The following is a 60,948-nucleotide window of genomic DNA, read 5'->3' on the forward strand; positions in this document are numbered from 1 at the left end:
CTTAAAGTTGAGACCTCAGAACAGTCTTGGGTTAATTAGGATTTCCAGTGATAGAAATTCTGGCTCTTTGTCTTTGGCACACCTAAGCTTGCTTAGAGGAGTAAAACCTGCTTGTGCCTCTTGGATGCCATTGTACCCATGTATTGGACCCCTAGGGACCCTTAAGATATTTAATTTTGTTTTGCTTTGGGAGCACAAGTTTCTGTTCATCTGACTAGTTTCAGAGCCTCTTTGGATGCTGTGGAGTTTACATCAGGCAGCCAGCTTAAGTAGTTTGCAGATTGTTTTCTACTTGGTAAGAGGCTTAAAGTTAGGCTTAATTCAAGCCTCAGCAAACATTTGAATGCCTACTATGCCTAGAGTAATGTGTTAAGTAAGCAGCTAGAAGCATGCTTCAGTAGTAGTTCAAGGGCAGTTGGGTTGTAGAAGAGACTTTTTTTACATTGTGCCTTTTTCTTTGGAATCTTCCCCCCCAGAGTAATCAGAGTGACCGTGATATGTACTATAGCTTTAGAAGTGCTTGGTTTTAATGCTATGCTAAACGCTGTGCATGGAGAACAGTACACCCCAAGAGCAGGGTTGTTGACTATTTTGTGTGTCATGGACACCTGGCAGTCTGAAGTCTAGCAATCTCTTCTCAGAAAATGGTTTTTAATGCATAAGATGAGATACAAAGCAAACCTATTAAATTGAAATAAGATGTCATTTTTTTCCCCCATTCAAGCTGATGGGCTTCTTTTGGGTGCCTAGACCCAGATTACCCTTGTTAGGGGAGCTTTCTTTTTCTTGTCTGGATATGTTTGGCAGTGTGAACAGAAGTAGTGAGTTGGCTGCTGCTGCCGCCGTCACAGCTTCCATCTGCCCAGTGGCAGTGTGACTTCCACACAGATCTTCCATGGCCTGGGAAAGGTTGGGAGGTGGAAGGAACCTTTTAGCACCATACTCTTGTGAGGAAGAGGAGAAACATTGCTCAGGGTTTGATTAAGAAGCTTGTGAGCTAGAGAAGCCATTTATTTTTCATCTCTGCTTGTTTGACTTTCCTTGCTCATTTGATGAAAAACTCAAGGTTATTGAAGCTTTGTAGAATTTGTAAAAGAAAGTAAGCTTGTGTTTTTCAGGGTTGAGTAAGTTAGGAATTCTCTTCATAAAATGATGCTCCTGATAACACAGGAAAATAGAACGAAACTGGAGACCTGGGTCCCCTGACTGAGGCTAGAGTCTGTTATACTACAACCCCCACGAAAGCTCAGGTTGTTTGCATTTGTGCCAGCTCTTTTGGGGAAAGATTGGCATAGATGAATCACATGAATTATCTGGTAGGACATGCTTATCCTGAGACAACTCAGTTTTTATTGATGTTTGGAATATAGCCGCCACTGCTGTTTGTGCTTCTGCCCAGAGAATCTGCCTCTAAACAGGGTTGCTTCTGGGATTATTAACCTTCTCATACTGGTCTCTCTTACATACCATATATATCAGCTATTTTGAGCTGTTGTACTGCATATAGCATGTGGATCTCAAGGTACAAGTCCTATTTAATAATGGAAAATGAAACTTCCTGTTCCCGGCACACAATCTAGAATAGGACTGGGGAAAGGCTCTGATTTTTCTCTTTAGTTGTGTCCTGTTAGCCACATTTCTATAGACCTCAAATTTCAAATGAATGTTTTGAAGTTAATCCTTTTTGAAGGGGTAAAGAAAAATTGGGTTCAGTAGTTCAGATCTGCTACCCTATGTCACCTTTCCACATAGGTAGCACAGAGTTGACCCTGTCTTACTTGTTGTCAGACATCACATCAGAAACCCAGCTCAGATATCTAGGAATTAAAAAGCCAAGAAAGGTATATATAAAATTACCATTTGAAATACTTTTACTAATATAATTTACTTCCCAGCTAGCAACTTTTGATTCTAGTCATCCCTGAGGCTCACCTAGTAAAAATCAATAAAAGAGTATCAATCCTGGAATAATGCACAATTTTTGGGGATATTATAGGCCACTTCATGTCTCTGGCAGATATAGAGCAAACAGGAACTGGGGAGAAACTCTTTTGAAGGACTTCCCTTAATAGTGGTTTTTTGCTGCTTCTGATGCGTCTGAGAACCTTTCACAAAAGCAGGGGACATTCAGATGTTGTGCAAAGGATGCTGCCATTTTTGGCAGATGGAGTTTCTAGTCTGAAGTTCGAGACATTTTGAAGTACTTTTTCACCAGTCACAAGTTCACAACGTGTTTTGGGTCCAGTGGCATGAACTCAGCTGGCTGTTAAGTGTTTATTATTTTATTGGGATAAAATCTTGAGTCATTAAACAAAATATCAAATAAAGGTCCCCTTTATGAATCTGATGCAATGGTTCCTATAGATAATTTGGCACAGTCTTCCTATTGCATAATGTATTTAAAGTCATTTTGGCGAAGGAAATAATAGGTAGCAAAAATGAAAATGGCATATCTACTTTCCCCAGTTCTAGAGCAAGCTTCTGAATTTACTATTTTTTCTTTTTGAAAGTCTTTCATCTTGATCCCTGACCCAGCGCTATTCAGGCTGGGGGAAATGGCTTTGTTGAAATCAAGAGAATGCTAGGGAGTAATCACTGGGTGCATCATACTTCTACCTCACTTAGCAAATTTTTTATATGTCCTAGAGCTTATATTAAGCTAGAAACTAATGTCTCTGCTTACACAATGCCACACAAATGACCTAGCAATCATTGTAGCATGGAATGTGTTAAAACTGTTAAGGAAAGAAACTGTAGACAAACCACATTTCTCATTAAGTAGGTTCCTTTTTTTCCTTTGTATGTCCCTAGTAAGTAGAGGCATTGGCTAAAAAGCACCTGCCAGTTCCAAGTTCTGCCCTGCTCTTTTTTCTTTAATGTGTGAGAATGAGAAGTGGAAATTGATGTTCAAACTCCTTCAGTCTTGTAACTTGGTCAGATCTTCAGAGTGGGTTAAGTGAATAGCCCACAGACACACTTAAGTCAGAGGAAGTCTTGAACCCAGGTCTTCTGAAGTTTCTCTCCACAATGCCCTATCTTTATCATATTTGGCTAGGTCAAATAGTGCCTATTAAATGTTCAGCCTCGCTCTCAGGATGAACAGTTTATGAGTGGGCCTTGACTTCCATGGGCTACTTAACCTTGAAATTTGTCTTTCAGAGTGATCCAGTTCCTAATGGCTTGCGAGCCCTGCCAGTTTTCTATGCCTGCACAATTGGAATTAACCTCTTCTCCATCATGTACACTGGAGCACCTTGTAAGTTCAGATGAAAATATTTAAATGTGAAATTTGAACTTGGTTACAAACCTTGCATTAAATGCCCAATTTACCCCTTTTTGCTTTACAGGGCTGAAATCTCCTAGAAGGTGGCTGGCCTGTGCCCATTACAGAAGGCTGCAGGCTAGTGTACGCTGAGTTAACCTAGATAGTTTCCCAACCAGAGACGCTGCTCAGATTCTAAATCACTCCAGACCTTTCCTCTTTAGTCTTCACAGGAACCACCGATATAGGAGATGATCTTCTCCCTCCCTTTCTTCTCCTACCTATACTTAAAGTACTGGAATTGATCAGGACCCTGGCTACTTACTGAAGAAACCCTTAGCCTTATTCACCTTGGATAATCAGTCTTAAGACTTGGGGTGTTGGATTTTCCCATTTCGACCTCAAGTGGAATTCAGTTACCTTGGTTCTGTTCCCTAAATTTTAAATCACTCCCCTGAATCTACTTGACTGAGAAGAGTTGGGATCTTTGACAGCTGGTGTGAGTGCACTTGGAAGAGGAATTCATGCAGCTGAGAGGAAAACTATTGTGAGACTGCAAAGATTGGAATGTTGGCTATTTTGTTTTGGATGAGGCAGAGGATGAAGCTGGAATGCCTAACTTAGACTCCCCTGAAACAGACCGAAGGGGGTCCATATTGGGTTAAACTGCCCTATAGTGAGATAGGAAGAGAGGACATTTACAAATCAGTTTTGCTAAATTCATGGATCCAATTAAAAGATCTTAAAATAACACAGCCTTGAACAAAAATGTGAGGACCATGGGCATCCTTTAGAGTGATTTCTTGTTTCAAATCACTGCCTGAATTTTTTGGGGAGGGGGGGTGGGATCTTTTTCATGGATAGATTTGGTCACCAATTTTTACAATACCAGTGTTACTGTGTATCACGGTAAAAAAAAAAATTGCTATTAAGTAGCAGAGACGGTTAAGACTAGTAGAAGAAAAGTGGAGGTAGTCCAATCCAACCACTTATTTTCTAGATAAAGAAACTGAAGAATGGGGGGGGGGGTGATTCACCTACAGTCACATTGAATTAAGCAGAACGTAGGGCTTAGGGGATAGCGCTTAGAATTTGAACCAAGATGGGGACTTGGGAAGATATTACTGAGATTTGGGGCTTAGACAAAAACCACCCAAGAAAATCACAAAAAATACGTAATTGATGGACCACCATCTTGTTTGCTTTTTTTTTAATCAGAAAATTCAGATTAACCTGGCAGTTATTAGATGATGAAACTTGCCTTTTGAGGAGACAGAGCAGAAAGGTAGAATTGCAGGATGTCGTGGCTTCTCAGTCGTTTTGATCTCAATATTGCCAGCACCATCTTTAACTGCCCTCTCCTATCCCTTCCCTGCTAGCTGCAGGTCATCCACATTCTTGCGGTCCTTAAATCTCTTGCAAAGAGGGGAAAGGAAGAACCAGATTCCATTTGTTAGTGTTTCCTTAGGTTTTAAAGACTCGAATTGTCTTTTTTCCAGAGGTCAGTTCACTTGTCTGTCACTAGCAAGAAATTCCATACTGACCCTAGGCCGACCCGTGACGGTTTCCCGGTGTTGCCGGGGGGCTGTTGCCCTGGGGTTTTCAAGATCCCTTATTTATCTCCTAGTGCTGGGCTTGACAAACCTTCCCTCTGTGGGGTACCATCCTCATCTCGGTGGGATGTGCTGTTTTCTGTGCCCTTATCGTCTGGTTCCTTGTCTGTCCCAGGATGAAGAGAAAAATTGAACGTAAGTAATCTGACACAAAGTGAAAAACTGTACCTGTTTGGACTTGTATTTTAAAATAGTTTGAGATCCAGTGCCAGGCCAGATGTTTCTTTGTGTTTTGGAGAGCTTTCTGTAGTTGTTTTTACATGAATTCAGAATTCTGAATGGTTTATAGGAAATTCCTTAGTGACATTTTCTTATAAATAAGGTTTAGTGTTTAATGGACAGAAGGACTGAAAGGGAGTCCAGGAGATGTAGTTGGAACCTTTTAATAACTGCCAGTGATATAGGACTGGTTCCATCCAAAGAAATGAAATGGCATAAACACTATTAGAAAGTAAGGGATAAGGTAATTTAGTAGCAAACTTTTTGTAATAATTAGGTACTGTGCCTTGCAGGCTTGAGCATGCGTAACTAAGCATCTTGTGATGTTTGTTTTTATTTAAGTGACAGTTTACCCTTGGAGATACCCACAAACCCCAGCCCCAGATTGGAGGCACACATCTTTGAGCATGAATTTTATGTGCCATATGAAGGCCTACATTGTCTTGGAGAAGGGATGACACCATTTTTAAATTGTTCAACTAAATAATTATATGACTGGCCTCTTTAAGCTTTCGGTAGTTTTGAGTACTTGGTGTTCTTTGCCAAGTGGTTGAGGTTTTACCTTTACCTTTGTCAGCTACAGAATTTAAGCTGTTGGGTTTTCAGAGTAGTTTATTCCTCTCTAGAAAGTCCATGACGCAGACTGCAGTAGTATGAGCACTGCGTCACTGCTGCTGCAGACCTGAGGAAGCCCAGGGGGAGGGTAGGCTCTCCTCTCAGCTAGAGTCTGGCTGGCTGAGCCAGCCTGGCCAGGCCTGGGGAGCAGCGCTGAGAGCTTCACTTAGTCTTACACCTAACGTGCTATGTGATAGTGTTAGTAGTCTGGCCACTGTAGCTGAAAGGATTTTCAGCTTTACCACATGGATGTTCAAGAACATAAGAAAGTAGTCGTAGCCGTAGTATCCAAATGAGAATAGGAACTTTGGTCCTTTTTGTTCAATCTCATTTTAAAGATGAAGAAACTGAATTTAATAGAATAATTGGTCCCCCTGTGTTAGTACCTTGTTATGGCTCTTGTTGGAATAAAGCTAGTGGTTGGTAGTAGTTTATTTTCTTGAGCTTCCTTCCCCCCCCCCCCCCCGCTTTTCTGGATTTATCTGAGACAGAAAAGCATCACTCCCCTATGAAAGCACTGAATGAAAGGTGGGCTTCTTGGGGGAAGCTAGGTGGTAAAGTGGAGAAAGCACTGGCCCGGAATTTAGGAGGACCTGAGTTCAAAGGTGGCCTCAGACACTCAACACTTATTAGCTGTGTGACTCTGGGTAAGTCACTTAACCCTCATTGCCCTGCAAAAAAAAAAAAAAAAAGAGAAAGAAATAAAGTAAGGACAGGAGCCATCTTGTTTTGTTTTTTTTTAAAGGTGGGCTTCTTGAACAACAATATGAAAACCTATTCATAATTGGAAGAGGGTGGACAAAGCAAAATATTTATTAGAGTGGGAAGTTGATGTGCTTTAAAATGATCTTTTTTGTTCCTGTAGGAGAGATCAAATCCAGTCCTTCTGAGAGCCCTTAATGGAGGAAAAAGAGTAGCTTGAAAGAAGATCCCGAGGAAGCTAAGCTGTCTCATGGTGATGCTGAAAATAGGACCCCTGTTTCTGATGTGGGAGCTGCTACTGTACCACTACGAGCTGCAGTGGAGGAGAGAACTGTCTCCTTCAAGCTGGGAGATCTGGAGGAAGCCCCAGAGCGAGAGAGGCTTCCTAGTGTAGACATGAAAGAAACCAATATGACAGTGCAATAAATGGTTAGTTTTGTGGTTTCAAAGCAGCTGGGGGGCAGCTAGGTGGTGCAGTGGATAGAGCACTGGCCCTGGAGTCAGGAGGACCCGAGTTCAAATCCGGCCTCAGACACTTACTAGCTGTGTGACCCTGGGCAAGTCAGTTAACCCCAATTGCCTCCCTAAAAAAAAATTTTTTTTAAAAAGCAGCTAGGGTTTTTTTTGGGGGGGGGCCAGGGTTGGGGCTTATGTGTTATACATTATTTTAGGTACCTAGAAAAGCTTTTACAACTTTAAAATGGGAAGGGGGGGTGGTAATAGGGAAGCGTGCGTGCGTGTGTGTGTACACATATTCCTTCCTTCCTCTTTAGGCACAGTGCAGTTGCCCAATGGGAACCTGGTCCAGTTCAATCAAAACAGTCAGCAACCAGATGAATTCCACTGGCCACTATCAGTATCATACTGTGCATAAAGATTCTGGCTTGTACAAAGAATTACTGCATAAGCTGCATCTTGCCAAGGTGGGTGACTGCATGGGGGACTCCAGTGACAAACCCCTGAGGCGTAACAACAGCTACACATCCTATACCATGGCCATCTGCGGCATGCCTTTGGATTCATTCCGTGCCAAAGAAGGAGAGCCAAAGGGGAGGAGATGGAAAAGCTGACCGGGGCCTGCCTCTGACTCCAAGAAGAGGGTCCGAATGGATAGCTACACCAGCTACTGCAACGCCGTGTCTGACATCCACTCGGTGTCCGATGTGGACGTGAGCATCCAGGATGAGCGGGGCCTTGGAGACAGGAAGGGAAGTGGGGGCTCCTTGGAGGAGTGGCGGGACCAGGACAAGCCAGAGATCTCCCTGCTCTTCCAGTTCTTGCAGATCCTCACGGCCTGCTTTGGCTCTTTTGCCCATGGTGGTAACGATGTAAGGTAGTTGGCTATTAGTCTACTGAGCATAAAGACGTGTGAGAAAGAAAGGGAAGATTGACCATTGCAATCTTGACATGTTTTGTTCTCTGTTTATCTTCCAGCAATGCCATTGGACCTCTGGTTGCTCTGTATTTAGTCTATGAAACTGCAGATGTTTCTTCAAAAGTAGCGACCCCAATTTGGCTTCTGTTGTATGGCGGTGTTGGTATATGTATTGGGTCTCTGGGTCTGGGGAAGGGAGTTATTCAAACCATGGGGAAAGATCTCACACCAATCACACCTTCTAGGTAAGAAACCAATGGGTGGTTATAAGACCAGTTATCTTCTAGAGGTATTGAATTTATATAGTGTTTTATTATATTTAAAGTCATTTTTAGTAGCATATTTCAGTATGAATTCCTATTGAGTAGGGTTAAATTTCTAGTATAAAGGCTCTGATAATACTTGGGATAATCTTAGTGAGCAAGTCAGCTCTACTGACCAGGTGGCCAAATAACTGTCCTACAAGTACACCAAGATGTGAGACTTAAGCCAAGAGTACATGATGTTGAGCTTGGACAGCTCTGTGTTCACTTGGATTTTGTTTGTTCTTACCTGGGAGCTGGAACAGAGGCATTTGCCAGACATTTTGAAAAGCAGTTTGCAGCAGCATCCAGTTCCTGGTAGAATTTAAAACACCCTTTAGACACATGCTGGAATAAAAGGTTCTCCTTCTGTTGAGGGAGAATAGTGAGGTCATTGTTTTCTGTTAGGTTTCTATGTGCAAATTTGGATTGTAACAAAGGAAGCCTACTTTGCCTGAGAAGGCTTAGCTTGTTATCTGATAGGACCTTCTTTCAGTTCAGAGCTGGGTAGCTTAAACTGGTAATTGGAGAGGAAATCTAGACCTGGGTTTGGGTCACTAGGCTCTTTTGACAGGCAATCATTTTGTGTCAACAGTGGCTTCAGTATTGAACTGGCATCAGCCCTCACGGTAGTAATTGCGTCAAATGTTGGCCTTCCCATCAGCACGACTCACTGTAAGGTACGTGTGGTGCTATTTAAGCTTCAGCTCATAGTCTAAGTACTTAAAATGGAATCATCCACCCTGGCTTCAGATCATTTGCAGTTTAAACTAATGAAAGAATCCTAGGATGGTGGTGCTTTGGCTGTCAATTCTTGACTCACCCTTTCTTTCTGGTGGGTTTGTGCTGGAATCTGAGTTGGCCTGAGGTCACAAATTAAAAGGATCCAGGTCATCATAGGAAGAGCCCGTACTTTGTGTCGTGTTTTAGTGTCCTCAAGAGCACTGGCCATAGACTTTCTGGTAGTAGATGCTGTTGTCCGTTCCCATTTTGCAATTAAGGAAACCAAGGCTTCGGGTGGTTTTAAAAGTCTAAGCACAGGGGCAACTGGGTGGTGCAGTGGATAGAGCACCGGCCCTGGATTCAGGAGGACCTGGGTTCAAATCTGGCTTCAGACGCTTAACACTTACTAGCTATGTGACCCTGGGCAAGTCACTTAACCCCAATTGCCGGCCCCCCCCCCCCCACACAGTCCAAGCACATATCAAGGTGTGATGACTGACCTGGCACAAGAGAGTTGGGCTGCTTAACTAAGTGTCTTTGGGCAAGTTAGTTCCCCTCTAGACTTCCCTTTCCCCAACCTGTGGAAGGAGGTTCTCACTCCCCAGCACTGTTCCAAGAGACAGATTAATATTCTCCTAATCGCTTTGTCTCTGGGATGTTAGGCTTCTGACAAACTCAGAGTGAAACAAACACAGAAGAGAGACCTTCGAGGTTGTCATGCCATCCAGTCCCCCCTTCATGGTATGGGAAGGAGTAAGATGTGCCCAAGGTTCTCAGTGAGTGGGGTGGGGGGGGGAGGGCGCTATCGTGGTCATGCCACGCTGCATGGTCTCTGGGGCAGCGTATGCTCTGATCGCCTGTTTTCTGAATGCTTAATTAGAAAGGGACCTTGGTGCCCATTTACTCCTTTGGTTTTCAGATGAGGAATCTGAGGTCCCGAGGATAAATCACCCAGGTAGTGTCTGGCAGGATTTTAGTACAGGCCTAGGCCCCATGACTTCCAGTCCTGCCAGTTCTCTTTCCACTGCGCCCTTCAAGGTGCACAGATGACAACAACATTGGATCCTGACAAACAGTGGGGGTTAGTGATGGAGAGAGGACCTGACTGCCTGGGTTAAGGTGTTAAGCCGCTCAGCTGGCAGGGCCCTACTGTTTTAGACAGTCAGGGGTTCTGGGAAAGAAAATTTGTCAGGAACTCAAGTTGTGGGTTTTTGCAGGTGGGCTCCGTTGTTTCTGTTGGCTGGCTTCGCTCTAAGAAAGCTGTGGACTGGAGACTCTTCCGAAACATCTTCATGGCCTGGTTTGTTACTGTGCCGATTTCGGGAGTGATCAGTGCTGCTATCATGGCCCTCTTCAAATTTGCCATTCTCAGAGTGTGAAGCCATTCGGGATCAAGTTCCTACCACTGCTTGGGACCACACTTACACATTCCTGCTCCCTGAAGAGTGACTAACAGTGTTGCAGAGGACTCCTTGAAAAGAAGTCTTTTTAAAGTTGGGGGGGCAGTGGGAGGGAAGTGTCACTTGTGCTATAATTGCTTTTGTGCTAAATACGACATCTCAAAATTAGCTACGTAAAATAGCCAGGTTCCCACTGATTCTCATTAAGGTCCCTTTCCTTCTGGGCTGTGAATCACTGTACATATTTCTCTACTTTTATATCAGGCTTCAATTCCATTATGTTTTGATGTTGGTTGTCATTGACGATAATCCCTTGTCATTTTGAGGACCATTCAGAGCCAGCTGATGTATGTATCAAACAAAACAGTGATGGTGTGATCTGCTCTGTTAGGTTCACCAGTTGTGAATGGGAGCCTCCCTTAAGTATTTTTAAATGGAAAATTCCCTGAGGAGATTTTGCAGAATAGTAATTTGTATTCTGCATTAGCCCTAAAGTAGTGGCAGGTTCCATGGTATATATGGGAACCACTTCCTTAACTGGAGGAATGTTCATGGGTTCAGGGAACATGAAGTGGTCTGCTTCATTTTTAAAAGTTTCACTAACTTTGATTTCTGAGGGGCAGGAGAGAGCCTTCACAATTTCTCTTGAGGCAAACTTATCACTTCTTGAACCTGTTCTAAGTACTTTATTGGTGTCAAAGTTGGGGAAACACTGAAAAAAAGTATTTCTGGTTTTGCGTTGAGTGGTGTATGTAATTATATATCCCTTTTCCAGCACCTACTGTCTCAAAAACCACCTCCTCTCGTTAACCTTTGTTCGACCTACAGTGTAAGATGGATGAATGGGGTTGAATATGAATGACACACCAGTTAAATGGGACATACTACAGCAGTCCATGCTCATCTGTCTACCTCTAAATAAAAATGCCTATGATTTTTCTAGAAAGTTGCTTCTGTCTGGCTAAATCACTTTTCATTAATGGGGATTGTTCTCCGTCTCTGCGTGAACATGGCATACATTGAGTGGGTCTGCTCACCCCATAGTCTTGTCCTGAGCACTTGTCTGTCTGATGACATCTTTGGCCAGCGTGGCTCAAGCCCTGGCAGGCAGAACCTACTGTGGGGGGGGGGGGCATGCTGGGCCTTGCTCCCAGGTGCCTGATGAACCTGTGATCAGGAGGGGGATGGGGGGGTGGTTCTCCACTGCCTGGAGGACTCGGATTTGACCTCTGGACCAGTGTTGTTTGTTTTTGATCCTGCTCTGGCTCTGGAAGTAGGGTGTACAGTTTGAATTGTTTGTAGAGGTAACTTCTCATACCCTTTCTGGGGGCTCTGGCTTATTTTTTGTTAGGGAACTGGCAGGAGAAAGGCTGCTTCCATCTTCAGCAATGGGTTGCTGTTTGTTTGTTTTTAAGGCATTAGTGGCAAGATTATAGATGTCACTTTAGAAGGCAGAGTGAATAGTCGGTCTCTCCTCTGCCTCTTGTGTTTGTCCAGCTCTCCTGTCTCTGTCTCCTCTTTCTCTGTGTATGTTTGTGTCTCTGTCTTTCAACTTGGGACCCTCCACTTGGCCAAAGCTGGCTAGATCGGCAGAACCACGGAACAATGTGGCGAGTAGTCCAGCTGACTGCTGTTAGGCCAAAGGAGTCTTTTAAAAACAGTTTATATCTTGGCTAACAGGAAATGAATGGCTTTATTTTTATCCTTAACCTCTGTCACCTCAAGGTGATATGGAGCTCCTTGGAGCTAAAGGGGGCAAAGCTCAGGCTCATTTAAACATGGGGCTTGGGTACACTCTTTAAATCTTAATTGACTAATGACCTGAGTGAAAGCTGCCCGCCACCAATGAAGATTGGCATGGTCCATACCCTTTTATTGGGTTTGCCCTGTTAGAGCGCACTACTGAAAATCTTAAACTGTTATTACTGGTGTTCTCAGTTGTACACAGCAGAAGCTGCTAGATGAGGTCCCCCTTTTCAGGGGAGAAATGTGCATCCTGTGGGTCAAAGGTGAATGAATGAATGATCCCTTTGTCTTCTAGAACCACCACCCCTACCCTCCTTGACCCTGGACTACCTCTTGTTTTAGTCCTAGGTAGCTTTCTTGAGTTTATCATTAGCCAATCTGAAACCTATTGTGTAAAAATATAAAAAGGTACTTCCTTGGTGGTTTCTGGAACATCCCTGCAAACTGTTAGGGCCAAATTTAATATGGGGAGTGTTAATTGGTTGGTTCACCATAATATTGGGGTAAGAAAGGAAACTAATATCCTCTTTAAAAAACAAAACGGGGGGGGCAGCTAGGTGGCGCAGTGGCTAAAGCACGGGCCCTGGATTCAGGAGTACCTGAGTTCAAATCCTACCTCAGACACTTGACACTTACTAGCTGTGTGACCCTGGGCAAGTCACTTAACCCCCATTGCCTTGCAAAACAAAACAAAAACAAAAACGGGATTTATTAATGGGAACAAATTTAAAACGAGGTTAATAAAACTAGGGACAATGAAAAAGGGAATAGGGGAAGGAAAAAATACAATCTGCTACTTACCACCACCCAGAAATCAGCAGTTCTAAAGAGGACCTGCTGCTCAGCCTCTCAGCCTCACTCCCTCTCCTGCTTGTGCCAGAGAGCCCTCTCCATTCTCTCTCCCAGAAGCCCCCTCTCCACCAGGAAACGGGGCAACCACACACACAGCCCCAAGCTAATTGGCTGGCAGCCCTGATTGACAGAACTAACAAGCGGCTTTACAAATACCAGCCCCCCAGCTTCTGGATGAAGATCACCTGACCTGTCCTCGCCAGGCTTCTAGTCATGGTGGGGTTTCCCTCATAATTTGGCCAGGCGCATGCAGGCGCTCAGGTGGCCAGTACGAGGCTAGCCCACACAGGCGCACGCTGGGGCCTCCAATCCCAGCCAAAGATGGGGTCATAGAAACCCCAAATCATAATTGATTCCTTACAAAACTTATCTCCTGCTTTTGATGCTCACACAAATATTTGAAATTTGACGGTGATAACTGGTGACCCTGACTCCTCAAATAGATCCTCCCTAGCTAGTCTTACTCTGATAATAGTAAGTGAACATTTTTAATGGACTCCCTGTGGGGTTTATTGGGGCTTTGGTTGGCTGTGACAGCCAGAGACGACGCTATTTCATTTGTCCTCTATAAGGGGTTCAGCTGGCCTCACCCATAAACCTTGTTCATGTATAACTACTCTTAGGCTGAAATCTTTCCTAGAGTATTCTTGCTCAAGACCCAGATAGACTAGGATATAGGGGGCCTGCTATTTCTAGAAGTAAGCAAATGCTCCCTAATTGCTGGCTTGGGCTGAATGTCTCAGCGATGTTTCTCACTGTGATAATTGGAAAAATATAATTTCCAACTAATTCTGTGTCCTGCTTTGCAAAATACCAGCTGGCAGCTGGGCTGCCAGTTTGCTTCCCGAAGTGACTTACCCTCTTTCAGGCTTGCTCCCAGGACAATAGGTCTTTAGCTGTGGAAGGGAGAGCCCCTATTGAAGAATAAAGGACAGTTACAGAGAACAGACTAATGGAAGCATTCAAGAGACCCAGACTCCCATGCCTCTGAGGACTGACTAGCTGACTGAACTAAAGAAGGCCTTTCTCTAGGAGTCTTGGTTCAGATCTGCCTTGGTTATCTTCCAGAAAGTTGATAGGGATCTAAAGTCTATACAAACTTTTTTCCTGTTTGGAGCTTAAGGTTATTAGGCCCGAATCCTTACAACAACACAGCAGTTATGCCTTCCACCTTCAAGGGATACAACTGTTTTAGCGCACAATATTATAGAGGCCAAATGGACTTCTGAGTGAGCTTTGTCGTGAAATGTAGAGTTCAAGGCATGTTAGCATCCTCCTTTACCCCCTTATTTTGATGTTTAGTTGTTTATATCATGCCTGACTCTTCAGACCCTGTTTGGCGTTTTCTTGGCAGAGATACTGGAGTGGTTTGCCATTTCCTTCTCCAGCTCATTTGACAGATGAGGAAACGGGAGTGAACAGGATGAAGTAACTTACCCAGGGTCACACAGCTAGGAAGTGTCTGAGGCTGGATTTGAACTCAGGAAGATGAGCCTTCCTGATTCCAGGCCCAGTGCTCTATGCACAGTGCTATCTAGCTGCACCTCTCCTTCCCCCTTATTTTATAGATAGATAAAAACTAATGCTTAGTAAGTAAAGGTTTGAACTTGGGCCTCATCTGATTTCAAGTGATAGACCAAGTTTTAGATTTCTATTCCAGCCCAACTCACAGGATCTCCTGAGATGGCGAAATGTCAACCATACACGCTGGGAGTTGAAGTTTTTTGCTACTTGGGCACTATAAGGAAATGACCCCAATTTCAACTCACTGGCACCCCTATAATGACACCTTTCTTTAGCGGGTGACAGCGGATTTGGTTTCATGCTTGCCACAAATCTAATGAGACTGGCCTTTTGTGTCCAAGCAGGAAACACTTCCCAACCATTGGAGCCATCCAAATGAGGGCTGTCCTTCACTGGAGAGAAGTCAAAGAACAGATGAACTATTTGAGGGTATTCGGGACCAGTTAAACCAGAGTTCTGAAGTACAACTCTGAGGTGGTGATTTTAGGATTCTAGGTGAAACATTTAACTTTGGTGTGCCTTAGTTTCCTAATCTATTAAAAGGAAACTATATCTAATGGCTCCCACTTCTGAGGGAGGAAATGTTGGAAGTCTTAAGTGCCATATGTTAAAATAGGAAATAAAAATAAAACGCCGAGATGGGAGCTGGAGAGGTTAGAATTATACCACTCTTTGTGTTGGTGGCATGTAGCAGGATCAAAAGATGAAAGGGGAAGGGATGGGTTTGGGGCAGTTGTGCACAAACTGGAAAGACTAATAACATTGTTCCGGGGCAATTGATTTCTCTGGGATCTGGAGATGAAAAAATCCAAAGGGGAATGGCTATATGAGTTATTCAGTAACTGCTTTGAGGCTTGTCAGTAAGGAGAGACAAGGACAGGACTGTCAGGAAGGACATACTGTTCCTAAGAAATTCCATTGCTATGCATCAGTGTGAGTGCCCTTCCTGAGATGAACAGGAATATGGAAGGCAAATTGATTAGTCATGGCACTTTAGGAGACCTGTAGTTTTATGCATTGTCTTAGGCAGCAGCTAGGGCAGAGAGAGTGTATAGACCTTGTAGCCTTTATTTGCATGGAGAGCTATCCAGAAGTAGGAAAGGAATCTTTTCAAGGCCTAGATGCCCACCTCTGGGGCATTAAGAGGGGATTCTTAGGTTTGGATAGCTTCTGACTCAGAATCTGAGAGGAGATATGAGTTGGTAGGTCTCTGTTATGATAACAGAGACTTTGAGGTTTTAGGGGTCTCAAAAGCCAGTGAAACGGTAGTAAGGCAGAAGACAAACTCCTTTCCCTGGATTTTGAAGTTTGCATATAGTGAGATTTATGATTGGACTCGTAGCAAACAGGGCTAAGTATTTGCAGGACATTCAGGTTGTAAAAATGACTGAGTCAGTGTAAATGGCCAAAGTTAATGACTAGCATGGCACCCAGTGGTAACTGACCAAGGAACCTTGGAAATCGTGTCCAACTTCAACCCTCAGCATGAAAGAGACCACTACATCCCAAGGCTCTTGGGTATTTAGAAAGCCCTGGTCGTTGGGCAATGTTTCCTTCTGTTCAATTGAAATCCCCTTCTGTAGCAAAGTGTTAAGACTTTACATTTGTCTTTATTAATTTTATCTTGTTAGATTCGACCCAGTCTATACGTGGACCCTTGACATTCTAGTGAGGCCTATAGTCCCCTTTCAATATTAAATGCACAAAATGTAGAGAATTATAAAGGAAGCCTGGAATATAGTTAACAAATTATTAAAAAAAAATTTACACACCCTGGGTCAAAAACCTCTCTACTAAAGCAATCAGTTTTTTAGTAACCTAAGATTAAAGTCAGTGAACACACTGAAACAGATGCAGTGACTGGTATGGTACAGGCCTAAGCAGTTATGGTCTTGTTCTTGCAATTAGTAACATTGGAAGAAGAATGTCAGTCTTCTCATGTGGAGAGGCAAGTCCTTCCATCTTTTTTTTTTGGTGGGGCAATGAGAGTTAAGTGACTTGTCCAGGGTCAAAAAGCTAGTAAGTGTCAAGAATTCAGGTCCTCCTGAATCCAGGGCCGGTGCTTTATCCACTGTGCCACCTAGCTACTTCCAAGTCCTTCCATCTAAAGAGGAGTTTTCCTTTGGATTTCTGCTTGTGGGAAAAGAATACAGAGCAGAAATGGGAAAATGGATAGGAGAAAGGGCAGAGGACAAAACTTCTGAGAAGTGGGAGATCAGGTGGGAAATACTATTAGAAATCTTTCACTAACATTTTATTTGCAGCCAGCCAGATGCATACCTTTTTCTGGGGGGTGGGGTAGGGTTGTGGTACCCTGCAAGAGTAACAGGGAGACAAAAAAGCCCAGGAGCCAGTGCCATCTCCCTGACCTCAGGCTGTGGCTCAGCTCATCTCAGCAGCATGGTGCCATTGCCCTTCAGTCAAGGATGTTCCTTGGATCGGCTCCTCCCTGCCAGGCCTAGGTATTGGTACAGGGGGCCAGCCAAGACTCCCTGTGAAAGGTCAGAAGAGCATCCTGCATCATCTATGCCGTGTACAAAGCTGGGTACTGTTCAACTTGTTGCTGTAATAACGACAAATTACTCCCCAGCTAGATAGCATAAAGAGGCCTTCTGTGTACTGGGATAACCTTTCCTGAGAATCCAGTTAAGTGTTGGTCAGAACACATAATTAGAGCTTTAACCCTGCTCTGCTTTAGGGCTTCAGTTCCTGATCACATGCCTCCTTCATGCTTGTGAGAAGAGGCTGATTGACTAAGGGTCACCTTTTTGTGATCTGGGTGTTAAACCAGTTGTTTTAGGCTTGGGGGAGAAAACAAACCACTAACTTCCTGCTAAGTCCAAACTTCTGCAGAGGTAGGTAAGGAACCTTGCTTAAAGGAGACAGTGTTTCCTAACCAACTACAACCCTGTCCTCTCCAGCCCCAGTCATTCAATAAATACCATTTTACAATTTACCAATCACCTCCCTTCCCCACCCCTTGAGGAAAAAATGTGGTGTAACATTTCCCCTCCCTCAGCAGTGCCAATGCAAAACTTGCATTTTAAGGGGCAGAGGTGTGGACTTCGATTCCAATCTTGTTCCTGGTTCAGGACTTCCTGGCAGTCTCCGGAACCTCAGTTCTCTATACACTGTGTACAGGAAAGCACCCAGTAGAGGCTGGGCAGAGGTGTGGGCTAAGGGGACAAAACAGTAGACTAAGGAACCTGCCCCATTCACTTAGACATGGGTCTGGTTAAACCAGGTATTTGAGCTTCCCTTCATGGTCTGGTAACATATTCCAGATACCTTCAGTGCCTCAACCTACCTTAGTTTGTAGATGTGACCCTGTCCTTGGCTATCTTTCCCATCCTCTAGGCTAGAAGGCTGCTCTCCAACAGAGAGATAGAAACACAGTCCCCTGGTTGGTGCAATTTTTGACGGGCTTGGAAAGTCCCAACCCCTGACTAAAAATATCTTATTCCATACATAGTGCCTGAAATTCCTTCTTTTGGGAAAAAAAAATCTATTTTAGTTAGATTAAGGGCATGTAAACCTGGGAGGGTCAACAAATGAATCCTTATTTTAAAATCCTAATTTTAAAAAGCTCAGCTCTAATGACTGGGTGCAGGATGTCTAACCTTCCTGGGGATAAGGGCATCATAGGAAGATGGATGGAAGCTTGGGACAGATCACAGATGAGAGGCTAAAAGGGAGAGGGATACCTTGAAGTTTCATGTACATCATTCACCCCACCCCAAGTAATTCTGCACCTGGGTGGCATAGTTCATAGAACTTTAGTTGGGCTTTTTTTTTTTATGGGGCAATGAAGGTTATGTGACTTGCCCAGGGTCACACAGCTAGTAAGTGTCAAATGTCTGAGGCCAGATTTGAACTCAGGTCTTCCTGAATCCAGGGCTGGTGCTTTATCCACTGCGCCACCTCACTGCCCCCATTCATAGAACTTTAGCCAAAGGAAAGACTCTCAAGAATTTGCCCAGCTTAGTTTCCCAGGGTCCTTTTCACCCAGCCCCTTATTTTATCACCTTAGCTGGGCTTATACACAGTAGCTTCTTCCACCAACCTGGTCCTGCTTTCTCTGATCTCTCTTAAGCTCTGTTAACCGTTTTTGTTTGTTTGTTTGTTTGTTTTTGGTGAGGCAGTTGGGGTTAAGTGACTTGCCCAGGGTCACACAGCTAGTAAGTGTCAAATGTCTGAGGCCGGATTTGAACTCAGGTCCTCCTGAATCCAGGGCTGGTGCTCTATCCACTGCACCACCTAGCTGCCCCACTCTGCTAACTTCTAATGGGAATCTTGATCCCTGCAATGAGGGTCAAGTCAAGCAAGAGCCTGGGGAAGAGGGAAGTGAGAGTCCGAATGTGTATAGCACCAAGTGATATGGAAAGTGGGATGGGGGGGAGGGGGAGGGCAGACTGTTAGGCATAAGTGCAGAGTTCACTATGGGCCCATTCAGTCACTGGAGGACTGACTACTCTGCTCCCTTCATTCTCAACCTTCCCTAAGGAGAATTCTTTAAATTATAAACTCCTTGTGGGCAGGGACAATCTTTTGCTTCTTTTTGTGTCCCCAGCTCTTAATACAGTGCCTGGCACTTAGTAGGTGCTTCATAAATGATTACTGATTGACTTTCTATTACAGTTTGTGCATAAGTCATATACTCTTGGTGGGCTATGAGTTCCTGGAGAGAAGGGATTAGTCTTATCTCAACTCTGGATCTCCTATTTTATTTATTTATTTGTTTATTTATTTATTTATTTATTTATTTATTTATTTATTTATTTATTTATTTATTTATTTGTTTGTTTATTTATCTATCTATCTATCTATCTATCTATCTATTTATTTATTTATTTATGTGAGGCAATTGGGGTTAAGTGACTTGCCCAGGGTCACACAGCTAGTAAGTGTTAAGTGTCTAAAGCCGGATTTGAACTCAGGTCCTCCTGACTCCAGGGCCGGTGCTCTATCCACTGTGCCACCTAGCTGCCCTGGATCTCCTATTTTAAAAGCCTATCAGTCAGGGCATTGCACTGAACTGCCGATGTTGGGGGAGGGGAGGAGAGAGGAGGAAGACCCGAAGTTTAGATCTGGTAAAGGAGGAGGTTAGTTAATGGAGGAATATAATACCTGTGTATCAACTGTAATTACATCATTAAAATAAGCGTCATGGGAGGTCCTTGTCAATGCTGGAAAGCAGGACAGGTTTCAAAGGGGCGCTGGCATCTGAATTGGACTTTAGAGGAAGGAGGAAGAAGAATTCAACAGCCAGCAAGTCAAATCACCAGGCATTTGGGAGAAGAAAGTAGTCCAGTCTTGCTGAAGTGTAGAATTTAGTGTGGGAAGTCATCAGAGAGGATGGGGGAAGGAGCATACATTTATTAAGTGCCTACTATATGCCAGACACTGTGTTAAGTGCTTTACAAATATTATCATATTTGATAACAAGACTTGGAAGGTCAGGTAGTGCCAAGTTTTGCATGTCCTTGAACTCCAAACTGGGGAAGTAGAATTTGGCTCAATATGTAGAGCCGGTGAAAATTTTAGAGAAGAGAACCCAGGTGACACTGGAGGAGAGAGTGAGGTTGGTGACCTTGCACAGCCCTCTCTCACTTAAAAATCCAATTCACTGCAAATCATGACATCTGTCACAATCCTCTTCAAGAATGAGGGACCAGGGCAGCTAGGTGGTGAAGTGGATAGAGCACTGGTCCTGGAGTCAGGAGGACCTGAGTTCAAATCTGGCCTCAGATACTTAACACTTACTTACTGGCTGTGTGACTCTGGGCAAGTCACTTAACCCCAATTGCCTCACCAAAAAAAAAAAAAAAGAATGAAGGACCACCAACAACAACCATTCGGTCTAAAGGAATGGGCCCCTCAGTCCTTATCAGGGTCCCTTTCTGCTATCTGCCTCAAGCAGCAGGCTGCCCACCCCACCCAGTGATGTGGGAACCCTATTGCCCCTTTACTTCCTTGGAGTGTTGCTCTCCACTGTTTAGGAGTCTATATTGAATGCTAAAGATCAATAGATCAAATTGTACTAAGGAACAAAGTTTTGGTGGTGGTAGCAGTAGTGGCAGTAGTGGTGGTAATGTTAGTAGCAGCTAACATTTATGTAGTGTACTGTACACAGTTCTCATTTAATGACAGTAACTGCTGCTTGGCAAACCGTGTTTTTTCTTCTGTGTAGACATTTGAGTAAGTCTACCTTTTCATCTTGTTGGGGTTTTTTCTTAGTTCTAGGCAGCTGGATGGTCTGGTGGTGGACTTGGAGTCAGGAAAATCTGAGTTTAAATCCTGCCTAAGACACTAACCAGGTGTGATCCTGGGAAAATTGTTTTACCTTTGTCTGATTTCAGTTTCCTCATCCGTGAGATGGGGATTATTGTAAGGATCAAATGAGATAAAAGTGCTAGATGAATATTAGCTATTTCTCCCCCAACCCCTCATCTTTCATTGCTCAGCCATTTAGTGACAATTCAAAGCACCATCATTTTTTTTTTTATTATTAGCTCACTACATCATCATAACAACCTTCTGAGGCATGGAGTACAAATATCCCTTTTTTACAAATTAGATCACTGAGGCCCAGACAGGGTGAGGGACTTGTCTACAATCACACAGCAAGATAGTAGGGAAAGCCAGGACTGGAGTTTAGGTCTCCTCCCTGACAGCTCAGGGCTTTTTATTCGATTATTTAGAAACAATTTTATTATGAATTTTATTTAGTGTTTTATTAATATTTCATTTAGAAATTTATTAGGGATTATTTTATTTACCTCCCAGGGGTCCTTTTCCTATTATGAGATGTGTCACCAGGGAGTACTAGTCTATCTTGTCATCAGGGGATTGTCAGAGCCTGCTCAGAGCCTGGAAGCAGAGTGGGAAATCTGAAGACCCCCTAGAAAAAGGCTTTACTATACATAGCAGCTCTGACTATGCAGGGGGCAAGTTATCACACTTGAACTGGAGGTCAGAAGACCCGGCTTCTCATCCGGGCTCTGTGACTAATGAGCTGTGGAACCTTGAGCAAATCACTGACAATGTCTGCTGCTCAGTTTTCTTATCTGTAAAATGGGGGTATTGGGCCCATGGTGGGGCTAACATTCATTGTCCTCTGCACCCAGCCTAAGCTCAGGGGTCTTTAGAAGCCTGAAACCTTGCCTCATCTCTGGCATAGCAGAGGAACATTTAACCAAGCTCACAAAGCTAGTCATCTTCCCCATTCACGTAAAGGGATCCCAGTCACAGACTCCTGGCAACCTCAGAGGACACAGATCATGTCCTCAGTGTGCAGAGGAAGCGATTGAATACATACAGCGTTTCCTGATTGTTTTGATTTAGCATTCTCCATTTCTTAGGACAATCACTGGATAAGCCCCAAGTCCTTTGCTCTCCTTGGATAGTATGTTTCTTGGTGGATACCCCATAACCCCCATTAGATTGTAAGCCCCGTGAAGGGAGGGACCTTCCCCCTTCCCTTGCACTTATATATGTGCATATGTGTGTATACATATATGTATATATGGGTGTGTGTCTGTGTATGTGTACACACACATGACAGAATTGGGGAGAACAACCCCAGTAGAGGTTGAACCTTGTGAGGTTGACTCCCGGGCCAGGGGAGCCCAGAGAAGGTCAAAGTCAGGGGAAACTGGAGAAGGGTCCTAGAGGCAGATGAGGAGAGCGAAGATTTATGGCTCTGTAGTAAAACAGCCTGGGCTTTGTCTCCCTGGTCCTGGTTATGTCTCCCTGCTGTGCTGTCCTAAAACCACATTGCAGTACTGGGGGAAAAAAATCTACCCTGACTGTCTTCAATGTCCTCGTTCCCTAAGAGCTCACTCTCAATTGCAGACATTTGCTTCAGGGTCAAAGAAAAAAACTGTCATGGACAGAAGCTCCTTAAATCTGACCAGTTATGGTATCCAGATTTAAAAAAAATTTAAGAATGTTTTTTTGAAAAATGCTATTTAGGAATCTTGGAAACAGGCTTTAGACCTGGAAGGAATGTTGGTGATCATTTAGCACAGGGACGCTTAAGCTTTGGGTCACAACATGTTTGGTGGCATTGTGAAACCTACAGATCCTTCTCAGAAAAAAAAAATACCTTTAAATAATTGAAGGAAATGATAAATTGCAGTTAGAGGTGAGTGAAACGGATGATGTCATTCCCCTCCCCCCATCTAGGTTCACGGACCCCTCCCCCACCAAATATATTGGTTAGTTTCCTGGGTTAAGAACCGATGATTTAGTTCAACCCCATTATGTTTTACACACAGGGAAACTGAGGCTTAGAGATGGGAGGTAACTCTTAAGGAAGGTTATCTTTTGTCCTCTGGCATGCTTGCTAAAGCCGGGGAATGAAGGGGGAGGTGGAATGAGCTTCTTGAGCTGGTTCTGTCCAGATTTCCCTTCTTCAGACTGGTCCTCACTGCAGATCTCAGCTGCTCACCTCAGCCTGTCCCACATCCGTTGTTGACCGTCCCAGGAGCAGCCCCTGCCCAGGCCTGATCCCTCTGGCCCAGCTTAATCCTTTCTGAAAGCTGCTACCCCGGCCAACCTCATCCTTTTTCTCGGTCGATCCTAGCCAACCCTGGCCCCTCTGCCTCTGTCACCACCTCCTCTCAGGGCCCCATGTGTCCTTAGCTTAACAGCGGAGCTCCTGCCAACACCCAGCCCTTTCCTCTGTTGCCAATCCCCCCCACCCCCCACCCCCAGCCCATCTGCTGCCAAGGCTAATGCCACCCCCTGAGGCTTGGTGTGCTTCTGGGAATTCAGCCTCAGGACACCCAAGATCTAGAAGAACAGACATAGAGCTCTGGGGACTAAGGCAAGATTCCCTGGAAAAGGACTAGTTAGGGGAGGAGGAGGGTAGAGGGGCTGAAGACTTTCCCAAGCTCCCTCACCCCATACCCCTCCTATACCCTTACATTCCTTCTGGCTGTGACTGCCTGCCATCTACCAAGCCTGGTGCAGATCCTCCCTACCTCACACTTGGACTATCCAAATAGTCTATCCTTAATTCAGACATTAAAGTGATCTGACCCTGCCGCCCCCCCCCCAAGCTCCAGGGACTCCCCATCACCTCTCTGATCAAATATACAACCCTCCCCTTGGCATTCAAAGCCCTTCATAACCTAATCTCCCCCCACCCCCACCCCACTTTATAGCATTTATACACCTTCCATTCCTTCAGGGTACTCTGTGATCCAGTAACACCTGCCTCTTTGCTAGTCCATAAATGAGACTCTCCATCCCTCAGCTCCAGGCCTTCACTTTGGCTGTAACTCTCTCCCACCTCATCTCTTCCTCCTGGCTTCTCTTTCTTGTTATTGTTTTCAGCTGCATCTGACTCTCTGTGACCCCATTTGGGGTTTTCTTGGCAAAGTTATTGGAGTGGTTTGTCATTTCCTTCTCCAGCTCATTTGACAAATGAGGAAACTGAGGCAAACAGGGTGAAGTGACTTCCCCAGGGTCACACTAGACAGCTAGGAAGTGTCCGAGTTTGGATTCGAACTCAGGAAGAGGAGTTGTTCTGACTCCAGGTCCAATACTCTAACCACTGTACCTCTCAGCTGTACACTGGCACAAAATAGGTACTTAATGAATGCTTATTGATTGAGTAGGCCCTGGAAGGCCAAGGAGGTAAGCACTAACCAGTTGTTAATTGAGGGGCCTGGAAAAATCTCACTTTCCCATATTTAATGTGAATTTATTCATTCAACAAATACTTAGGATCCACCTACTTTTTTTTTGTTGTTGTTTGTGGGGCAATAGGGGTTAAGTGACTTGCCCAGGGTCACACAGCTAGTAAGTGTCAAGGGTCTGAGGCCGGATTTGAACCTCAGGTACTCCTGAATCCAGGGCCAGTGCTTTATCCACTGCTCCATCTAACTGCCCCCCCCCTACTTTTGAAGAGCATCATTAGTAGATAGAATAAGGCAGCCTTTGCCCTGAGGGAGCTGATAGCCAAATAAAGGAAAGAGACAAAGGATTGTTTGTTTAGGGCTAGGAAAGGAACTTTTTGATCACAAATGACTAATAGAATGCAAAATCAGAAGGGATAGTTAGATGCAAAGGTCTTGGGGAATGTATAGGTGGAAGAGATCACTTTTCAGTCTGGGGGGAAATGTGACAGAGTGGATGGAGCACCAGGCCTGGAGTCAGGAGGACCTGAGTTCAAATCTAGCCTCAGACTTTTAGTAACTGTGTGACCCTGGGCAAGTCACTTCACCCTGTTTGCCTCAGTTTCCTCATCTATGAAATGGACTGGAGAAGGAAATGGCAAACCACTCCAGTACCTTTAACCAAGAAAAGCCCCCAAAAAGGGGTCACAAAGAGTGGGACTCGACTGAAAATGACTAAACAACAACAAGATTGCCCCCCTGTCCCTCAATCTTATCTTCTCCAACTTAAATATTCCCAGTTCCTCCTACTGATTCCCCATCCCGGTCATCTCCTAGTCATTCTCTAGCTAGGTGGTGTTGTGATTAGGGCATGGAAGTCAGGAAGACCTGAGTTCAAATCCTGTCTCTGACATGTGTAACCCTGTACAAATCACTTAATTTCTCTCTGTTTCAGTTTTCTCATCTGTAAGATATTAATAATAACTAGCATCCATTTAGCACTTTAGGGTGATTTAAAGATATATTTCTTTTTTTTTTTCCTTCCCAACAACCTTAGGAGGTAGGTGTTAGGTAGGTGTTATTCTTCTTCCCATTTTGCATATGAGGAAACTGAGGTGGGCAGAAACTGTTGGCATCTACCTCCTAGGATTGGGGTAAAAGTAAAATCATCCTGCTCTGTCAAGATGAGCCCAAGGTCATTCAGCAAGGTGAATTCCATATTCCCAAATCCTCTGAAGATATAATTGTTTAGTATTCTGGGATATGAGAGCTGAAGGAAGTCCTTAGAGGTCTGATTCAACTCATATCCAAATAAGAGACCCCTCTATTACATGGGGACAGCTAGGTGGTGCAGTGGATAGAGTGCCCAGTCTGGAGTCAGGAGACTCATCTTTTGAGGTTAAATCTGACCTCAGACACCTCCTAGCTGTGTGGCTCTGGACAAGTCATTTAAAACTGTTTACCTCAGTTTCTTTATCTGTAAAATGAGATGGGGAAGGAAATGGCAAACCACTCCGGTATCTTTGCCAAGAAAACCCCCAATAGGGTCACAGAGAGTCAGACACTATCGAACAACTATGACATTCCAGATAAGTGGTCTGTACTCTCCTTGAAGACCACCTGTGATGGAGAGCTCACTACCATTAGAGGCAGTCTACCCCACTTTTAAACAGCTGGAACTGTTAGGAAATTTTTCTTGCTGTTGAGCTGAATTCTGCCACTTTGCAACTTTTCCCCATTGTTCCTAGTTTTCCTGTTGTGGCTAAGAAAAACAATTCTAATCCCTGTTCCACACAATGTTCTTTCAAATACTTTAGACAATCATCTTTTCCCCTCCTGTTTTCTCTTTTCCAAACTCAACTCATTTATTCAACAAGCATTTATTAAGCACTTACTTTGTGGGAACCACTGAGCTAGGTGATGAATGTATATGGGTAAAAGCAAAACATTCCCTGCTCTCAGGGGGTTTGCATTCTAGCCAAGATGGGTTGGAGGAAAACCATGTACACAGATTAATGAATTCAACTGATTCTTTTCTAGGAAGCCTGTCCTGGGAGTCTTCCTTCCATTGAAGGCATTTCTGTTTAGCAATGTCCTCTCTATAATGTGGTACTCAGAACTGATCACAATAATCAAAGGACAATCTGAGCAGTACAGAGTGCCCTGATCCCATGATCTTTCTCAGTGTAGATGACATGATTGTATTATTGTGGCCAAAGGTGACCCTGAGAATCTGCATGTCATAGTGGGATACCAGACAGGTCCCAGGAGTCAGGAAGACCTGACTTCAACTTCTGGCTCTGATATTGATTGGCTGTGTAACCTCTCCATGCCCCAGGTAATTAGTTCTCTAAGACCAATAAATTATAGAAGATTTGAAAAGTCACATGCACTTAACACTTACTGGCTGTGTGACTCTGGGCAAGTCACTTAACCCCAATTGCCTCACACAAAAAAAGAAAAAAGGAAAGTCACATGAACTTTATTGCTGCCTACCTCTGTTGACTCAAAGAGCTTGCAGTCTGCTCAGATTCTCAGAGCTTTTTCTCATAAATTATTATCCATGAATATCTGCATCATTCTGATTTTTTTTAACTTTGGATTAAACATTTAGATGGATTAAATTTCATTGTATTAAATTCAGCTCTCCATTCTAGACTTTAAAGATCTTTTTGAGTTCCAGTTGTGTTATCTTCCCTTTCAACTTCTTGTCATTTGCATTTTTTCCCTTTGGGAAGCAATGGGGTTAAGTGACTTGCCCAGGGTCATACAGCTAATAAGCATCTGAGGTCTGATTTGAACTCAGGTCCTAATGAATTTAAGGCCAGTACTCTATCCACTGGACCACCTAGCCATCCCCGTTTGCAAATTTGCTAAACATTCTGTCTATGCCTTCATTCAAATGTTGAATAAAGCCGTTGAACAGAACACACGGGAACACAACTGCTCTGTGCTTCTCCCACCATCAGAATTCAGCCATTCTTTGGAATAAGTTGGCTAAAGGGCATTCATTGTCACACTCTCTGTTTGTTCAGGCAGAGACACAAAGTTAATCAGTCCCCAGCCATGCACCCACATACAACTCCCTGACACACAGAGACGCATGATAACCAGGAGGTAAGCATGCTGATAGGCACCCTTGTTTTTGTTTCTTTAGTTGACCAATCCACAAACATTTATTAAATGCCTACTGTGCGCCAGGCACTCTGCTAAGTGTTGGGGATAGACAGAGGCAAAAGACAGTTGCTGAGTTCACTTCATTTAGAATGGAGAAGGACATCTGAGATCAACAAATTTAGCTTCCTGGTTTTGTTGAGGAAGGGGATGGAGGTAGAGGGAAGGGTGGACCTCTTCTCTGCAGGGTGAGTGTATGAAGCAGATTTTGTCAAATGTTTTGATGAAATCCGGGCATACTTTGTTGAAGGCATTCCCCTTTCTTTTCTAGTCTAGTGACCTAGTTCAAATAATGTAGTCTGACTTGCCCTAGGTCCCAAGACTAATTAATATAATTGCAATTATGTGGCTGTGATTTGACATGCTATAATTTTTTCTGCTAGGGGCAAAAATCCAAACAAGTTTTAGAAAAAAAATCTTTCAGGGGAAGATCCCCAGACCCCATTTATCTTGACCCCCCCTTCTACCACCCTGACTTGGAGCAACTGGGAAAAGACTAGACCCCATCATGGTGCCCCAACCTCAACCTTCTTGAGGTTAAGGATGGGGAAAAAAGGTTTTTCTTTGAGGATTCTGATCAATGCAATGACCAACCTCGATTCTAGATAATGAAGGATGCTACTTGTCTAGATTAATTACTGACTGAGGTGATGCACTGGATCGAGTGCTGGGTCCGGAGTCAGAGTCCTGAGTTTCTTCAGTTGTAAAATGGGGATAATAATAGTACCCAACCCCCGTGATTGTTGTGAGGAACAGATTAGATCATTTTTATAAAGGACCCGGAACCTAGTAGGCACGGAACATAATAGACACTTATTCCCTTCCTCCTCTCCCTCCTCCTGACAGATAGATGGTGGGCTCAAGGCAAAGAATGAGTACATTTTCAGGTACTGCCAATTTATTTTGCTTGACTAGTGTTACTTGTTATAAGAGGTGGGGTTGTTTTTTTTTTTTTTTGAATTGGGGTGGAGAATGTGGGAGCATGGGGGCTTGGCTTAACAAAGAAAAAGAAAGGATCGTTGAAGCATTTTTGGAAGAATTCATAAAAGAGAACAGGAAGAAGACCAGAAGGAAACACAGACAAGCAGGGCAGTTTTGAAATTATATGTTGAATTTTTTAGATACTTCTGTAATGGGACCCTTGGAGCATGCCTAGATGGCCTAATACGGAGATTCTGCTTCTGGGAGGAGACAGCTTGTGTTTTTCTGCTATCTAGCTGGGAGTAGCGTCTTTTGATTGGCTATATCCCCAGATCAGGATGCCTCTTTAAAAAATGGTATCTAGACTTGGCATCTAGTCAGTCTATCAATAAACACTTATTGAGCACCTACTATGTGTTAGGCACAGGGTTAAGTGCTGGGGATACAAAGAAAGGCAAAAGATAGTCCCTGCCCTGCCCTCACAGAGCTCACAAGTGAATGAGGGAGGCAACATACAAACATCTATGTACAAACGAGATATCTATTAGATAAATAAGAAATAATTGACAGAGTGGTGGCACTGAGATTCAAAGGGATTGAGAAAGGCTTCCTGCAGAAGAGGAGATTTTTATCTGGGACTCAAAGGAAGCCAGAGAAGCCAGAGGCAGAGAGGAGGAAGAAGAGAATTTCAGGCATGAAGGAAGGACAGTCAGTAAAAATGCCTGGAGTCAGGAGGTGGAGGAGTTTCCCACCCCCACCCCATTTTAGTAGTAGAAGACTCAAAGCAGAATCAGGAGATTTGGTTTCAAGAGTCAGGAGATCTTGATTTCAGTCCCAGACCTGGCAAAAATTAGCTGTGTGGGGGCAGCTAGGTGGCGCAGTGGATAAAGCACCGGCCCTGGATTCAGGAGTACCTGAGTTCAAATCTGGCCTCAGACACTTGACACTTACTAGCCGTGTGACCCTGGGCAAGTCACTTAACCCCCATTGCCCCGCAAAAAAAAAAAAAAAGCTGTGTGACCTTGGGCAAGTAACATGACTTCCTCAGACTTCAGTTTCTTCATGTGTAAAATGAGGACATTAGACTAGTTGATCTATAAGGTTCCTTGAAGCTCTGACATGCCATTCCCCTACCAAAATGGTAGCCCCTCCTTAATCAAAACTCCCATGCCTTGATTTCAGATAATTGGACATGGGCTGGGACCAGACAGACCTATGATTTTATTGATACGAGGACTCATGTTGACGAAACTTCTCATGTCTATGTAGACCTGCACCTTCTCTGAAATGGATAGAGACTAAGGGATTTGTCCAGGATTATTGAGTCAGTGTGTGCCAGAGATAGGACATGAACCCAGGTCTTCTTGACTTCAACTGGTTCTCTACTCATTAGACAACACTGTCTCTCTTTTACATAGGTATTAGGAGTTAAACAATCTGACTAAAGCAATTAATGCACAGGTGTAAATGGGGCTTAGCCTTCTCATAGGTATTCATATTCTTAAGGAGGAGCCCTTAATGAAGTTTTAATTAGATCTGTTCTAGGTACCTTCTTGGCCAGAGCCAAAACTAGGGTGGGCCCACAGAGACTTTCTCAGTGTTCCATCACAGCAGGCACACTTCCAACCTGTTTGTCTGATATAGAAGCGGTAACTCAGGGATCCCAGTCCTCCAATGTCATCCCACTACATATCCCTCCCACTTGGACTGTCCCCCAGTTCCCTGCTGCTTGCCCCCCACCTCCCGAGTGAATATGCCCCAGGAGAATTCCAAGGTGTTGCTCTGTCCTTGGCTTTCTACAATCCCAATGCCCTCCCAGGTTAGAGGAAGAACTGTTCAGCACCTTCACACCTCCTTTCTGAAAGGCTGCCAGTTGTAGCTCCAAGTCAGCATGGAAAAAAGGTGTGGCAAGATCTACAAGTTTTACGTGCCCTGGGCCAGATTCTGTCAATGAGTGCCCTTTACCAAACCCATTTCAAAGAATGGCTGAATTCTAATGGTGGGAGCAGCATGGAGCTTTTGTGGTCCCCACGTGACCCAGAGACAGAGGGCTAATCAGTCCCCAGACATGCACCCACATACAACCCCCTGACACACAGAGACTCATGATAACCAAGAGGTAAGCATGGTGATAGGCACACCTGTTTCTTTAGACAGTAGAAGACAGATCCTATCAGCCTTCATATCCTACCTCCTGCCTCCTCCTTTATTCCATTCCCATTTGCTGGATATACCCATCTATGGACCCTGGCCAGAATGAATTGGAGGGTTGGCTTGTTCTTTGTCGTCGGGTGACTCCAGGGCACTTTAGGGGGAGGTAGCAGATAACTCTGACTCAGCCTCTGGGCTAGGCTGGCTTACAGGGCAAGGCTCTTCCCTTATTTACACCGCCCCAGTCTTTCCTCCCTGGGCCCCTCTAGTCTTCCCCCAAGTTTGAGTTGAGATCTTGGTAACACCATTTAGGGAGGCTGTTGGGAAGCTGGAGAGCCTCCACTGGAGGATTGCCATGATGTTGACCATCTTGGAGGAATAGAGCTGGAAAGGATCTTAGAGGCCATCTAGTCCCATCCCCTTATTTTTTTCAGTTGAGGAAACTGAGGCTCAAGGAGGTTTATTGTCTTGCCTGGGATCACACAGTAACTTTCAGAAGCTGATCAAAATCCAGACCTTCCTAATGCTAAGGTTGGCACTCTACCCACTAGGCTACATTGCCTCTATGGAAAAGAGAGGGGTAGGGGATGGATAATAAATAGTGTTCTCAAGTTTCTATCATTATTGTTATTTGACAGATGAAGAAACTAATTCCCAAAGAGATGGAGGCACTTCCTGTGGACATGCAGTTAGTAAGGGACAGAGGGAAGAGGTGAACCTGGATCCAGGTCCAGCCTGCTACCTATATGGCCATGGATCCTTTCCAGCTCTTTGATGCTGTGGCTCCTCCCAGGCATCCCATTATTTGTTGGAATCTCAAGATTCCATCTACTCTGTTGGGTGAGTCCAGAGGCCAGGACTCTTTGCTGAGCCACAAACTAGTAGAACAGACATGGATCCTAACCTTTAGGGGGTTGTAAAACCTCACTTCCTATCCCAAGGGTACCATTCTTTGCAGAGGGATAACCAGAGGACGGACACAGGGAGCCAGACTAATGGTGAGCAGAAAGCTGAGACTTCTCATTCTCTTCTTCCATCTGTCTAGCTCCTTGGGTGACTCTGGGCTACTACTTCTTTTCACTTACTCTTTCCTTACTCTTTCCTTTAAGTCTGAGGGTAGACTATATTTAGACATTGAGGCATTCCTCTGAGGAGCAGCCATCTTGACTTCTCAGATGGACCCATCAGGAGGAAAACTCTGCTTGCATGCAGGGTTGGGCCCATGCTGAGGGTATGTGGCAAAGGCCCCAACGCAGAGTGCCCAGAGCCCTGGATTTAGATTCAGGAAGACCTGGATTTAAATTCTGCCTGAGACACTTACCAGCTGACTGTGTGAGCCTCTCTGAACCTCACTTTCTTCATCTGTAAAATGAGCCTGAGACTAGCACCTGCCTCATAAGATTGTTGTGAACCCTCCTCAAACCTTCAAGAGCTCCATAAATATGAGCTATTGTCATCCATGCAAGATGTGAACTTTATGTGGCATTAAAATGGGTCCCTAGACAGTTTTAAAATCTATTTTTTCCCTTTTTAATTTTTAAAAATAGTATTATATTTTATTTTTTCCAGTTACATGTAAAGATAGTTTTCAACATTCATTTTTGTAAGATTCTGAGTTCCAAATTTTTCTCCCTCCCTCCCATCTCTTCCCTGTCTTGAAGACCCACAAGCACTCTGATATAGCTTATACCTTATAATCATGTTAAATGTATTTCCATATTAGTCATGTTGCGAGAGAAGAATCAGAACAAAAGGGAAAAAATACAAGAAGAAACAAACAAAAAACCAAAAAAAGGGAAAATAGTATGCTTTGATTTGCACTCAGACCCCATAGTTCTTTTTCTGGATGTGGAGGGAATTTTCTACCATCAATCTTTTGGAATTGTCTTGGATCATGGTATCACTGAGAAGAGCTAAGTCTGTCATAGTTGTTCATCATACAATGTTGCTATTACTGTGTCTTGTCTGCTCACTTCATTCAGCATCAGTTCATGTAAGTCTTTTCAGGTTTTTCTGAAATCTTCCTGCTCATCATTACTTAGAACACAATAGTATTCTATTACATTCATATACAACAACTTGTTCAGACATTCCCCAACTGATGGGCATCCCCTCGATTTCCAATTCTTTGCCATTACGAAAAGAGCTGCTCTAAATATTTTTGTACATGTGGGTCTTTTTTCCTTTTTTATGATCTCTTTGGGATACAATCCTAGTAGTGGTATTGATGGGTCAAAGAGTTTTATAGTTTTTATAGTTTTACAGACTTTTGGGTATGGTTTCAAATTGCTCTCCAGAATGGTTGGATCAGTGCACAACCCCACCAACAATGCATTAGTGTTTCAATAAAATCTATTTTTTGTATTTGAAGGAAGATGGCAGTTCATTAAAGAGAGGTAGCTTGGGGGGCAGCTAGGTGGCACAGTGGATAAAGTACTGGCCCTGGATTCAGGAGGACCTGAGTTCAAATCTGGCCTCAGACACTTGACACTTACCAGCTGTGTGACCCTGGGCAAGTCACTTAACCCTCATTGCCCCCCCCCCAAAAAAAAAAAGAGAGAGAGAGAGAGGTAGCTTGAAGTAGTGGGTAGAACACTGGATATGGAGGTTGGGAGGATTGGCTTTGAATCCAGGCCCTGATTTTACTTGTTATGTGTTCATGGATGTCACTTAAGCAGTTTGAGCATGAGTATTCTCATCTGTAAAATGGGATCATAGCTGAAATGGAGGGCCTGACCAATGAGGGCCTAGTCTGTGGGGCATGCACAGTATTCCCTGCCTGCTGCTGTTCTACCAGGAGGTTTGATGAGCCTCCTTTCAGAAATGCAGGAGGGAAGGGCCCTTCCCTCCCTGTTTCAGAACAGGTATAGGTATTTGCTGACAGTTTCCTGTTGGTTTACTGTGCTAAAGAAAAACCATTAATTTGACTGCTGAGATGGAACTGAATATGCAAACACTAGGTTCAGCCTCAGAACTCTCTTTTTCCTTTAAGTGAGTGATGCAAAAATTCTACCTACTGACTTATTTTTCTACTTGACTTGCCAGGTGGCCATTAATGCATGGGATCTCTATTATTTTATTTTCTGTTGTGTTTATTCTTTCCCAGTCTTAGGCAAATGAATATTGGAGGTGGAATGGACCAGTTATGACCTTGTGACCCTATAAAGGTCAGGAGAAAAACCAAAGGTCCCCTCAGTGATCAGAACTTGTAGAGTATAGTGAAGACCCAGGCCTGGGGAGCGACCTGCCTGACCCAACCCAGCAGTGAACTGACTCAGTGGCCAAACAATCTTGTCACACTCAGGAGAAACTTGGTGGGGAGAATGTTTTGTAGCAATCACTTTATATGTAATTTTTAATTATCTATTTTTCTCAATTACATATAAATAACATTTTTTAACATTCATTTTTAAAATTTTCGAGTTCTGAATTCTTTCATTCCTTTCCTCACCTCTCCCTTTCTTGAGAAGGCAAGCAATTTGATATAGATTTTACATGTGCAGTCATGCAAAACATTTCCATGTTAGCCATGTTGCAAAAGAAAATGCAGACAATCCTCCTTCCCTCCCCTCAATAATAATAAAGTTAAAAAGTGTGCTTCAACCTGCGTTCAGACTCCAACAATTCTTTGGAGGTGGATAGCATTTTTCACTGAGTCCTTCAGAATTGTCTTGGATCTTTGTTTTGCTGAGAATAGTTGTTATTCACAGTTGACCTTTGTACAGTTATTGCTGTTACTGTGTACACTATTTTCCTGGTTCTGCTCATTTTACTTTGTATCAGTTCATGTAAGTCTTCCCAGGTTTTTCTGAAACCATCCTGCTCATCATTTCTTATAGCACAATAGTATTCCATCACAATCATATACCACAACTTATTCAGCCATCCCCCAATTGATGGGCATCCATTCAACTTCCAGTTCTTTGCCACCACAAAAAGAGATGCTATAAATGTTTTTGTACAACTATGTCCTTTTCTTTTTTCTTTGATCTTTTTGAGGTACAAACCTGATATTGATATTGGTGAGTCAAAGGGTATGCACAGTTTTATAGCCCTTTCAGCATAGTTCCAAATTGCTTTCCAGAATGTTAACAATCACTTTAAGTTTCAGCCCATTCTCCCCAGAGAAAAGAGTGTCCTCTAGATTTGAGAGATTGTCACATTTGTGTTCTTACTCTACATTTTTAGTAGTAAATAGCAAAAGCTATTTGGTGTTAATTTGTTCAATGATATTGGAGAGATAACTGGCTGATTGATATGAGAGAACACATTGGATGGAGGTTCATGAGGGAAATACCTTATCTTGCAGTGGAAATGACCTTGAGTTCTTGAGGGGTGTGCCACAGAGAGCAACCTGTAACAGATCCTATAAAACTGGAAGTTTTGAGTGCTCATTTGGTGATGTCTGTCTTATGCAGAACAATTTAGCTGAGAGGCTTGTTCTCATATTGTGATAAAGTGACAGGTAAATTTTTTATTCCCAGCAATTCATGGAGCAAAGTTTACTTTCCATCTTCTCTGTATATATCTTGTATGTACCTATTACAGGGAGTCTTCCCCATTAGGATGTAACTCCATAAAGCTGTAATCATCAAAACAATTTGGCTAAGAAATAGAGGGTGATTAGTGGAATAGATTAGGTACAGCAGCAAATAAGCTTAATGACCTAGGGTTGAATAAACCCAAAGATCCAAGTTATTGGGGCAAGAACTCACTACCAACAAAAATTGTTGGGAAAACTAGAAAGAAGTCCGACAGAAATAAAGTGTAGACCAATTTTTCACACCCTGAAGAAGATAAACTCCAGACTGAGATAGAAGAAGATAAACTCCATGACTTAATCATGTCACCTACCTTGCAGGGAAATTGTAAAGAACAAATGAGATAATATTTGTAAAGAGCACTTAGTACAGTGCCTGGAACATAGTACGTGTTAGATAAATGCTTATTCCCTTCCCTCCTCCTTCCCCCATAGAGCATAACATCATAATCAGATTAGAGGAACAAAGAGGAAATTACTGGTTGAATCTATGGATAGAGAAAGAGTTCATGACCAAACCATAGATAAAGAGATTCACAGGAATTAGAATGGAAAACTTTGATTACATAACATTAAAAAGTGTTTGTACAAACAAAACCAATGCACGTAAAATTAGAAGAGAAGCAGGTAGATGGGGGGAAAATCTTTGCAGCAAACCTCATTTCTGAGATACATAGAGAACTGATTCAAATGTATGAAACAAAGAGCCATTCTCCAATTGATAAATAGCCAAGGGATATGAACAGTCAGGTTTTAGAGGATTAAATCCAAGCTATCAATAGCAATTAAAAACATGCTCTAAATCACTAATAATTAGAAAATTGCAAATCAAAACAACCATGAGTTTTTACCTCATACCCATCAGATGAGTAAAACTGGGGGAAAAAAAGGAAAATGACAAATGCTAGAGAGGCTGTGAGAAAACATGTACATAATGCAATGCTGGTGGAGCTTTGAAATGGGCGAGCCATTCAACAAATGATTTGGAAGTATGTCCAGAATGTAACCAAATTGTGCATATGCTTTGACTTAGCTGTACCACTACTAGGCCTATAGCCCTGAAGGGAATTATTTTATTTTATTTTTTTTCATTTGGTAAGGCAATTGGGGTTAAGTGACTTGCCCAGGGTCACACAGCTAGTAAGTGTTAAGTGTCTGAGGCCAGATTTGAACTCAGGTCCTCCTGACTCCAGGGCCGGTGCTCTATCCACTGCACCTAGCTGCCCCTGCCCTGAAGGGAATTAAAGAAAGAGGAAAAGTAGGGAGGAAGGAAGGGAATACAAATTTATTAAGCACCTGCTATATGCCAGGCACTGCTAGGTGTTTTACAAATATCTCTTTTGATTCTCACAATCACCAGGGGAGAAAGGTACTATTGTTATCCCCATTTTACAATTGAGGAAACTCAAGCAAATAAAAGTTTTAACTTGTCCAAGGACATGCAGCTAGTAAGTGCTTGGGTCCAGATTTGAACTCAGATCTTCCTGATTTTAGGCTCAGCCCTGTATCTACTGTACCACCTAGCTTCCTGAGAGGAATGGTATGTCCTCCTCAGAAGGCAGGAATTGTTATTCAAGTTCTGGGAGTTTCTTCTCCCCCATCTCCACCATTCCTTCCTTTTTCCTGCTGAGTTAACAGTTAACCGTAGAGCATGTTCTTCTCAGATAAGAACAAGCTACATAATTCAAGCCCTAAAGGCTTATCCCCACTCTCCAAAATTCCCCTTCCTTTCCCTGCTGAGTCAACAGAGGTTTTCTGAAGTTAAATAACAAAGAATCATAAAATCTCAGGGTCTGGTTGTCACACGGGGTGGGGGCAGCAGTTGCACCACATCTGGGGGGGTGGTCTACATATTTAGAAGTATTGTGAAAAATGTGAACCCAGACAGGGAGGGACCTTGCATTAGATCTAGGATAAAAAGGGGAACTTCACTATGGCAAGGTGCACCACTCCTCTGGAGTGCCCGCTCTTTCTTGTAAGAGCATAATAAAATGGCCTTCCTTCTTTGCAGCAGACCAGGAGTTGTGCCTCAGTTTACCTGTTTCTAACACTTCTCCTATGTACTTGCAGTACCTATTTATAGCAGCTCTTTTTGTGATGTCAAAGAATTAGAAGCTTAGGGAGGTGCCCATCACTTGGGGAATGGATGTACAAGTTATGGTATATGAGTGTGATTATCATGATGGTTTCAAAGAAATCTGAGCAGACATATGAACTGATGCCTAGTAAAATGACAAGAACCAGAAAAATAACATATCCAATGACAACAGTATTGCAAAGGCAAATAACTTTGAAAAAGAAGAACTCTGCTCAACACAATGACCAACCAAGATCCCAGAAGACTCATGGGGAAACATGCTATCTACCTCCTGATAAAGAGGTGAAGGTCTTAGAATGCAGATGGAAGCATAGTTTTTTAACATGACCAGTTTTCTTTGCTTGTCTGTACTTGTTTGGGGAAGAGTATTGCGTCTAGAGTCAGGAAGACTCATCCCCCTGAGTTCAAATCTAGCCTCAGACACTTATTAGCTCTGTGATCTTGATCAAGTGACTTAACCCTCTTTGCCTCAATTTTCTCATCTGTAAAATGAACTGGAGAGGGAAATGGCAAACCACTCCATCATCTTTGTTAAGAAAAACATAATTGGGGTCATGAAGAGTTGAACATGACTGAAATTATTGAACAACAAAAATTCCTAACTCCAGGCCCAGCACACTATCCATAACCCAGAAAATTATTCCAGAGCTTCTGGGTGTAAGGAAAAAAAATACCACAAGCAAGAAGCAGATACCATACTATAGAACCATGGTCGGTTGGGATCACTCAAGTTAATACAACAAACACAAGCAAAATAAGTAAAATTGGAATATATCAAAAAAGGAAAAAGAAAAATAACTATAAGCAATAATAATGTTCTACAAAGATGAGCATCATTTTATAGGGACAGGGATCACTCTACCTATAGTGGAGAGCAGTGGTAACAAAATCCAGTAGAATTGTGTTCTATTATATTTTTATTTATTTTGTTAAATATTTCCTAATTATATTTTAATCTAGTTTGGGCCCCACTCTGGAGTGTTGCTGGTTTGTGGTGCCACTTATGGGAAGTATGTTTGATACCTCTAAGGTAACAGTGTCCCTCTCTCTTGGGAATCTGTGGGATTGGAGACCACTGACAATAGTGTGCTAGAGATGCCAAAGAGACCTGCCAGAGGAGAAGATAGAAATAATGAAGTTGTCAGCTGAGTAAAGGTTAAGGATGGGCTCAGAAGGAGGCACACAAAAAAGAGTATATATGCCCTGAAGCTGACTCTTTTGATGAACAGCTTAATGAGCCACTTAGGGTGTGATAAAACAATATATTTCACCATTCTGTGACTGATATTTGGGGGGAGGGAGAAGTGAACATTAGCTGTCCTTTGCTGATGATTTCTGGTAGCATTCTTTCCCTTATGAAAAGAAAATATATGAATTCATCTGTTAACTGAGCACTGGATGGTAGCTGCTATTGGAGATGAACATGGCAGATACTTTACCTCAACAGTGTGCCACCATTGGCAGCTTTATTATTGTCTTTAATTATAATTTCTTGAAGTAAAGATATTCTAAACTATAACGGGGGGGGGGATGTTTCCTTTTGGATCATGAGAAGTAGGAAAGGAGAAAAGAATCTTAATGAGAAATGAGGCACAAGCTATAGTTTTGGACATTTTCCTGTATTTCCAGATGGGGGTAAAGTAATGAGCCAATTGTGACAAATTTATGGAATCTTGGATGAGAATAAGATTACATTGTAAATCTCAGAATAGACAGAGCTGAGTGGAGCTCAGGCCGAGTCGGGGGAGGAGGGTGCTTATTGCAGTTAGGACAGATTCCCAAGATCATAAATTTGGAGCTAGAAGGGTGCTCAGAGGCCATCTAGTCTAACTCTCCCATTTTGCAGATGACGAAACTGAGGCCCAAGTTGGTGAAGTGGATTGGTGGTGGTCACACTAGGCAGTAAGTGTCAGAGCTGGGATTCAAACTGAGGTCCACAGACTCCAAGTCCAGTGCGTTTTTGCCTTTATAAATTCTTTGCGGTTCCAACATCAGTCTCTTACTCTTGTAGTTACTTATACAACAAGGATTGGTGGCTGCTCAGATTTGCATCAGAATATTCGACCATCGCAAATTCACTGCTTGTAAAAAGTCTGAGGGGCGGCTAGGTCGTGCAGTGGATAGAGCACCGGCCCTGGAGTCAGGAGGACCTGAGTTCAAATCCAGCCTCAGACACTTAACACTTACTAGCTGTGTGACCCTGGGCAAGTCACTTAACCCCAATTGCCTCACTAAAAATAAAAAAAAAACCCAAAAAACCAAACCAAACCAAAACAAAAAAAGTCTGGGGAGTTTGCTTCTGGGATAATCATCATGACATGTAATGGGAAATTCCTTGGAAAGACTTTGGAGTGTTATGGGGAAATTGAAGGTTTGGGATAGGGGTCCTTAGGAATTCCTCTTTAAAGAATTACACCCTCTTGCACACAAATCCAATTAGAATAAAATAATAGTTTATTTAGGTGCTAGGGAAAGGAAACCAAGAGAGAAATCCTTGGACTTCTCACGGGGAGAAGGCATGGCACAGAGGCATGGCTCTGAGATACCTATCTTCTTGAGCAGGAGACAGGCAGATACTTTTATAGAGGACTGATTGGAGTGATCATTTGACTGTGGAAAGTTCCCTTATTGGGGGAGGACCATCCCCCACTGGTGGTGGCTGGGGGAAGTTGGGTGAGGGGTGGCTCTGGATCTCTCAAGCCATCTCTGTCCTCATGCCACAAAGGCAGCGGCCACACCTAATCTTATCTCTCTGAGGGGTGGGGGAGACTGGAATGAAGGGTGGTAGTCCTGGAGCTAGCTCAGTCCTGATCCAGTGCTGCTTATCTCTTTAGGTATGTCTGTCCTTTGGTTTAGTTTCTCAAGGAGAAGGTTCTTTTGGTTTACCCCGCAAAACTTCTGGGGCACCCAGGGCCATTCAAATGAGGTACCGAGGCCCATAACAGAATCATGCACAGACAGATGTAACAGGTCCCTTAACATATGTTTAGGAGAACCGGGGCCATTGGCATTCTGCTTGGATAATCAATCTTAGCTTTTTTCTTTGACCCCTTCAGCCCTTCACAGCATCCAGTGAGAAACAAGTAACAGAGCCTCTTCTCTGAGGTCCTATAAAATACAGTCCTGGGTTCTTTGCCCACCTTGGCATTTGTTTCTTCTCATTTTAAATGAAGGGATTGAAACCTTTGATCTTGTGAGTTTTGACAGGTCAGTAGAACAAGTGTCTCATCATCCTGCTACCTGGGTTTGTAGCAAAGCCTAGGATTGATGCCCAAAAGAACAAGGAGTGAGCTTCAGCACCCAGTTCAGGGTAGTTGAGAAGGGGATTTATCTGTTAGTCTTGGCATGTCTGGACTTTGAACTTGGTGGTACCAACCTTATGTAGGAACTGAGCTAAGTTTGAGTCCACTTGCCCTAGAGACTGGGGCAATATAGAGAGCCTACACCACCGATTGTGTTGGGGGAAATATTTGTACTTTGGTTCTTTTTACATCTTTGAAGTAAGTCTCCCTTTATAAAAGCTAATTGACGTAGAGTTGTAAAATAGAATTGGGGCTAGTTACTAGCACATAACTATGGGGAGGGGAGGAAACATAAATAAGGGTTCAATCCTCAAATCTCTCAGGGAACCCCTAAATCCCTGAGGGAGTGATGTAGTGTAGCAACCCATCTCTGGGATAGTGAGCCAGAGCATTCTCTCTCTCTCTTTTTTTTTTTTAAGTAATTTTTTTTTTCCTCAGCGCATTCTCAACTATACTTCTGTAATTTGAATTGGGTACCAAGTTAACCAATGGTCCTACTAGTCAGGTGGGATATTCTCCACTATCTACTACTCTTAGGAATCTCAGTCCCCAATTCACTAAAATGTAGTCCCTAGAACTGAACAAAATACTCTAGATATGGTCTGTGGGGGAAATGACTCTTTCCACTGAGAGGCACAGTGAAAGATGAGGGGTGTGGAATGGGGGAGATGGGAGGGATTGGGTGTGGCCTTCTGGGTCAGTGCTGTCCTGAGTTTCTGTTGGGGAGCTGACCAGCTGGGCCCTGCTGATAGTGTGAAGGTAGCAGGCAGAGGAGACGGTCAACGCTCGCCTTGGCTCTGGGTAGGAATGACCAGTTTGAACAATGGAGAGCCCAGCCAAGAGATGGAAAGCCCGGTTTCTTCCTGTGGGCTGAAGAAGGACTGGAACCAACGGTGAGATGATGGGCATATGGACTTAAGATTGGGGCTAAGGGAATGAAGCATATACACCCTCCTTGATAATGATACCCTTTGGCTTCTCTTCACACATACTAAATAGGACACACAAACTTCCCTCTTACATCCACATATACCTAGGTAAGGTCACACTCACACACAGATATATAATATACACATTTCCAACGTGCCACCTCAGCTACAACACGTGAACACAACAATTCCTTGGCTAATACACATTTATAGACACCAACATGGGTTACACACTAGAATTTTATACTAATAGGGCCCTAGAAATAGTTATGACTACACATAGAAATATAGTCATTGAGGACAGCAGAGGGACTTCTAGACAGGACTTAGACAACATAGTCATCACGGAGCTGATAGGGGCCATAGAGAGCTGTGAGTCTAATTAATTTCTTCATTTTGTGGAGGGGACTCCGCAATGCTATGCGATCAAGAGACATTCATTCCTGCTGTCAGGGAACTTGCATTCTCTTAAGAGAGATAATATGTGTGTGTGTGTGTGGGGGGGTGGGTGGCATATTAGAGAGGGTACCTGGGATAGATCACAGTAAAAGTCATCAGGGGCCAAAACACCAACACAAAAATGGAAAGAGGACAGCCAGAAATGGTTCAAGAGGGCTTCTAAATAGAGTGGGAGGTTTGAAGACTTCCGTGGCAAAGAAGATTGTTGTAAGCTCCAAGGTAAGGATTTGCATACACACATTCATCCCCAGCCTCTCTGGGGAAGGACTCAAAAGGAGGCTGAGAAGTGAAACTGACAAAATTGAAATTGATAGCCATAAGGCAACAGTGAAATGATTCACACAGGGAAAGGGCTTTTCGGGCTGGAAAGAGAGGAAATGGGAAGAGGGTTATCTCTCCCATTTGACACATTCTTGGAGATTCAAAAGCCCCTGAATTCCGACTCCTGTGTTGCCTTTGGTTGATTAGTGTTAATTTTCTAGTTTTACCTCCCTTACCCCTGGGGATCTTGTCTCAATTGTTTCTCTTGGGGTTAAGGGATAAGTGTATTCTATGCCCTAAAGGCAAGTCCGTTGCCTTGTGGGTCTTTTTATAAGCAATTGAGATATCTCTCACCCTTACTAGGTCGAGAATCCACAGTAGACTTTCAAAGCCTTTATACATTAATGTCTCTGTCTTTTAACCAACCCTTGCCTCCTCTGAGTCCTTTAGCTTTTGCTGAAGTCTCTTACTGGACACCTCCTTTTGATGTAGGAGGCAAAAAGGGGGTTAACAGAAAAACCTAAGGCCCAAGCTCTAATTCAGATATGAGCTCTAAAAGGGATTCAGACCCCAGTTAATGGATAACTTAAGACTTGAGTCTTCATTAATATAAGTCAAGGCCTAGGTTTTATCGTACCCACATTAATCAGTACCCATAACAAGAACATAAAGAGGCAAGTCATAGAGACTTTAACTATAACAATGATACATTGACAAGGTATAGAAATTCAAACTGGAAATAGATTATAAATGAAGATATTTTGAAACTAGCCATAGAAATCAAAAAGTGACATGCGCAGAAAAGGCCAAATTTGTCCCCAGATTCACCTTATGACGTGTAAAGAGGCCTTTCTCTGCCTCCTTTCTTACCTAGCCTTAATCATGGAAGAAACATTGCCTCAGGTAAACTGAGACCTGTGAAAGGCCTTAGCTTACAAGGTCAAGGTCTTCCACTGTATCTGGGGCCATCTCCGGTTGTATGGGAGTTGGAATATCACGTGTAAGGAAGGAAATAAGTATTTATCAAGTGCCTACTGTGAGCCAGGCACTGTGTTAAGCCCTTTGTAATTATCTCATATTTACAACAACCTGGGAAGGTAGGAGCTATTATTCCCATTTTACCGTTAAGGAAATTAAGGCCAACTTTCTTAAGGTTACACACAGCTAGTAATTATCTGAGGCTGGATTTGAACTCAGGTGTTCCTTACTCCAGACTCAGCAGTTTATCTGTGGTGCCATCTAGCTATAGTAAGTAAGACATATTGACTGGACTGTAGAATTCATGAAAGGGGAGTGATGTATAATAACCCTAGAAAGGTAAGTAAGAGAAGAGAAGACTGAGCTGACTTAAAGATTCAGACATAGCCCCCAGCTGTGGTCAAGGATCCACTCACTGAAGATGGTGCACACTCCAATTCTTCCTCCCACCCAATGTCCTGCATTTCCTCTAACATACACCCTTTTGTATTCAAGCACCAGCACTCTGCTCCCACAACGTTCCTGACTCATCTTTGGGTCACCAAGGGGAGAGCTGGGCTAGTCTGTGGCAGCTAGACACCCACACACTTCCTTCTCCCCCTAGGATATTTGTGAACCGCAGCCTGGCCCTGGGTAAGATCAGATGTTTTGGATTCGACATGGACTACACTCTGGCTGGTAGGTGGTCAGGAGCTGGGCACTGGGGAGAGTTCAGAGATTTAGAGATGCGAGGGACCTCAGAAACCATCTATTCCAAGGCTTTCATTTTATAGATGAGGAAATGGAGACTCAGAAAAGTTAAGATTACCCTTGCAGCAAGTGGTAGTGCCAGAATTTGAATCCAGGTCATCTGACTCTCAACTGTCCCCTTTCTTAGTCCTATTCCCATGGTGCCTTTCATATATTAGGTGCTCAATAAACATTTGTTGAATGAATGAACACAATTGAGGCATCATCTAATAGCCACAGGTAGCTAAGAAAGGAAGATGGTCCAGTGGACAGAAAACTGCTCTTAGAGTTGGTTCAAGCTCAGCCTCTGCCCTGTGACCCAAGGAAAGTCACTTGATTTCCATGTATTCTGTCATAACTCAGGTTGTAGAGCAGGTGCCAACTTGTATTTGTAGAGAAAGTTTTCTCATTTAGGACTTCCCTATACTAATGAAATCACATGTCCAGTCCCTATCCCTACATAAAAAGGGAACTAATTATACCAACTACCAGTTGGGTAGATGAGCGAGTCTCATGAGTCTGGTCTGGGAGACCAGCCATTAAACACAATTCTCTGCCATCTTGAGAGACTAGACATAGAAGTCCAGATTTAGAGAAACCAGGACACTGGTTTTCATCTATCATCCTCACCAACTGAGTCAGTAGGGTAGGGTAGAATGGTCAGTCAGTCAACTAGCACTTATTAAGCCCTTACTATGTGCTGGAGGATCAGGCACCCAAAGGCTGTGCCCTGTGGCTTTAGCTTGGCCAAGGCTCTTGGGGTGGGGTAGGGTATGCTAGGAGGAGGGGATGGGTTTTCAGGGACCAGCACAGCTCCTTCCATCCTTTCTCCTCCAGTGTACAAGTCTCCCGATTATGAGGCCCTGGCATTTGAGCTGCTTCTGGAAAGACTGGTCTGCATTGGCTACCCCCATGAGATCCTCCGCTATTCCTACAACCCTACCTACCCCACCAGGTACAGTTCTTCCTTGGCTTCAGGGCCCTCTCTTCCATCCTGGGCCCCTCAGACTCTTCTTGATCTTGGGCTTCAACTTACAACTCCACCTAGGGTAGACTCAGGGAGGGGCAGAGAGGTTAGTAGGGGAACAAGAAAGGGGAAGGACAATGGCTTGGGGAGGGGAAGAGGGAGAGAGTACATTTGCTGGGAAGAGCAGAGACAAGGAGTATAGGGGAAAGGGACAGTGCTTATAGGGGAGCCAGCAAGGCACTGAGTTTTGGGAAGGAGGGACTGGTGGATGGATGGGAATATTTCATTGGGGGGTAGGGATAGATAAAGATTGAAGTTTGGAGAGGGACAATGGATTTGGGGGAAGAAGGCAGAGAATGATAATGGATTTGGGGTGGTGGGCACACATTTGGGGTATGAAGAGGGACAGTGGATTTAGGGGAAGAATAGTTTGGGTTCTAGGGAGGAGGCACTGAGTTTGGGGGATGGAGAGAGACAATAGGCTTAGTGAAGGAGGAACTGGGTTTGGGAGAGTGAAAAGAACAATGGATTTGAGTGAGAGAAGAGGAACTGAGTTTAGGGGATGGAGAAGGACCATGGATTTGGGAGAGGAAGATCCAGGTTTTAGTAGGGAAGGAGAGTGGGATTGGGAGGAAAAAGCGGGGGCAAAGAACAGAGCTGGCCTTGGAGGAAGGAGGTGAGACATCTAGCTTTGGTCCCAGGCCAGCGTCTCCATGACCTCATCATCTCCTTTTAGGACTTCTATATCTGGGGGCAGCTAGGTGGCACAGTGGATAAAGCACCAGCCCTGGATTCAGGAGGACCTGAGTTCGAATTTGGCCTCAGACACTTGACACTTACTAGCTGTGTGACCCTGGGCAAGTCACTTAACCCCCATTGCCCGACCCCCAAAAAAAAGTCTTAGTTAAATTATCGCCTTGTTCAGGAGTGGTGTATCTGTCTGTATTGGGTCCTGTCCCTTCTTTTCCTTCTCTCCTTTTCCTCTCTCCATCCCTTTTCTTGTCCTGCAGGGGCCTAGTGTTTGATGTACTCTACGGCAATCTGTTGAAGGTGGATACCCATGGAAATGTGTTGCTGGCTGCTCATGGCTTCTCCTTCCTCTCTGAGTAGGTGTTGGGTGGATCCTGTGGTGCCCTTGAGATTTAGGGGTAAAGACAAACTATGGTCTTAATGGAGCAAGGAACCCTCAGATGGATAAGGAGGGGGAGTCCCATTTGGGTTAGGGGAGAGCAGCTGGATATCTGCTCCATTTGCTCCCCTATTCCTCCCCCCCCATTCCCTCAATCTTCTCCCCCTCCCCCAGGGCTGAAATCTGGAGTTTTTACCCCAGCAAGTTCATTCATCGGGATGACATGCAAAGATTCCACATTCTCAATACTCTCTTCAACCTTCCAGGTGAGTGGGAGCAGGAACAAATGAACCAATCCTTCAGTCAACAAGCTGGCTAGTCAGCCAGTCACTGTGTTAGACACTAGACATACACAAAGTCAAAAATGAAATAAGGCTTTACTTTCAAGGAGCTCAGAGGGGAGGCAACTGGGAGATTCGGATGAGATGGGGCAGGGAAAATCCGAGCAGTGAGGATGACCAAGAGAAGGAAAAGGCATCAAGGAAGAGTGGGGGAATCAGCAGAGATGGAGATGGAGAGGAGAAAGTGGGGGGGGTCAGAGGAGGGGCACTGCAGGAGGAGGCAGCTGGGGAGGGGCATGTAGTGAGAATGAAGAAAACGAAGATCTGGTCACTCAGTGAGCAAGCACTTACTGTATGCCAAGCATGGAGGGAAGAGCTGAGTAATGCAAGCATGAGAAATTGAAGGGGGTGGCTGTTTGCCTCCTTCCTGTTTTCTACGTCTTCCTAGATGTCTGCTCTTTGATCTTGACCTAAGCTGAGCTCGCCTCATCTCTTCTGAGTGTGGGGCTCTGTTCCACACTGAGGACTGGGTCGGGGGCGAAAGGGGGGAAAGGTCCCCGGGTGTGACTGATTCCTCTGTGCTCCCTCTGCAGAAACGTACCTGTACGCCTGCCTTGTGGACTTTTTTACCAACTGCTCCAGATACATTAAGTGAGCTTCAAAACCATCCAGTTTTTGCCCTTGGGCCTCAAGCCAGACCACTGAATGACAGTCCCCTGAGCCCCATACCTCAACCCTGATCAGCCCTCAACCCTGTCTCCTCTGTGGGGCACCTGGATTGCGGACCACAATAATGTCTTCAATAGCATAAGCCCCATTAGTCATGGACATGGTAACTTAGAGGATAACCCACACGGTTAGCCCAGAGCGTAGCTTCCAGTGTAACCCATGACGCATTCCATAGTGTAACTGGATTTTGTTCGGTCGTGTCTAACTCTTTGTGACCCCATTTAGGGTTTTCTTGGATGAGATACTGGAATGTTTTTTGCCATTTCCTTCTCCAGCTTATTTTACAGATGAGAAAACTGAGGCAAACAGGGTAAAACGACTTGCCCAGGGTCACACAGCTAGGAAGTGTCTGAGGTTGAATTTGAACTCAGGTCTTCCTGACTGTAACTGGCAGTACAATGGTATAATTCACAGTATAGCTCACTTTGTTGTAGTGGGCAGCTCCCTTTTCCTCTCTCATCTTTCCAGAGGAAGTTGGAGGCTTGCAACCTCCTCCTCGTTTCCTCAGAGACTCTCTTGTATCCTCATTACACTCCATAGTATCATAACTCTAGAAAGCTGGTCTGGAGCCTCCGATTCCATCACTGGAATGTGTCAGAAACAGGACTTGAACCCAGGTCCTGGGATCATGGAATCCTTGTTCAGATGCCACCTAGACCAACCCCTTCATTTTACAAATGGGCAAACTGAAGCCCAGGGAGCTTGTGACTTGTCCAAGGTCGTGTAATTGGGTCCAAGTGAACAAGCATTTATAGAGCGCTTACTTGGCGCCAGGCACTGGGGATACAAATACAAGCCAGCTCGTGTCCTCCAGGAGCTGACTTTCCAATAGGGAAGACAAAGCCAGGAAGCACCACGGTCCGTCCTCTTTGAGGGTCCTTTACCCTTGTCCTCCTTCTCCCTGGTTTTCCTAGCTGTGACACTGGCTACCAGCACGGGAACCTCTTCATGTCCTTCCGCAGTCTTTTCCAGGACGTGTCCGATGCCATGAACAACGTCCACCTGTCGGTGAGCGGCGCCCACACCCCCTCCCCCCCACCTCCCAGCTCTGTCCTCCTTTCCCCCTTAGCCCTTCTCCACTAGGGCCCCTCCCTGTCCGATCTCTCTTCTGAAGAATCGTCTATCTAGCCTCAGCCCTCTTCCCTCGCCCCCTTTCCCACGGCCCCTCTGCCCCTGCCCTCCCTTTGCCGTCCGCCTTTTCCTGTATACATCTTCATTCCCCTTTCTCAGGGCTGCCTGAAGGAGAAGACTTTGGAGAATTTGGAGAAGTACGTGGAGAAGGATGTGAGTGCCGGAGGACTTTTGTTCTTCCTCCCCAGTCCCAAGTACAAGGCTGTGCAAACAGAAAATGTTCAGTCCTAGCATAGCCATCCTATGGTCTGATCCCCGTCCTGAGGAGGCTGAGGCTTACCGATGGGGGCCCAGGGTGGTTCCGGAAGACGCCTCATCCTCTACACTCCCCCATCTCTCTGCCCTAGGCCCGCGTTCCTCTCCTATTGGGGAAGATGAAGGAAGTGGGGAAAGTGTTTCTGGCGACCAACAGCGACTACAACTACACCAATGTGAGCAGAGACTGCTGGGGGAGCAGGGGTGGGGGGTGGGGGGGAACGGCTGACTTCAGTCGGCCAGAGCCTGTATCCCCACTTAGGTGAGTGGTGCAGTGGGTAGAACTCTGGATAGGCAGTCAGGAAGACGGGACTTTCAATCCTGTCTCAGATGCTTGCGGTGACACTGGGAAAATTCTGTAACTGCTCTCAGCCTTAATTTACTCATCTGTAAAATGAGAGCCCCCTTGGGCAGCTAGGTGGCTCAGTGAATAGAGCACTGGCCCTGGAGTCAGGAGGACCTGAGTTCAAATCCGGCCTCAGACACTTGACACTTGCTAGCTGTGTGACCTTGGGCAAGTCACTTAACCCCAATTGCCTCACCAAAAAAAAAACCAACCAAAACCCCCAAAATGAGAGCCCCCAAGGTCCTTTCAAACCCTAGGTCTATGACTGTATGATTCTAAGCACCGGGTTCAAGCTCCACCTCTGACCCATGCTGACTGAATGATTCTGGGCAAGAGTTGGTAGTGATTTCCATTGGCCAAAGTGATTTTCTCACTGGGAATTCTTTAAACCAAAAAGATCTTGGATCTGGCCCCAAAACAAATCAAAGTTCTGTTTTGCTGTCTTTGCTTCTGTGACCCATCAAACCCTAGGGTACCCCACTGGCTTTTGGCATCTGCCCTTAGGATGCTTACAACCAATCATATTAGACATGAATAGGCCCTTGGGAATGGGGTCCAAGCTCTGAAGTGGTATATTTATGTGTTTATGTCTGTGTGGGGAGGCATGTATGTGTGTGTGTGTGTGTGTGTGTGTGTGTGTGTGTGTGTTTTCAGGAGAGGAAGAAGGCCTTGATTGGGGTAAGAAGAGTGGAGACATAGTTTGGCAGAAAGGTTACTGGAGTGGGGAGGTGGGTAGGGGGGTGACGAGACCTGGGTGCTCGTCCTGACTGTGTTACATTGGGTAAACTCACTTTGGGCCTTAGCTTCCTCCTCTATGAGGTGGTTAGATTTTTCTTTCTTTCTTTTTTTTTTTCTTGTGGGGCCATGGGGGTTAAGTGACTTGCCCAGGGTCACACAGCTAGTAAGTGTCAAGTGTCTGAGGCCGGATTTGAACTCAGGTCCTCCTGAATCCAGGGCTGGTGCTCCATCCACTGTGCCACCTAGCTGCCCCCACCACTTAGTTGCCCAGAGGGAGTTAGATTTCAAGGGGCAGGGGGAGGGCTCTATCAGGCCTAAAAGCTTGTCTTTTGAGATGTGCTTTCCTGGTGGGGTCAGAAGGGATGAGGCAGAGGGTGGCCTTGGGCAATGGCGATGGTGGGTTTAGAATACTTGGAGACTCCCTGACCTTGCCTCTGGTCTCTTCCAGGCCATCATGACCTATCTGTTTGACTGTGGTCAGGTGAGTGCTCCTGCCTTCCTGGGGTGTGGCTAGGGCTGTGTGTGTGCGTGTGTGTGTGTGTGTGTGTGTGTGTGTGTGTTGGGGATGGGCTGGTGAGAGGTCTTGCCTCTAGGCTCACAGGTGATTAGCCAAAGGGAACATTCTTTCTGGGTGGTTCCTGACTTCCAGCTCTCCTGGCCAGGAAGACAAGGAAGCATGTTATTGCTGCTGCTTTCATGTGGGGGGTGGGGCAGCCTAGGGTGAACAGCCTAGAGGTGATCGGTTGTGTGTGAAAGGGCAATAATGTGGAGGAGCTATCCAGTCTGGGGATCTGAGTTCAAATTTGAACCCAAACTCTAAATTCCTCTGACTCAAATCATAACTTGTGTGACCTTGGAGAAATCATTTGAACTCTAGGGGCCTAAGCTTCCTCCTCTTCCAGTAAGGAGGTGGGGATTGAATTAGACAGTGTCTGAGGTCTTTTGGGTTCTAGAGCTAGGATTCTTTCCTTCTCCCTCTCCGCCAGGCCATGCAGAAGGAACCTGGTCAGGGAATGACCCGTTATTGCCATCTCATAAAGGAGCTAAAGTATTAATGAGGTTATTTCAGTGTCAGCTCTAAATCCATGGGTGCCATGATCCCATAAAGTCCAGCAGGATGAGGCACAGGTGCAGGGGAGCAGGACTCTCTTCCTAACTTCCTCTGTGCTGGCTAAGCATGGACGTCTGAAAACCAGCGGGAGTCTGTAGGACTGGGAATGACCTTGTGTCCACGGGTTGTGTGACTGACTATGTGTTTAACTGGGTGTGTCTGTCTGTACATGTGAGAGGGACTGACAGCGGCATAAGAGCACATTCTTGATCGATCATCCAAATAAGCCTAGGTCTAGAGCTGAAAGGGGTCTCAGAGGCCTAGATCCAACCCAACCCTCTCCCCCCACCCACATTTTGCAGATGAAGGCCCAGGGAGGGGAATGGATTTGTTCCAGAACAGGTGCTGACCTCAAGGGTCCCCTAATTCAACCTCCTTATCTAACAGATAAGGAAATTGAGGCCTAGGGAAGGTCACTTATTAGTGCTGGTAAATGAGTCAGCTGGGGATTTGAACCCAGGATCTTTGACTCCAATTCCAAGGCTCTTTCACTGTACCACCTGACCACTCTGAGCCTCTGTTTCCTCATCTCTAAAATGAGAATAAACACTCAAGACACCTTAATTGTGAGGTTGGAGCTTTGCAAACTCAAGGTGGGTTATAGCTTTTGGTGACAGCACAAACTAGATGTTAGCACTGACTTCATGGGTCTACTGCAGTCTGGGAGTTAATACTCATGGACCTGGGGCAAGATCCGAATCTTGGAACTGAATCGAAATTGTGCATGTGCGTGTGTGTGTGTGTGTGTGTGTGTGTGTGTGTGTGTGTGTGTGAGCTTTCTGGATCTGAGTCCCCATTCTCACTCCTCTACATAGGCGGAAGGTTTGGCTCGGCCCTGGCAATCCTATTTTGACCTGATTGTGGTGGACACGCAGAAACCCCGATTCTTTGCAGAGGGGACAGTTCTGAGACAGGTCAACACGGTAATGAAGTGGGGAGAGGGGGGCATGTTGAGGTGGGTGGGAGGGAGGGTGGGTTCTGTCCATTGTAGTCCTAGAATCAGGAAATTATGGCAGCTGTGCTTCCTCTTGGGAAAGCTTTGGTTCAATGCTTGAGATCCCCAAACCTGTGGAGGCCTGATTCATTCTTCTAGCATAATGTTTGGGTAGGGTAGGGGTGGGGCTGAGAAGTTGAAACTGCTCCCATCTCTCCATCTTCTCTCCAGGGCCCACAGCTGAGGCCATCTTAATGTTTTTTTTTTCTTTAAATTAAAAAAATTTTTTTTTTCAGCTAACAAGCATTTATTTTCTCTCCCTCTTAGTTTTCCATACCTCCTGTTGAGGAAAAAAAAAGCAAAAACCAAAACCTTTGTAATAAATACACATAGTCAAGCAAAACAAATTCCCACCATGGCCGTGTCCACAAATTTATGTCTCATTCTCCACGAAGTCCACCACCTCCCTCTCAGGAGGTGGGTAGTGAGCTTCGCTTCATTATTGGTCCTCTGGGACTGTGGTTGGTCATTGAGTTGATCAGAGTTCTTAAGTCCTTCAGAGTTGCTTGTTTGTATAATGTTTTTTTTTTTTGGGGGGGGCAATGGGGTTAAGTGACTTGCCCAGGGTCACACAGCTGATAAGTGTCAAGTGTCTGAGACCAGATTTGAACTCAGGTCCTCCTGAATCCAGGGCTGGTGCTTTATCCACTGTGCCACCCAGCCACCCCTATAATGTTGTTTTTATGGTAGACTGTTTCTCTGGTGCTGCTCTTTCCTCTGCATCAGTTCATAGAAATCTTTCCAGATTGCTGTGAAACTTCTTCTTTCACACTGATTTTCCATTCCATTCATAACCTCCTTTTAAGACGTATCCCATCAGCAACATTTCCTACTTGGGAAAAAAAGGTTTCTCTTTGCTCAGGGCTTGGGGCTTCTTGGCCTAATGACCAACTTTGCTTCTATCCTCTAATCTCTACTAGGACTCAGGAAAGCTGAGAATTGGCACCTACACGGGGCCCCACCAACACTGCGCTGTCTACTCTGGAGGTAGGAGCTCCCTGTGCGTCATGAGGGCCCTCCTTCCTCTCCCGTGGCTTCTGCTTGCATTCTCTTGGCTCGAGGGGCCCATCTCTCCAACCTACCCATTCAGGAAACTTGGAGCTATGGGACATTCCCATACATTACTGGGGACAATACTCTAGGGTCTTAACTAAGTCTTTGCAACTACATCAGCCCCAGGGGAGATGGGTACTAAGGGGGGATGTGACAGTGACCTCTGCCCTTTCTTTGGAACAGGCTCATCAGATGTCGTATGCGAGCTGCTTGGAGTAAGCGGGAAACACATCCTCTACATTGGGGACCACATCTTTGGGGACATCCTCAAGTCTAAGAAGCGACAGGGCTGGCGCACCTTTCTTGTGGTGCCTGAGCTGTCCCAAGAATTGGCTGTCTGGGCCCAGGAGAATGGTGGGCAGAACTGGAGAAGGAAGGTGGGGAGGAGAGAGGGAGAGGAAGTGGAGCTCTCAGCATTATTGGACAGGACAGAGGTTGGGTATCATCTCAGGAGAGAGGCCCGGGGACTTTGGTAGAGGAGGCTACAGGTGGACTGGTGGGGTCAGGGACAACGTGGCAAAGGACTAACGTGTCTCATTTCCCCATGTGCACCTGAAGGGCTGGGTTGGTCATGTCAGAAGGGAAGGACCAAGGGCACTCCAAGGGTTGAATTTATGATTCACCTGAGAGCCATTTAAAGAGGGAGAAAGGTGAAGAATTGAACATGGTACTAAAGTCATAGCATTCCAGTATATATTAGTTATCTCCTTACACCTTCTCCCTGGCCAGGCAGACTCTGGTGGAAATTCACTCTTTCTGGGACCAGAAGTAGATAAAAGTCCCTATCCAATTCAATTCAACAGACGTTTACAAATGTTTAATGCTATTGATATCTATTGTTTTTACATCATCTTCTTTGGCCAATATATCCCCCCTCTCCTTAACCCCCTCCTAGAGTTCATCTCTTAAGCTGGAGGTGTGTAACCTCCCCCTTGGAGGGGGATAGATAGACTTAAGGGAGGCTATGAACTTGGGTCAGAAAAAAATTACAGCACATTTTAATTTTCACTAAACTCTGATTGAAATTTGGCATTTCCTTCAGTTATTTGAAACATTATTCTGAGCAGGCCCCCATAGCCTCACCATGCTGCCACAGGGGTCCAGACCAGAGAGAAGCTTGCTTTAAGCTAAAGGGTAAAAAAGGGGGGCAGCTAGGTGGCTCAGTGGATAAAGCACTGGCCCTGGATTCAGGAGGCCCTGAGTTCAAATGCAGCCTCAGACACTTGACACTTACTAGCTATGTGACCCTGGGCAAGTCACTTAACCCTCATTGCCCTGCCCCCTCCCCCCCAAAAAAAGTCAATTGAAAGATTTCACTTAACCTTCATTGCTCTGCAAAAAAAAAAAAAGTAAAGAAGGAAAAAGAAACAGTTTAGCAAAACGAAGTAGCACATTAGCCAAATGAAATTGGCCAAATTGCATCCCTTCTAGCATCAAATTTGTGATCATAGGTGCTTCACTTTGACATTTATTCCTGCTCCAAGACAGTGAGCTGCAGTGTGCTCCAGTCCCAGCCTGGTGCTAAATACCTTCACAAGTATAAAGGGGTTGGAGAAGGTGCAGGACTTAGAGGGCAGTTTGTCTGAAAAAATCTGGGGTACTTGGTAGACGGCAAGCTCGGTAGAAACTGACTGTGTTATTCAAGAAAGCTGATGAGCTCTGGGTCTACCTTTGAGGTATAACTTCTAGGCAGAAGGAGATATTCTTCTCACAGAGCTAGTCATGCATCTAGCATTTTCTTCAGTTTTGGTTACTGCCTTAGAAGAAGGACAGTGATAAGCTGGCAGGCACCCCGAGGAGGGCAACGTGCATAGTAAAGGGTCTGGAGTCAGTGACACATGAGGAGTGATGGAAGGAAATGGGAATGGACAGCAGAGCTGACTTGGAGTACGTGGAGGCATGAGGATGTTGCTGGAATGTGTTAGAAGGGGGGTTTGCCTTGGGAGGTTGTGTTTCCTCTTCCTCAAGGCCTTTGAGCAAAGGCTGATGGAATACATGTTGGATGGGTTGTGGTGTGGACTCTTTTTCAGATATGGTTTGGATCAGACGTGGGGTGGCTGCTGAGGTCTCTGTCAACCCTCAGGTTCGGTGGCTCGGTCATTCTCCTGCAATCAGGGCCAAGGTGGCCACAACAGCAGTAGTAGCAGTGGGAGGAAAGGGGGTTCTGGGGAGCAGTCGGGAGCCCCAGCTGACTTCTGCTGATTCCTTGTTATTTTCTAGAGGTGTTTGAGGAGCTGCAGAAGCTGGAGGGGTCTTTGGCTGAGCTGTACCAGTGAGTGAACCCCAGGGTCTTCAGTCTGGGAGGGGGGAGATAGATTGGATGGGGAGGGGCTGAAAAGGTCTGCTGGGGATGCCCTGCATTGCTCATGTTCATGTTCACGACTCATGTTCAATCTTAGGAAGACCTGGATAATAAACGGAGAGTGTGTGTGTGTGTGTGTGTGTGTGTGTGTGTGTGTGTGTGTGTGTGTGTGTGTGTGAGAGAGAGAGAGAGAGAGAGAGAGAGAGAGAGAGAGAGAGAGGGAGAGAGAGAAGGATAGAAGGAAAGAGAAAAAGAGAGCAGAGACAAAGAGAGAGACGAGACCCAGAGACACAAACACAGAGAGAAACCTATAGATACATAAACACATACATGTTGGGCTTGCCCTTATTGTCCTAGAGATTCTATGGGACCCTCTCTCAGGAGCTGGGATCCCGGAGGACCAGGGCCTCCAACCAATCCCAAGTTATCTGGGAAGAAAAGTACTTCCAGGTGGCCAATTAAAGCTCTCGATGAGAGATCTTAACCTGGACCCCTCTGGCAGCCTGGTGAAGTCCATGGATTCCTCAGAATCATGTTTTTGTTTTTTGTTTTTTTTGGTGGGGCAATGAGGATTAAGTGACTTGCCCAAGGTCACACAGCTAGTGTTAAGTGTCTGAGGCTGGATTTGAACTCAGGTCCTCCTGAATCCAGAGCCAGTGCTCCATCCACTGCGCCACCTAGCTGCCCCCCAGAATCATGTTTTTAAATGCATAAAATGAAACCCATCAGTATTCTACTGAAAACACAGTTCTCCAAATATTGAAAGAACAAGTTGGTGGACCCCAGACAGAGAACCCCTGCTCTAGCTGAAAGGCTTGAGCTTGCAAGATCATGGAGCTGGAGCTCCAAGGCCATCCAGTCCGACCCTTCATTGAACAGAGGGCAATGTGGGAGGCTAAGGATGCATGAAGAGTACAGGTCCCCATCATGCACCAGCTGGCGAGCAAATAGCATCTTCTCTTCAACTTAGAGACGTAGAAAAGAGATTCTTCAGCTGGGGTCAGAGAGCTTGAATGGGAAAAAACCTCCAACTGAAATTTAGTATTTCCTTTAATTATGATTAGGGAAAAAACCCAAAACAAAAACGACCCAACCCACCATTGTTCTGAGAAGGGGTCCCCTAGCTTTCAGCAGATTTCCAGATGGGTCCATGACACCAGAAAGGGTAAGAACTCCCATCATTCTTAGAAAATCCTTTAGAGCTCTGGGAAGTTAGGGCACAGGTCCAGGAGGGGCACCACACAGTTTGTGTCAGGTGGAGGCTTTCACCCAGGTCTTCCTGGTTCAGAGGCCTGGTCTTTCTCTCTACTGTACCAAACAGCCTCTTTGGACACATACGGCCAATAATCGTAACAGCTTTTATAGCACTTTGATGCTTGAGAAACCCTTTGCCTACAGTATCTCCTTTGGTATTATCCCCAATTTACAGATGAGGAAACTGAGTCTCAGAAGGTTAAAGTGCATATACATGGCCCATACAAGGATTTACCCATACAAATGTGATTATATGGGAGCAGGGGAATGGGGAGGTTCTTTCAGGGGTCATACTAATAGCTGCCCCCTTTTGGGGGCAGTAGACTGAGATCTTTGATCACTGCCCTTCCTTCCTGCTCAGGCACATGGACAGAAGGAGCTGTGGGCAAGAGGACATCAGCTCCACCAAGAGAGAGATTCAGGTAACAGTTTGGGGAAGAGAAGGTGGGGTGGGGTGTGTGTGTGTGTGTGTGTGTGTGTGTGTGTGTGTGTGTGTGTGTTTTGGGGGATCCAGGGGAACTGACCTTCCCCTAAGCTTTCACTTTTCCCACTGGGTCTGGGGACAGTGCTGAAGAGCAGGGTCCTCCTGATGGGTCAGTGACTAAGGTTGCCATCTGCCTCTCCTTGACCACTAGTACCCCCTGCTGGCTCAATAGCCAAATAGCATGGAGCTTCAGCCCAGCCAGAAGGTCTTATGGGTTCTCAAGATTGAGCCCTTGAAGGACTGAGAGACCACTCAGTCCCCCCACCCAGATCCAGCACGCTTTCCACTCTGCCCCAGGTCCCAGCTTGGGGTTCAGGGTCCTCCAATGGGTGTGGTAATGTGGGACCTTTGGCCCAATCTAGCTTCCTTATAGCCTTTGTTTAATGATAAGAGCAGTAAGATTTGCAAAATACTTTATGTATGTTATCTCATTTGAGAGACAGTAAGTATATGTGTATATATGCGTGCATATATGTATATGTATATGTATATGTATATGTATATGTATATGTATATGTATATGTATATGTATATGTATATGTATATGTATATGTATATGTTTATTCATATCCATATCCATATCTACATCTACATCTATATTTATATCTACATCTATATTATCCATATCTCAGGGCAGCTAGGTGGCACAGTGGATAGAGCAACAACCAGGCCTGGAGTCAGGAAGACCTGAATCCAAATATGGCCCCAGACACATACCAGCTGTGTGACCCTGGGTGAGTCCCTTCACCCTGTTTGCCTCCTACTATGTGCCAGATAAGTAGTGTTTATCCCCGGCTTGCCTCATCTGTAAAATGGGGATAAACACTACTTATCTCTCAGGGATGTTGTGAAGCTCAAACAAGATCATAATTGTATAGTTTTCAGTGTAGAGCCTGGCACATAGTAGGTGCTATATACTCATGAACTGTTTATCCCCATCAACCACCATCGTCGTCATTGTCATCATCAGTCATTGACACCACAGGGGCAGCTTGCCTGCCTGTCTCAGCACCCCCATGTCCCGCTGCTGTTCCATCTGACCAGGCCTTAAAATAACAGTCGGGACTGAGGATGGCGATGTCTCAGAATTAGGCCCTGGCCTGGGCCAGGATGGGGAGTAGGGGGGTTCTCACCTGTGCTCTCTTTCCTGCCCAGAGGGTGACCCGGGAGATGGACCTTTGCTATGGCAAGATGGGAAGTTTGTTCCGCTGTGGATTCCGCCAGACGCTGTTTGCCAGCCAGCTCATGCGTTATGCGGATCTCTACTCTTCATCCATCCTTAACCTCCTGCACTACCCCCTGAGCTACCTGTTCAGGGCCGCACCAGTGCTGGTGGGTTGAGAGCTCCCACCTCTGTCCTGGGGCATCTTCGACAGAGGAGGAGAACATGGTAGATGATGAAGGCAGCTTGAGGTGTGGAGTAGGAGAGAAGTGGGAGTCTAGTCAGATGGCAGCTAAGTGGGGCTGGTCCTGGAATCAGGAAGACCTGACGTCTGGCCTCAGACATTTACTAATTGTGTGACCCTGAGCAAGTCACTTCACCCTGTCTGCCTCAGTTTCCTCATCTGTCAAATGAGCTGGAGAAGGAAATGGCAAATCCCTCCAGGATCTTTGCCAAGAAAACCCCAAATGGGGTCAGGAAGAGTCAGATACCACTGAGGAGACGACTGAACAACAGCTTACCCTTTCCTTTGCGGTAGGGCTTCCCTGTGCTCTTTCCTCCTCCATGGTCACTACTAGTCAATGCATCCCTGAGATGGAGGTGGCAGCAGTGGTCACCATAGGGGCTGATTCCCATCCTTTCGAGGCTCCCTAGAACTGCCCCACTAGCCACCCAGGTGCTCAAATCTCCATCTTCCTTCTCCTTCCTATAGACGCCCCATGAAGCTGCGGTGGAGCTGGAGAGGGGTACTCAGGATCCAGTGAGGGGCCAGAGGGTGAGTAGTCAGAGCCATTAGTAGCTCTAGAGGGGAAGCTAAGGAAGGTGGTGGGGTGGGGAAGAGGAAGATGTTGCATTGAGATGGAGCTGGGAACCAAATTGCGCATCTTTGCTTCCAAGCACTGACTTGCCAGGGGCTATTGGGTTGGTCTTGTATCATGAGGATCCGTCTTCCCAGCTGTGTTTGCACAGCTCAGTAGTGAACTAGAACCAGCTTAGAGGGCCGGGCCTTGGGTGGGCAGGTCAGCTTCCCCAATTTGTCATCTCACAAATGTGTCTCCCTGACCACCGTGGAGAAAGGGGTGACTGAGTCTAATTGGGATGGCACAGAGTAGATGCTCAATCAATATCTGCTTGATCAATTATATGAATGATTAATTTATGACATAATTAAATTTATAATTTAATTTTAAAAATAATTAAATTAAATTTTTTTTTTTTTGTGGGGCAATGGGGGTTAAGTGATTTGCCCAGGGTCACACAGCTAGTAAGTTTCAAGTGTCTGAGGCCGGATTTGAACTCAGGTCCTCCTGAATCCAAGGCCAGTGCTCTTATCCACTGCGCTACCTAGCTGCCCCCTAAAATAATTTAAAATATACAATTATCATTTTTATATCCCTGGGTTCTCAAAAATTAATCAGTGGAACATAAACTTTGGCACACCTGACTGAAAACAAGTCTCCATAAGTTTAGAGAGCAAAGATGTACCAAACATGAGGTCGAGTGGGTTTTGCCACAGGGTGCTGACATGAATGGAGTATACTCTCTCCTGGGGAAATGTGGTGCTGCTTTCTCCCTGTTGTATAGAGGAGAGAGCGAGACTTGGAGTCAGGAAGAACAGGGTTCAAATCCCACCTCAGCTATGTTACCTTGGACAAGTTACTTAAATTCTCTATGCCTCAGTTTTCTTATCTGTAAAGTGAGAAGGGCTGGACATGATGACTTCTTAGGTCCCTTCTAACTCTAAATTTAGGATCCTTTGAACTTTGCTCCTTTGTCTTTTCCTGCTTGTGTGCAGCTCAATTCCCCCCCCCCCCCCCGCCCCCATCATCATGGTGCTGTCTCTTAAGGGCCCTGACGTTTTCTTTCCCCTTCCTTGAATGGTTAGACTGTTCCCTCTCCCAGGATAACTATGCTTGAAGGAGAGATTGTGAAGTCCCATCCTAGCTGCTCCCCCTCCCCAACTGTTTTTATTCTAGGGAAAAATATTCTTGTGTGTCTATTGGATTGGCTTATGGACAGATTGGCCATAGGTTGTCTCTGGTTTGTTTTTGTTTTTGTTTGTTTGTTTTTGCGGGGCAATGAGCGTTAAGTGACTTGCCCAGGGTCACACAGCTAGTATGTGTCAAATGTCTGAGGCCAGATTTGAACTCAGGTCCTCCTGAATCCAGGGCTGGTGCTCTAGCATCCCAACTTTAGGATGTCCATTTTACTGGTTAACCCAAACTCTGGTAGGTTGATAGCACTTTGTCAGACAAATTGATTCTTTCAGTAATTAACTTGTTGAATACTGCTTTGTGCCCTGCAATGAGCTCGAGACTATGGGCAATTCAGTGTCAATTCAACAAGCATTAATTACTTGCTGCGTTCTAGGCTCAGGAGACACAAACCCCAAAACATTTATCTGTGTTGCCCTCAAAGATCTTCCTTTCCACTGTGGAGAAACATACATAGACAAGTCAATATGAAGTATATGGGAAATAATTTTGGGACAAGGGGGGGACAAACACTGGGGGTAGGGACAAGAGGGTCAGGAAAAATCTCTTATATAAAGGGACTTTGATCCTGGTCTTGAAAGAACTGAGATATTTCGAGAGAAGGAGGTGAGTGAGGAGGAGGTGAATGGGGAAAACATTCCAGGGAACTTCCCAAGAGGGATTTATATTCCTCTTGACATTCCTTTGATGGAAGGTGCTGTGTCTGGTTCATCTTATAGAACCATGTGGTTCTCTCTCTCATCCCTCTCATGTGAAACTGCGGCTACCAAGTTCTGGGGGAGTTTAAGGGAGCTGTCCAAGGTTGCACATTTAATAAGAACCATGGAGGGGCCTCATGAACCATGCCCTTGGAGTCCATCCAGCACAATAGACCCAAGAGGATAGGAACTGGATGTCTGTTCCACAGTGGGTACTTAATGTTTACCCACCTTCGCACTCCCTCTGACTCTGCAGACCAACACCTGTTTTTGCCACTTAGAGAGTAGCCTGAAGAGAACTGAATTGGCTTGTCTGGGGTTATACAGTTTATGTGGATCAGAGGCCCAAGAGATATTTGTCAAATGAAATAGGATTTTCCAGGTGGCCTTTGGTGGAAATTTTCCAATATCTTGTTTTCTTTGTCTCTTATCAGAATATGAAAAATGTTCTGCTGGGATTCATGGAGGGACACGCAGGAGAGGAGGCCTGAGATAATCTGGCGATGATTGAACCATTCCCTGACTTGAGGCATATCTGGATTTATTTTCAGACCCTGGAAGAGATCATATGGGGGAAGGGGTGGGAGTGGGGTGAGGAAGGGGTGTAGGGAAGGGCAGCCAAATTAAATTCAGTTTATTTCAGCAAGCATTTATCCAGCACCTGCTGTGTGCTAGACACTGAAAAGACAAAGTATAAAAACCAAAATGGGGCCTAGTCCTAAAATGCTCACATTCTACTGAGGGTGGGGAAGATTATAATCTGTACAAGGCTAATAAGTAAATAGGTGAAATAAATACAAAAAAGTATTAGGAAAGGGG

The 60,948-nt window shown here is 44.8% G+C and overlaps 2 protein-coding genes across 3 annotated transcripts in view; both read left to right on the plus strand.

Moving 5' to 3' along the window:
* The window catches only part of SLC20A1 (solute carrier family 20 member 1), a 15,192-nt gene extending 4,035 nt beyond the window's left edge, over window positions 1-11,157 (plus strand). Inside the window, 10 exon segments of the mRNA XM_043984073.1 lie at window positions 3,162-3,256; window positions 4,890-4,909; window positions 4,911-5,010; window positions 6,575-6,820; window positions 6,823-6,840; window positions 7,185-7,228; window positions 7,230-7,744; window positions 7,846-8,031; window positions 8,684-8,768; window positions 10,029-11,157. Of these exon segments, the coding sequence (XP_043840008.1) occupies window positions 3,162-3,256; window positions 4,890-4,909; window positions 4,911-5,010; window positions 6,575-6,820; window positions 6,823-6,840; window positions 7,185-7,228; window positions 7,230-7,744; window positions 7,846-8,031; window positions 8,684-8,768; window positions 10,029-10,190 (1,471 nt within the window). The 3' untranslated portion in view covers window positions 10,191-11,157.
* Window positions 11,158-27,229: 16,072 nt separating this feature from the next.
* Window positions 27,230-60,743, plus strand: NT5DC4 (5'-nucleotidase domain containing 4). Of its 2 annotated transcripts, XM_043986588.1 has the most exons (19): window positions 27,246-27,321; window positions 40,898-41,038; window positions 43,377-43,450; window positions 44,339-44,456; window positions 45,479-45,574; window positions 45,772-45,863; window positions 46,472-46,529; window positions 47,522-47,615; window positions 47,838-47,891; window positions 48,086-48,169; window positions 49,526-49,558; window positions 51,004-51,111; window positions 52,103-52,169; window positions 52,419-52,589; window positions 54,456-54,507; window positions 56,153-56,213; window positions 57,431-57,607; window positions 58,150-58,212; window positions 60,564-60,743. In XM_043986588.1, exons 1-19 carry the CDS (start codon window positions 27,284-27,286, stop codon window positions 60,618-60,620), a joined length of 1,638 nt encoding a protein of 545 aa, XP_043842523.1. In that variant the 5' UTR covers window positions 27,246-27,283; the 3' UTR covers window positions 60,621-60,743. The 2 variants fall into 2 exon arrangements, with proteins under 2 accessions (XP_043842524.1, XP_043842523.1); XM_043986589.1 differs by lacking the exon at window positions 40,898-41,038 and having other exon boundaries at window positions 27,230-27,321.
* Window positions 60,744-60,948: the final 205 nt, after the last annotated feature.

This window comes from Dromiciops gliroides, chromosome 2 (assembly GCF_019393635.1).
Source record: "Dromiciops gliroides isolate mDroGli1 chromosome 2, mDroGli1.pri, whole genome shotgun sequence".
Taxonomy (NCBI): domain Eukaryota; kingdom Metazoa; phylum Chordata; class Mammalia; order Microbiotheria; family Microbiotheriidae; genus Dromiciops; species Dromiciops gliroides.

What these genes read in the sequence shown, in the direction of transcription:
- NT5DC4 (XM_043986588.1), top strand. Translation starts at nt 27,284, where the DNA reads ATGGAGGTAGAGGGAAGGGTGGACCTCTTCTCTGCAGG. An exon ending in GCGACTACAACTACACCAAT is followed by an intron (nt 48,170 to 49,525) that starts GTGAGCAGAGAC and finishes GGTCTCTTCCAG; the next exon opens with GCCATCATGACCTATCTGTT. An exon ending in TCTTTGGCTGAGCTGTACCA is followed by an intron (nt 54,508 to 56,152) that starts GTGAGTGAACCC and finishes CTTCCTGCTCAG; the next exon opens with GCACATGGACAGAAGGAGCT.